The sequence below is a fragment of the Rhinolophus sinicus genome, chromosome 14, assembly GCF_057876585.1.
Source record: "Rhinolophus sinicus isolate RSI-liver-muscle chromosome 14, RSI-T2T, whole genome shotgun sequence".
Taxonomy (NCBI): Eukaryota; Metazoa; Chordata; class Mammalia; order Chiroptera; family Rhinolophidae; genus Rhinolophus; species Rhinolophus sinicus.
The window spans coordinates 143,283,955-143,344,902 of record NC_142514.1 but is presented as its reverse complement, the minus strand read 5'-3'; the positions used below and the strand labels follow the sequence as shown (position 1 = coordinate 143,344,902).

The window sequence follows — 60,948 nt, the reverse complement described above, 5'->3', positions numbered from 1 at the left end:
AGATAAATACCCAGAAGTGGGATTACTGGGTCCTTATCTGTTTTTTGTTATAGCCTTTATTTTAAAGTCTATTTTGTCTGGTATAATATTGCTACCCCAGTTTTTTATTTTTTATTGTTTTCATTGTCATGATATATTGTTTTCTATCCTTTAATTTCAGCCTGTGTGTACCTTTTGATCTGGAGCGAGTCTTTTATAGGCAGCATATATAAGGGTCTTGTTTTCTTATCCATTCAGCCACCTTATCTTTTGAATAGAGCATTTAGTCCATTTACATTGAAAGTATTGCTAATAGATATATAGTTATTGTCATTTTACTATTCATATTTTTAATTAATTATTATTATTATTTTTGGTCTTAAAGAAGTCCCTCTAAGATTCTGGCTTGGTGGTGATGCACTTCTTTAGCTTTTTCTTGTGTGGTAAGCTCTTTATCGCTCCTTCAATTCTAAATGATAGCTTTGATAGGTAGAGTAATCTTGGTTGTAGGTCCTTGTTTTTCATCACGTTGAATATTTGTGCCAATCCCTTCTGGCCTGCAAAGTTTCTGTTGAGAAATCAGCTGACAGTGTTATTGGAGCTCCCTTGTAGATAACTAACTACCATATTTTGCTGTTTATAATGAGCTCCCATGTATAATGCACACCCACGTTTTTGGCCCAAACTTTAAGGGAAAAAATCTTTCATTTTAATTTTTTAATTCAAATTTTTATTTGTTTACATTTAGGTACTTTTTTGTATTATAAAGGAATTTTAGCATTTATTTTTTAATATATTATGGTTTAAGAAATTTTATGTAGCAAATAACTACAAAACACAAGAACAGATACAAGGAAAAGAAATTTTCTGTACCAGTCACAAATTTACAATATTTACACATCATGGAAAGCCAAGAACTCTTCGTCATTTCAAGTTTGTTGTAAGTTCCAGGGTACAATTACTGTATTCAGGGTATTATTTTGCATATGGATATCATTATTGATTTCTAGAGTTACACTTTTAACTCATAAGCATAAATAAAATAATTAAAACATTTATATAGATATGGAATTAGTAGTACCCGTGTATAATGTGTATCCTTATGTTTCCCTCACAAATTTGGGCAAAAAAGTGTGCATTATACATGGCAAAATATGGTACTTTTTTCTTGCTGCTGTTAAGATTCTTTGTCTTTAACCTTTGGCATTTAAATTATGATGTGTCTTGGTGTGGGCCTCTTTAGGTTCATCTTGTTTGGGACTCTGCACTTCCTGGACTTGTATGTCTATTTCCTTCCCCGTGTTAGGAAAGTTTTCTGTCATTTCTTCAAATAGGTTTTCAATTTCTTGCACTCTCTCTTCTCCTTCTTGTACCCCTATGATACAAATGTTGGTATGCTTGATGTTGTCCCAGAGGGTCTCTTAAACTATCCTCATTTTTAAAATCCTTTTTTCTTTTTGCTGTTTCGATTGTGTTTTCTGCTACCTTGTCTTCCAAATCTCTGATTCAATCCTCTGCTTTATCTAGTTTTCTGATTATTCCTTCTAGTGCATTCTTCATTTCAGTTATTGTACTCTTCACTTCTGACTGGTCTTTTTTTATGGTTTTTATGTTTCTGTGCGTATGTATGTGCACGTGCACGCATGTTTGCTATCTCTTTGTTGAAGTTCTCACTAAGTTCCTTGAGTATCCTTTTACCAGTGTTTTGAACTCTGTCTCTGGTAGGTTACTTGCCTCCATTTTCTTTTAGTTCTTTTTTTCTGGAGTTTTCTGCTGTTCTTTCATTTGGGATGCATTTCTTTGTTTCCTCATTTTGGCTGCCTCTTTGTGCTTGTTTCTATGTATTAGGTAGATCTGCTGCATCTCCCAGTCTTGCTGGGTGGCCTTATGTAGTAGGTGTCCCGTGGGGCCCAGTGGCACAGTCTCCCTGGTCACCTGGGCCAGCTACTCCAGGCTTGTCCCTTGTGTGGGTTTTGTGTGCCTTCTTGTTGTAGTTGAGCCTTGATTGCTGTTAACATATCAGTGGGTAGGATTGACTGTCAGGCTGACTGGCTGTGGGGTTAGGCCAGGTCCACAGCTTCTGTGCTTCTGTGCAGGGGGCTTACCCCATGGAGTAGGATTCATCCCAGTGAGCTCTGGTGGCTATTGAGATTGCCCTTTGGGTGTGTCACTCGTGGGCTAATTGGGTGGTGCTTTGCTGTAGTGTGAAGCCAACATCCAAGTATGTTGGTTCTGGGGTCTTTTGGGAGGAGCTCTGATGCAGTCCAAGGTTAGCAGCTACCTGTGACTGGGTGTGGACTACGTGGTAGGAGCTACAAAATTATCCACAGTTAGATGCTGCCTGTGCTGGACCCGGAGGCACATGGGAGAGGCCATGCTGTGAGCTGAGAATGGCTATCACCAGTACCAGGTCTGGGGTATCTCTGCAAAAAGCCAGGACACTCCAAAGCCTGCTGCCAGATGCTGGCTCCCATAGCATTCAGCCACTGATAAAGCCTCCTGTGGTATAGAGTTAGGTGTGGCAGGGTCTCAGTGAGTCACCAGGGTGTTGTGAGCAGAGCTCACCAGACCAATTCAGATTCAGACTTGGCCGTGTATGTGTGGGGGTGGGGTGGGGGGTGGTGGGCTCAACACAGAAAAGATGGCTCCCACTTTTGGGCTGCATGGGAGAAAGACACCACACAGGGAAAATGGCAACTGTCCCTCTAGTTCTTGCTCAGAAGCCACACAACTCAGTCTTTTCCCACATGTACCTGACACCCCCAGAATCACTGTCCCTCTGCCAGAGTCCAGGGTGAGTGCCTGTGAGCAAATGAGTCTGTGCGTGGTCCCTTTAAGAGGACGTCTGGTTTTCCTGCAGCTCTCCATCCTGCCCAAATGGTCAGAATCCCCACTATTTTTCACAGCCAGATGTTGTGGGGGCTCCTCCTCCCAGAACCAGTCCTCTGGGTTAGGCCACCTGGTGTAGGGGAGGGGTCCCTTGCTCCTCTGTGGGGAAACCTCTGTGGCAGAGATATACCTCCCAAGTTTCAACATGGGGAGGTTTGCAGCAGGACAGTTTCATGTCTCCGCCCCTCCTACCAGTCTTGATGTGGCTTCTTCTTTATATCCTTAATAGTAAAACTTCTGTTCAGCTAGATTTCAGATACTTATTCAGGTTGATTGTTTTATATTTTAATTGTAACTTTAACATGTTCACTCATTGAGTCAAGCATGGGGTGATCTACTGTGCCATCTTTGATCTCCCTCCTCATCTTTATTCATTCATCTATTGATGGACACCTAGGTTGCTTCCATATCTTAGCTATTGTAAATAATACTGCAGTAAACATGGGGGTGCATATATCTTTTTGAGTTATTTTTTTTTCCTTTGGATAAATACTCAAATGGAATTTCTGGGTCATATGGTAGTTCTATTTTCAGTTTTATGAGGATTCTCCATATTGTTTTCCATAGTAGTCACACCAACTTACAATCCCACCACAGTGAATGAGGATTCCCTTTTCTTCATATCCTCACCAACCCTTGTTATTTGTTGACTTTTTGAGCATTGCCTTTCTGACAGGTGTGTGGTGTTATCTCGTCGTGGTTTTGATTTTAATTTCCCTGATGATTATTGATGTTGAGCATATTTTCATATGTCTGTTGGCCATCTGTATGTCTTCTTTGGAAAAAACTGTCTATTGATGTTCTTTGCACATTTTTGATCAGTTTTGTGTTGTGGTTGTTGTTATTGCATTGTATGAGTTCCTTATATATTTTGGATATTAACACCTTATGAGATGTATCATTTGCAAATATCTTCTCCCATTCAGTAAGTTATCTTTTTGTTTTGTTGATGGTTTCCTTCACTGTGTGGAAGATTTTTAGTTTGTTGTAGCCCCATTGTTTATTTTTTCTTTTGTTTCCTTTGCCTAAGGAAACATATCCAAAAAGATACTGCTAAGACAGAGGTCAAAGAGTTTATTACCTATTTTTCTTCTAGGAGTTTTATGGTTTCAAGTCTTATATTTAAGTCTTTAATCCATTTTGAGGATTTTTTGTATATGGTACACGAGAGTAATCCAGTTTCATTTTTTTGCATGTATCTGTTCAGTTTTCATTTGTATAGTTTCTATTTTTTTTTTTTTGGTTGAGATTCTCTGTATTTTCCTTTAATTCTTTATATGCTTCTTTTTAATTCTTTGAACATATTTACAATAGCTGCCCTGAAGTTTGTGTTTGATAAACCCAACATCTAGGTCCACTGAGTGACAGTTTTGATGACTCCTTCCCCCTACCATAAGTCATAATTTCCTGTTCCTTTTCATGTCTCAACTTAATTTTTTTAAAGAGTAGACATTTTAAAAAACTTTTTTTCCTGACTTTTTTCCTGAGGTGTTGTTGCTGTTTTGTTTTTTTTTAGTAATGTTTCCTGGAATCTGTAGAATCTGTCTCTTTCACAATGCTCACCAGACATTGCTGCTCATATATTTTTTAAACTTTTATTTTTAAGCTTGAATTTTTATGGGTTGCCCTGTGTCTGCATAGCTTAATGGACTACCAATGATTTATCAGATGTTGTATCCAAACACCTTGAGCCAATATTACTTCTGTCCTCTACTAATAGGTCTGTATATGGCTTGGGAAGCATATTCAAAGTTCAGGCAGTTTTCAAGTCTGCCCTAGCTTTTATTTTTCTTCCAGACTCCTTGAATCTCTTCTGCATATATACTCAGTTTCCTGTGCTCAGTTTCCTCAGCTTTGGGGGTGGAGAAAAGTTTGGGCTCTTTTCTCCCTTGAATGTATGTATAGCCTTTCAGTCAATCAGGTACATGCTTATTAAACCCCCTATGCTTGTTTCATTCGTAATCTCTCCCTGAAAACCTCTGGTCAGTCTTCCAGTCTGCTGTGTGCACCAACCAGGACAACAGCCTTTGGTTAGAATGGGCTACAGGAGTTTTCCATTTGGCACTGGGTATGGGTTTTCCACTCCTCCTTCCAAATCAAGTCAGCCTCCTCTTCCCCTCTGGCATTGAAGCTACTTATTTTATACCCAGTCTTTCCCTGGTAAAACTATCACACAGACCAAGTTGGGCTGGAGGAGGTTGGATGAGGGGCAGACCTAGATAAGAACAACAGAGTCCTATGCCTCCTACTTGAAGTTTAGCAGCTATTCATGAATAAATGTCTCCCAATTTGTGGTTTTCCACTGCTCTGTGCGCTCTGTGTTTCCAGAGCCATGAAATGAGTATTTCTGATAATTTTTTCTAATTTTACAGTTGTTTCCTAGGGTGAGGGTTCATGACTTCTTCACACTGCCATACTGCTATATCATATTGCCTAAAAAAATTTTTGGAGGTAAGATGAATGCATTTCCTTAATATTATGTTTGGCCAAGCATGCTTCATACTTGGCCTACCAAGTTTATAGCTCTTTAGCTTGAATTTATATGCTTACTCTTCCCAAAATATTCCCATAGAGTCAGAAGGAATTTCATCCTCAGCTGCATGGTGACCTGGAAGCAATCTATTCCCTGTAGGTTTTCCAGATAAAATATAGGACACCAAGTTAAGTTGGAATTTCATATAAATAATGAATACTTTTTCAGTATGAGTGGATACCAAATATCACAGGTAAGATGTGTACATTTCCTCAACATAATATTTGGCTAAGAATGTTTCATGCTTGAACTCCCAAGTTTACTGCGTGGCACATCATTTTACTAAAAAAATTACTTGCCATTTATGTGAAATTAAAGTTTAACTAACAGCTTGTATTTTTATTTTCTAAATCTGGCAACCCTCACTTGTTCTTCTTTGCCATTAAGCCAGGACATCAGTTTTACTTCCTCCCAACACAAACACATGTGCACATGCATGCATGCAAGCACACACACATGCGCACACACACACACACACACACACACACACGCTTCACTTACAGTGCGATTTTCCCTTAAGGGATCTTCTATGATCTTTGATGCAGTTAAATCTAGACTGTTGGGATCATCTTCATCTGCTTATCAGGGAAGGTAATATTATATTAAACTCTAAAATGAAGATATTATGGGGCAGGTGATTTCATTACCTTTCTTCCAGAAAGCTTCTTGGCTCCAATACAAATTAGCTCCATATATAGTGAGAGAGGTCAGGCCTTTTTCAAGCCACAAAATAATGTATGTTGCATTCTTGCCATACACAATTAATTTTTACTATGCTAATTCTTCTAGAAGAAAGAAAAACCTGCTGCCTTCACTGTTAGTCAGCGTCTGGCAACATTTTAAAAAATATCAACTTAGTTCTCCTACTATAAATTTACCCTTTTAAAGTGTACAATTCAATGGTTTTTAGTATATTCATAGCTTTGTGTAACTATTACCATTATGTAATTCCAGAACATTTTCATTACCATGAAAAGAAATCTGTTACCCATTAGCAGTCATCACCATTCCCCCATGCCCGGCAGTCACAGACCCTGACAAACACAGATCTACTTTCTGTCTCTATGGATTTCTCTATTATGTGTATTTCATGTAAATGGAATCATACAACATATGGCCCTTATTTTGGTCTGGATTTTTCAATTAGCATAGTGTTTTTGAGGTTTATCCATGTTATAGCATGTGTCAGTACTTCATTCCATTTTATTGCTGAATAATATTTCAATATATGGATCTACTGATTTTGTTCATCCATTTATCACCTGATGGACATTTCAGTTATTTCCTTGCTTGAAACTTTTAAATGTATATTGTTACCATTAAAAACAATGTATATATTTCCACAAGGCAGGAACCACCTCTCATATTCATTGTCATTTACAATATTTTTATGTCTAGAGTGTGTGCATTTTTGTTCATGTGTTAGCTAAGAATTTATATTTCCTAATGAAGAAGAGAAATCAAATCCCAACCAAGGTCTGTTGAGTGTTAAAACCTGTGCTCTTTTGCAGTACCACATATCCCATTCTTTAAGTTTGTTTTCTTGGATAAATACCTAGAAATGAAATTGCTGAATCATATGATCATATGGTAGTTCTATTTTTAATTTCTTGAGAAGCCTCCGTACTGTTTTCCATAGCGGCTGCACCAATGTACATTCCCAGCAACAGTGCACAAAAGGTCCCTTTTTCTACATCCTTGACAACTCTTGTTATTTCTCAAATTAAAAAATTTGAGAAGTGATTACTTACAAAGGGACTATTTATAAGGATGTAGTCAGTAGGAGATCCTAAGTGATAGTGCAGTTACCTAGGGCTAATAATAGCACTAGTCACAACCTCTAGACCTGAAAGGATGAGTGACGAATCCTGAAGTGGAGTTGGCATAGAGAAGGTTACCTTGAGAGGAGGTTTTTTTTCTTTTTTGGTTGATGTTGAATTTATTCTATCTCTTCAGGTGTGAGTTGTGCTTATTAATTTTAATGCAATTTTTCATGTTGGTTTGCCAAAATAGATGGTTGCATTTGGTGTTAAAGAAAAAAATTGTACTAGACAGGATGAGCAAATGGAAGTTGATTTTATTCTGATACTATCGTGAGCAATGGGGAAGAGAGCACAGACCAAGTCTGGATACCCAGTTCTTCTTAAAGAAAAGGTAAGACTGGGTGGGTTGTAAGGTGTCTTGTGAAATGGGTTTAAGCCTTGGGGTGAGCTAGTGGAAAAGTACTGAAGGTCTTTAGAGGGAGATTGATCAATGGGATGTGTCAAGCACATTGAGTTATTCCTGAGATTGCAAATGTTTTTGCTTGTGATCAGGCCATCTGTGTTTGCTAATTGGCGCCTTTGGAAGTTAGGCTTCTACTCTCCACAGAGACTGAGAGATGGGGTGCTATCTCCTTCAATGTTTAAATTTCAAGAGATAGTTCCCAGGTCCTTGAGAAAGACATTTCCTGGGTTATATAACTGATAAGAGGTTAGGATATGATTTATATACACTACAAAGGGGCAGAGAAAGAATTTACAAGTACAAGTTTTCTGAAGCAAATGCTATAAGAAAAGGGAGGTCAGGGGACTGTAGTCAGAAAGAAACCTGTCTAAAGTTTAGATCAAGCCATCTTTGTCATTGGTTAGTTGTTTACCTTTCTAGTAGGCAATCTCAGGATGCTGTTGTATTTGTTTGATGCAACCTGCTGTAGAGACGTGAGGTGTGCTAGTAGCTTGATTTATGGTGGAGCTTGTTCCCCATACCTCATGAGGCATGGTTGTTCATAGCCTCATGGGTCACTGCTGCCCTGTGTTCAGACCCAATCTCTGATATTCTGGAAACATCCACAGCTGTTGCTTGACTTTTAGCCCACTTTTTGGTCCAAAAGTGTATGTGCAGAAGGATAGGCATGCATGGCTACTCCTACTGTGCTACCTATTAGTCACCAGGTTGGTTTCCTCATGGCCCTATGCTTCTCTCAGTATCAGATATTTCTCAGTCTGAATCTACATTATTTTCATAACAATCCTTTCCTGTACACCTTTTGGGCTTCTAGTCTTTCATAATTCCATCACAGTTGCCTTTCATCTTTGGTGTTTACTCAATTTTTTCTGTATTGTCAATGGCTCCCCATTTGTTATTAGTTGATTTATTATTGACTATGTTGTTAGTGATTACTAGGTTTCACAGTGGGAGGAGGAAGCTGCAGTGAGTGCTGAATTTGTTATGTTGATTCAGAGATCTTTGGAACTTATCTACTCTGGAATTTTAAGAGTTTTTTTATGACCAATATTTTATCAATTTCTGAAAATGTTTCATGAAAAGAATGTGATGTGTATGTATTGTCTGTCTTTACTGGGAGTTTGTTCATTCAGCACTCATTTAAGCCCACCTTTCCAAAACTTTCCACTATCATAGAGTCTGGGAAACTAAAAGGCTTAACATTTGAGTCTTCCTTGTAACCAGAGATGAACATCAGACACATTTCTGACCAAAGAGATGTGAGTAAAAGTCTGTTGAGACTTCCTTTTAAATTTCTTCCTTTTTCTTGTCTGAATGTGGAAATGTGGAGTATGGTAGCTGCAGTTCAGAATGGCAGAGCAGTAAAAAGAGCTTGGTCCCTTGATGGCACAATAGAATTGCCTTAACAATTCTGAACTGCCTGATTTCCTCCCTCTCCCTCTCCCTCTCCCTCCCCCTCCCCCTCCCCCTCTCCCTCCCCCTCCTCCTCCCCCTCTCCCTCCCCTCCACTCCTCCTCCCCCTCCCCTCCCCCTCCCCTCCCCCTCCCCTCCCCTCCCCCTCCCCTCCCCTCCCCCTCCCCCCTCCCCTCCCCCTCCCCCCTCCCCTCCCCTCCCCTCCCTCTCTCCCTCCTTCCCTCCCCCCCCATTGTATGCGTGGCGTGAGATAAACTCCAATTTGACTAACCACTATAATCTATTGTCTCATATATAGCTAAACAAAATCCTAATTAATAGTTTGTTTACTAATGTGAAGAAGGTGCATTTTTCCCCTTGATTTTTTTTTGCTATGTGGTGGTCAGTCCATTGTTATAATACTCTTGGCTTTTGTTCATTCTTAACTCACTATCCAGAGTAGGAATATATATATATATATATATATATATATATATATATATATATATATATATTTCTAATTTTATTAAATATATATATTTATATTTAAATATGTATATAAATTTTATATAAATATATATATATTCCTAATTTTATTAAATTTATTGGGGTGACATTTGTTAATAAAATTATATAGGTTTCAAGTGTACAATTCTATAATAAATAAATCATCTTTATATTGATTTGTGCATTCACCACTCAGAATCAAATCATCTGTCACCATATAGTTAACCCTCTTTACCCTTTTTTCCCCGCCCCCACCATCTTTTCCCTCTGATAACCACCATACTGTTGTCTGTGTCTATGAGTTTTTGTTTGTTTTTGTTTGTTTGTTGCTTTCAGTTTTGTATCTCACATATGAGTGAAATCATATAGTTCTTGACTTTTTCTATTTGACTTATTTTGTTTAGCATGATATTCTCCTGATCCACTCATGTCGTCCCACATGGCAGTATTTCATCTTATGGCGGAGTGGTAGTCCATTGTGTATATGTACCACATCTTCTTATCCAATCATTTATCAAAGAACACTTCAGTTGTTTCCATTTCTTGGTCACAGTGAATAATGCTGACACTAAAATAGAGACATATATATATTGTTATGAATAAATGTTTTCAAAATTTTGGGGTTGGTACCCAGAAGAGGGATTGCTGGGTCATATGATAACTCTATCCTTAATTTTTTGAGGAATCTTCATATTGTTTTCCATAGTGTCTGTACCGATTTATATTCCTACTAGCAGTGTATGAGGTTCCTTTTTCTCCACAACCTCCCCAATACTTGTTATTACTTGTCTTGTTGATAATAGCCAGTCTATCAGGTGTGAGATGGTATCTCACTGTAGTTTTGATTTGCATTTCCCTTATAGCTGGTGAAGTTGAGTATCTTTTCATATATCTGTTGGCCATTTGTGTGTCTTCTTCGGAGACGTGTCTGTCAGGCCCATTTTTGAATTGGATTGTTTGGGGCTCTTTTTGTTGTTGTTGAGTTGTATGAGTTCTTTATATATTTTATGTATTAATTCCTTATTGGAGGTGTTGATTGGAACTATCTTCTCCCATTTAGTTGGTTGCTTTTTTGCTTTGTTGATGGTTTCTTTTGCTGTGCAGAAGCTTTTTAGTTTGATATAGTCCGTTCATTTATTTTTGCTTTTACTTCCCTTGCCTTTGAGGTCAAATTCATAAAATCCTCTCTAAGACCAAGGTCTACAAGTTTAGTACATATGTTTTATCCTATGTATTTTATTGTTTCAGGTCTTATATTTAGGTCTTTGATCCATTTTGAGTTAACTTTTGTGTATGATGACAAATGGCAGTCTAGTTCTATTCTTTTGCATGTGGCTTTCCAATGTTCCCAGCACCATTTATTGAAGAGGCTTTCTTCTCTCCATTGTATGTTTTTGGCTTCTTTGTTGAAAATTCTTTGACCATGTATATGTGTTATTTCTGGGCTCTCAATTCAGAGTAGGAGTATCTTTTTTTTAAGGAGTATCTTAATCTGAGCAGTATATATATATAAAAGCCTAGAAAATTCAGTCCCTTTCTCTTTTCTTGTCTCTGGATCATGTGTCTCTGTGGTTCCCAGCCATGTGGTAACTCCAGTTGTAAAATCCATGTCTATAGAGGAATCTGCAGTTTTGGAGAGTCAGTTGGATTTAAGAAATTATTAACATTTGGTTAATTGACAGGGCATACTGAGGAAGAAGGTATAATAATACATAATTTCAAATACATATTTTGGTGTTAGTTTGCTTTTTCTTTTTTTTCTTTTCCTACTTGTAGACAAGGTAGGCTTTTAGAAAGAAGTTACTGTGCACTTAGGAAATGAGGAATTATGCTTCACCTTCTTGAGGGTGGTGTATCTACATAAATTATTTGGAATTTTTCTCCATGGGATGTTTGTCTATTGTCCCCTATGTATCTATTTATTGGAACACTCGTTTATGTTAGTCTGGACTCATACATATTTGTTTCATACTTTAAGTATAATCCAGTCCTAGAACGTTTGACATGTAAAGAACTTTAAATCATTGCTCCTGTTCTTAAAACAAAAAACTGACAAAAAGAAAATTAAATGACTTTTCTTGGATTCATCAGAAAATTGATATTGCAGGGCAACCACAACCACAAATTTGGAAAAACTGGTGAATACAGAGAATATGGCTAATTGGAGCAGAAGCTGCTGGAGCCACAAGCTAGTAGGAAGTTTTCAAAGATAATTCTGATAAATCCTGGAGGATGAGTGTGGACTAGCATGGGAATGAGAAGTACTTTAAACTGTAGTCTTACGGAGGCCCCACACTTATGTTCAGCAATCCCAGCAGATTCTTATAGTAAAGATCCAAGCATGGTCTGCTGGCTCTGGAAGAGGAGGGGGAAGAGTTAACATTGTGAAATACACCCAGAGCATTCCCCATAATAGAAAACTCCTCTTCAGGGAAAAGACATTATTAGGCCCATATCTCACCTAGAGGAAGGGTATTTCTCTGACTCCTGGATGTTAGCTAGGCCTCAGTTTTCTGATGGGTGGAAGAAAAGTGGTTGATTTTCAGTTTTCCCAGCTTTTCCTTGATGTAAGGATAAGAGTGACAACTTCTAAGCTCTCTTTACCTGTTGGAGCTGAAATAAAGTCTCTCTGAGTTTTCTTTTACCCTCAGATTTTAGCCACATGAGTTTTTGCTACTTTGTTGCTTTTCCAATCTCTTTATACCCAATTAAAGATGTTCTCCCATCATTTCTACTTGTTTTCACTTGGTGGCTTTGTCTGAGTTACCCTATCAGCCATTAGTAGAAGTGGAAATCTAACCTCTTCCATGGCCAGGTTAGAAGAAATTCAGTATCTTTCTTTTGGGACTTGTTTTTACTCCTTGAAATGCCAAAGAATTTCAGGAACTTAGTCTAAACACTGTATGGAAAGAGAAACAGGCAATTTGACCCATCCATTAGCTCACTTCTGTTTATCAGCTGTCAGTGCTTCTTTTCTTGGTATGTGGGATCACTGTTAAAACAGGTGAAAGTACATATCCAATTCTGCCTTATTGATAGCTGTAATAAAGCCCTTGCTATCTAACTTTGTCAAAGGAAAGATGATTCAATTCCTTGAATTTTAATGGCCTAAGGTTCTCACTGTTGGGCTTCCAAGTTTACTGGCACAGTTGGGCCTTTCTTCTCAGTCTGCCCTAACGCCATGTGATTGTGTCAGGAGGTCCCAAACTTATCCACATGTCATCCTGGAGCCAACATTTCACCTTTGCTGATCTGGCATTGAAACAAACAAACAAACAAACAAACAATCAACTTCTCTTCCTGTTCACAAATTTTCATCATTTCTCTTCCAGGGAAAGTCCCACTTCAGATAATTTTTGTGTCCTTTATACTGCCAATGAACCATAGGATCTCACTGGGATTTTCTTAAGTCATTAGAGAAGTTGAAGTAATGTTAAATGTTAAAAAAAGAAGGGTTGAAATATTCTTCTTAGTGTTTAGTGCAAATTAGCTCATAAGTTGGCAAAGAGTTTGTAAAGTAACAAAATGATTCCTGTGACATTCTTGACTTATATATGGAGGGGTGTAAATGTCTAGTACATTGTTTTGTACACTTGAAACTAATAAAACAAAACAAAACAATCTGTAGGCTGTATAATACATCATTTGTATAAATTTTAACATTTGAAATATTGTACTTTGTTTATGAATACATAAGTACAAAAAAATAAACTGAAAAGGCATCATGAAAAAAAAATCTTGACTTACATAACTAAGAGGATCCTCTACATCAGGGGTGTCCAAACTTTTTTCAACGTTTTTCACTAAGGGCCATATGCGGTAAAATACACAAACAGCCAGGCCACTCACTTGAGGTGAAATACGTATTGCCTCACCTGGTTTATTTAAGTAAACTAAATATATTTTTGGAATTTGCTGCGGGCCAATTAACAATGGATCATGGGCCACAGTTGGCCCGTGGGGCACAGTTTGGACACCCCTGAATTAGAGCAACAAACAAACATTAAGTTTCTTGTTAAACTTGGCAAGAGTGGAAGTGAAATCAGGGACACATTAGTCCAAGTTTATGGGGATAATACCAAGAAAACCGCAGTGTACAAATGGATTAAACATTTTTCCGAGGGGAGAGAATGCGTCACTGATGAAGAGAGGTCAGGGTGGCCAGTAATGAGCAGAACCGATGAAACCATTGCAAAAATTCATCGAATTGTGCTTAAAAATCATCATCTGACTGTGAGAAACATAGCAGACCAAGTAAACATCGATAGAAAAACAATTAGGAAAATCTTAACTGAAAATCTTGGCATGAGAAAGGTGTATACAAAAATGGTCCCAAAGGAGCTCACTGATGAACAAAAGCAAAGGAGAGTCAAAGTTCGCCAAGATCCTTTGGAGAGGCAAGACAATGTTTTGGGCCATGTTATCACTGGTGATGAAACATGGGTGTACCAATATGACCCTGAAACAAAGTGTCAAAGCACACAATGGAAGTCAGCCAATTCTCCACAACCAAAAAAGTTCCATCAGCCCAAATCAAGAGTCAAAACGATGTTGCTAACCTTTTTTCATATCGGAGGGATTATTCATTATGAATTTGTACCAACTGGACAAACAGTTAACCAAGTTTACTACTTTCAAGTGCTGAAAATGCTGAATGAAACAGTTAGACAACCTAAAATTTTGCCAGCAATTCATGGCTCTTGCATCACGACAATGCACCAGCTCACACAGCACCGCCTGTGAGGGATTTTCCAGCCAGTAAACAAATAACTGTATTGGAACACCCTCCCTACTCACCTGATCTGGCCCCCAATGACTTCTTTCTTTACTCAAAGATAAAGGAAATATTGAAAGGAAGACATTTTGATGACATTCAGGACATCAAGGGTAATGCGATGACAGCTCTGATGGCTATTCCAGAAAAAGAGTTCCATAATTGCTTTGAAGGGTGGACTAGGCTCTGGCATTGGTGCATAGCTTCCCAAGGGGAGTACTTCATAGGTGACCATAGTGATATTCAGCAATGACGTATGTAGCACTTTTTCTAGGATGTGTTCACAAACCTAATTGTCATAACTCATATAATAATTTTTACAATCTCAGTATAGGAAAGGACTTAGTAAATAATACACAAAACCCCATGGCTGAAATGTGCTTTTTATTAAAATTAAAAATTTCTGTAAGGTGAATGACATCATAAACAAAATTAAAAGATAATTAGTAGACTGGAAGGTTGTATTTCCAACATAAAGCATTAACATCCAGAATGTATAGAGAAGGGCTACAAAAATACAGGAGTGAAAAAGGCAACTGAATAAAAAAATGGACAAAAGAAATGATCAGACAACTTATAGAAGAGAAAACCTAAATTATCAGTAATTATATGAAAAATGTAAATTAAAAATAATGAGCTAATATTTCTTATTAATCAGATTCACAACAATGTAAGTCTAATAATATAAAGCATTGTCAAGGAATTTAAAAAACAGTATCTCTCATAAACTACTAGTGGGAATACAAACTGGACTAACTATTTTAAAGAGCAATTTGACAATATCTGCTAACGGTGAAAATGTGAATATTTATGACCCAGCAATTCCACTTCTAGGTGTATACTCTAGAGAAGCTTTCATATATATGAAAATGGAAGCATGCATAAAGATGTTAACAGTGGTGTGCATAACAAAAAAACCCCACATAATTGTAAGTATATCAATAGATAAATAAATATAATTTGGCATAATCATATGCTGTAAAACTATGTGGCGATTTAAAGGAATGAAAAAGATCTGTATTTCTGCATAAATAGAACTAAAACATAATTCTCTGTATGGTCACACCAGTGACCATAGTGATATTCAGCAATGAGGTATGTAGCACTTTTTCCTAGGATGAGTTCGTGAACTTAATTGTCAGACCTCACATGGAGTAATTAATCCCGATTACCAAGGAGAAATTAGGTTGCTTCTATACAGTGGAGACAAGTAGACTATTTTGGGAACCCAGGGTACTTATTCTCTGAGGGACCTCTTAGTACTTCCATGTCCGATAGTAAAGGTTAATAGAAAAGTATTCCAACAAAAAAGGATGCTGAATCCTTAGCAGGATATTAAATCTTTAGCAGGATGACTGAGAATTCAGACCCTTTAGAATGAAGGTTCTGGTTACTCTACCAAGTTTTGACAGAGTTGGGGGGAATGTGGTAGATATCACTTATGACCTTGTGAACAATTATAGAAATTAGAACTGTAGTAGCTTCGAATATTTTCCATTTGCTTTTTATATGAAGCATTTATTCCTATATGCTAACCATTTTCTTTTCTATATATGCATACAAGTATTGGAAGTTAATGTTACAGTTTAGTCTTTAGGTCATAGAATATTCAGTGGGACTGACTGAATTTGAGAAATTGGTAATATATCCAGCAATGTGTACAATGACTCTTGGGACTGTACATCTTGTTATTTTGGAGGAAAAGGTAGAATTCCTTCCTTTGTATGAAGAAATGCTGTATCTTTTAAAATAGATGTGTTGACTTGTTTGATTATTTTATGGGAGTTCAAATGTGTGTAAAAAAGTGCATGTGGAAGCTAAGTAGTCAAAGGTGTGAACTATGCTGGTAATAAACTTATTGTGACTAAATTACAAATTCATATTTTTTGGTCTACTCTGTGAATGTGGGTCTGGGCCCTTTAAATAATATGACTTTGTCGGCTGGAATGATGCTGAACTTTGTCAGTAGAGAGCAGTGGAAAGACAATATAAGAGGAAAGTTTTTTTAAATTGATTAATTAATTAATTCACATAACATTCAGCACTTTAACCATTTGAAAGTGTTTAATTCAGTTCCATTACATTTATAATGTTGTGCAGCTATCACTTCTAATTACAGAAATTTTCATCACCCTTAAAAGAAACCCTGTACCCATTAAACAGTTGTTCCCCATATTCCCTTTCCCTTGGCTCTTGGTAATCACTAATCTGCTTCCTGTGCTTATGGATTTGCCTATTTTGGACATTTCATATAAATGGAATCATATAATATGTGTCTTTTTCTGTCTGGCTTCTTTTAGTCAGCATAATATTTTCAAGGTTCATCCATGATGTAGAATGTATCAGTACTTCTTTACTTCTTCTGGCTGGATAATATTTCATTGTATTGATATATCACATTTTGTTTATCCATTCATCAGTTGATGCACATTTGGATTGTTTTCATTTTTGGGCTATTATGACGTTGCTATGAATGTTCATGTACAAATTTTTGTGTGGACGTATGTTTTCAATTATATTGGGTATGTATCTAAGAGTAGAATTGCTGGATCATATGGTAACTCTTGTTCAATCACTTAAGAGGTTGCCAGACTGTTTTGTAAAACAGCTGCACCAGTTTACATTCCCACCAGCAGTGTATAAGCTCACGGTTTCTGACCTTGCTTTGGTCCCAGTGCTGCTTCTAAGAGGTTGTTCTCCAAGGTGAAATCATATGCAAACTTCCTGAGGTCATTCTTCAGACCATGGTCCAGGATATTTTCTTTGATACATAGGATTCAGCAGATCATGTTATGCCTGTCTCCTGACTGATTGTATCATGAATAAAGTATTTGTTAAGCATCTATTGTGCACAGAGTTGTGTATTAGGCTCAGAGAAGTACAAAATGAACACAGGTCAGGGTTCTTGTACACAAAAGTGTGCATTTTTGTTAGATGTGCAAATGGTAAAAGTTCATTTAGATTTAATTTAATTTATTGTTTTCTTGGAACTGCTTTTCTAGGGCATTTTCTAGGACCATATTCTTCTTTTCCTAGGAAGAAAAATTTCCCACACAATTAGATGAATTTTACCACATGTACATCATATCTCAAAGCATGGTAGTGGTGTATCTCTGGGTGGTCAAGAACATTTCATTTTTCTACGCTTACTTATTTCTAGTAATAGGAAATCTCATTGTAACTTTGTTTCAGTTAGTGAGGCTGACAGTTTTCATGATGTTATTGGCCATTTTTTCCCTAGTGAGAGATAAAGGCAGATTACAATCCAGGTCTATTCAGAGCTAAAACCTCTTCCTTTCCTAATACCTTGATGGCCTTCTAAAGCTGTAGTTAATTAATAGACACATCTTCACCCAGCCGAAGCAACCTCTAGAAGCCCAGTCTGAACTCGTGCATCCTGAGAGCATAGACCATGGGGTTGAGAGCGGGGGAGCTGACATTGTGCAGCACATTAAGGAGCACAGGCATAAGGGGAATCTTTTTCTCTGCAAGGTATGTGACAGCAAAATGATACCTGTGTTGCAGAACAGAATGAGGATGAGGTGGGAGGAGCTACAGGTACTCAGAGCCTTGGTCATTGTTTCTGCTGAGTTCAGCCTCAGCAGTGTGAAGGATTAGAGCACTGGGAGAAAAACATCAGAGCCGTATCACTCCTAACCAGGATCCGTGCTAAGATCAGTTGGTAAAATTTGTTTACAGTGATGTCATTACAAGCCAAGCTGATAACCCCCAAGTTAGAGCACCGGCAGTGATCAATTTCATTCTTGAAGCAATAGTGGCACTGGATGATCAACAGGTCATTTCTGAGCACCATGAATCCTGTGACTTTGACCATAAAAGCTTCACTAACTATGGAGGGGTGTCGAAGGGGTGGCAGATGGCTATGTATCTGTTCACTGCCATGCAGAGGAAGATACCAGGCTCCATACACAAGAAGCAGTGGATGGCATAGATCTGAGCAAAACTCTCAGGGAGGCTGATGGCCTTGGAATCAAACCAGAAGACAGCCAGAATCTTGGGCATGATGGTGGTGGCCAGGCCAATGTCCATGACTGCCAATATGCCAAAGAAATGGTTACGTGGGCTCATGCAATTGTGGACTCATGTTGGATGGTGATCAAGATGAGGAGATTGGCACAAAGAGCTAAGAGGTAGAGCAGAGCCAGGAGCAGGGACAGCCAGTGCTGCCACTCATATATGCATGGGAGCCCCAAGAGGATGAACTGGGAAATCCGAAGACTGGAACTGTTGGTAATACTGGTGGAGATATCCATGGCACAGGTGTCTCATTCTCAGTGTCTGTCCATAAAACTGAAATAGGAAGGAGGTTGCATGTATAAGTTCAGCTGAGGGTCCTGATTAGAGAGAGACTCTCACCACCAACCTAATTTCTTTTATTCATGAATGACCCTCAACATTTCTTTTTTTTTTTGCTCTTGGAAATATTCCACAGAGGAGCAATAAAGAAAGCCAAAATTAGCTCTAAATAGGTAGTTTAGAGCAGCGATTTGTCATTACCACTTGTATGTTTAATAAGCATGTCCAAATATGTTAACATATTTCCTTCCAACAGATAACAAATGTTAATATTTGGTTTTCTTCCACTTTTCTGTTTTCTGTTTAAGCAGTTTACATCATACAGAGGTAATTTTGTATCTTGCCTTTGTCTTTTAGCATTATGTTCTAAGACATAAAATAGGCTCTCAGTGAAAATATATTGCATGATTAAATACATGAACCACAGTTTTCCAGTATTATTAAAAACAGTATGTTATCTTAATTCAAATGACTGCTTTATATTCCTATATTTGGCTATTTCATAAATTACTCACCAATATTTTACTTTTCAGATAATTTTCTTTGATTAAAATTTCAAAAATGATACAAAAGCAATACATACAAAGGGCATAGCCACCTTAAATTTTACTTTTAACAATATTTTGATATTATTTTACATGTCATACATGCACATGGTAAAAAAAAACAAATCAAATAAAAAATATAAACAATGAAAAGTAACACTCCTGTGCTTGGGCTTCCCAAATCCCTTCCTTTCACCATAGGTAGCCATTAATACCAATTTCTTGGGAATCCTTCCGAGATAGTTTTTGCATGGACAAGAATATAGGTATATATATTTCCCATAAAAGGCAAAAATAAATGGTAGCATACTAATCATACCTTTTTTAATCCTTTGTTTCCTTTCCTTTTCTTTTCCAGCTTAGTTATCTTGGAGACTGTTCCTTATCACCATACAGATAGGTCTCATTGTTGTTAAGTTGCATGATTTTCTACCACATGGATGTCCAGTATTTTTATGAGCACTTTTGATGAATTCAATTTGCTTCCAGTATTTTGCTACTGTAAAAAATAATTAAAAATGTAGATTGTTCATGTATCTTTAAGCATATATGTAAGTTTTCCACAGAATAATTTCCAAGAAGTAAATTGTTGGGTGAAATGGGAAAAAAAATGATTTTGATTGACATTGCCAAATTGTCTTTTCAAGAAGTTTTTCTGGTCCTACATGACAACAGTGCTCTTGTCATACACTGAAATGTTGCTTCATAGATACACTGTAGTACTTTACACACCCAGAATTAGTTATGAGTGTGCATTTCATCGCATCCATGCCATAACTGGATATTTTGATTTAAAAATTTTTATTAATAAAATAAGTAAAAATTGATATTTAAATTCTGGTTTACCTTTCACTTCATTATTTAGTGAACTTTGGCTTTTTCAAAGGTTTCTCCCCTCATTTATATGTTTAGTCCATTTTCACTTTTAGCTTTATGTTTAACTTGTCTTGTAGTATTAAATGAAATGTTTTTCAAGTGCTTAGCATGGAGTCTGGAAGCACGACCTTATGAATTTGTATGAGTTTCACTATAGTTTAAAAATATATCCTCTATCTGCTGAATTTTCCAGAAATATTTCCTCATTCCTTTTCCATTAAATTTTATTTATCCTTTTTAAAAACAAATTAAACATGTTCATACATATAAACTTTTATGTATTCATTACAATCGTACTTTTAAAATTAGTTATTTCATGATTTTAAGCTTTAAATAATGTAAAGTCACATATTTTAATAAGTATTTGCTGTATTTCAATTACAAAATTTATTTTAAGATTAATTTTGTAACTTATTTGAAATTGGACATGGAGTAAGAAAGTCTCTAAATTAATTTTACCCACAAATAGCTAACCCATTGTTCCTGCACCATTCAGTAAATAAACCTTCCGCTCCTCATTAATTTGCAATGTGTTTTTTTGTCAAATATTAAGTTCGAACATACATTCAAGGATAATTGCCTAACTGGACAGTCTTCTCTGTTTTTAGTGCCAGTACCAACTGAATTAGTATATTTAGTATATGGTAGAGAAGAGTCTTACTAATAATTTCAAATAATTTTTTTAAGTTAAAGAAAGACTGATTGAGTCTCCAAATGTCTATATTCTATTAATGATAAAACTAAAAGTGCAGTTTCATTCTTTTGCACGTGGCTATCAAATCTCCCAGCACCATTTATTGAAGAGGCTGTCTTTGCTCCATTGTATGTTTTTAGCTTCTTTGTCAAAAATTGTCTGTCCATATTTATGTGGTTTTATTTCTGGGTTCTCAATTCTATTCCATTGGTCTATGTGTCTGTTTGTCTGCCAATACCATGCTGTTTTGATTATTGTGGCCCTGTAGTACAAGCCAAAGTCAGGAAGTGTGATACCTCCATTATTGTTCTTTTTTCTTAAGATTGCTTTGGCTATTCGGGGTCTTTTGTGGTTCCAAACAAATCTGATGATTTTTTGTTCTATTTCTTTAAAATATGCCATTGGGATTTTGATGGGGATTGCATTGAATCTGTATATTGCTTTGGGTAATATGGCCATTTTAACTATGTTGATTCTTCCAATCCATGAGCACGGAATGTCTTTCCATTTCTTTGTGTCTTCTTCAATTTCTTTCAAAAAAGTCTTATAGTTTTCAGCATATAGGTCTTTCACATCCTTGGTTAAGTTTATTCCTAGGTATTTTATTCTTTTTGTTGCAATTGCAAAAGGAATTGTTTTTTGTATTTCTTTTTCTGAGATTTCATTGTTAGTATATAGGAAGGCAATGGACTTTTGTGCGTTGATTTTGTAGCCAGCAACTTTACTGTATTCGTTGATTGTTTCTAATAGCTTTTTGGTGGAGTCTTTAGAGTTTTCTATATATAGCATCATGTCATCTGCAAAGAGTGATAATTTAACTTCTTCATTCCCAATTTGGATGCCTTTTATTTCTTTCTCTTGCCTGATTGCTCTGGCAAGTACTTCCAACACGATGTTGAAAAGCAGAGGTGACAGGGGACATCCCTGTCGTGTTCCTGAATGTAGAGCAAAGGGCTTCAGTTTTTCTCCATTAATTATGAGATTAGCAGAGGGCTTGTCATATATGGCCTTTATTATGTTAAGGTATTTTCCTTCTATACCTATTTTATTAAGTGTTTTAATCATAAATGGATGTTGTATCTTGTCAAATGCTTTTTCTGCATCAATTGATATAATCATATGATTTTTGTCCTTTATTTTGTTTATGTGATGTATCACATTGATGGATTTGCGTATGTTGAACCATCCTTGTGCCCCGGGGATGAACCCCACTTGGTCGTGATGAATAATCTTTTTAATGCATTGTTGTATTCGATTTGCTAGAATTTTATTTAGGATTTTTGCATCGGTATTCATCAGAGATATTGGTCTGTAGTTTTCTTTTTTTGTGCTGTCCTTACCAGGTTTTGGTATCAGGGTAATGTTGGCCTCATAAAATGAGTTAGGGAGTACTGTCTCTTCTTCAATTTTTTGGAAGAGTTTGAGCAGGATTGGTATTAGATCCTCTTTGAAGGTTTGGTAGAATTCACTAGTGAAGCCATCTGGTCCCGGACTTTTGCTTTTGGGAAGGTTTTGGATGACTGATTAGATTTTGTTACTGGTGATCGGTCTATTTAGATTGTCTAGTTCTTTGGGATTCACTGAACACTACTTAGAATGGCTATCATCAATACAAATAATAACAAGTGTTGGAGAGGCTGTGGGGGGAAAAGGAACCCTCATACAGTGTTGGTGGGAATGCAGATTGGTGTAGCTCCTATGGAAGGCAGTATGAAGGTTCCTCAAACAATTAAGAATAGAATTACCATATGACCCAGCAATCCCTCTCCTGGGTATATACCCCCAAAATCTGAAAACATTTATCCGTAAAGATATATGTACTCCGATGTTCATTGCAGCTTTATTTATAGTGGCCAAGACATGGAAACAACCAAAGTATCCTTCAATAGATGATTGGATAAAGAAGATGTGAGATATATATATATATATATATATATATATATATATATATATATATATATATATATATATTATTCCATTGTATATATGTAGACATATACAATGGAATTATACTCTTAGTATAATACTAATACTAAGAAAAGATGAACTAGTATCATTTGCAACAACATGGATTGATCCTGAGATTATCATGCTAAGCTAAATAAGTCAGATAGAAAAATTAGAAACCATATGATTTTAGTGATATGTGGTATATAAAACTGAAAACAAAGGGACAAACAAATAAAGAAACAAAAACTCATAGACACAGACAATAGTTTAGTGGTTACCACAGGGTAAGGGTAAACGAGGTCAAATATATGGTGATGGAAGGAGAACTGACTCTGGGTGGTAAACATACAATGTGATATATGGATGATGTATTACAGAATTGCACACCTGAAACCTATGTAACTTTACTAACCTTTGTCACCCCAATAAACTTTAATTAAAAAAAATAAAAACAAACCTGTCCCTATTCTTGCTTCTTAATAAAGTTAAAGATAATCTACCATTGTCCTTCTATCCTCTTTTCCCCTCATACCAATGAATTTTCCATGGAAGCAGAAAACACATATAAACCCTAGCCTGGGGGATGAAGGGATCTCTTCCACTAGCAATTAGAGACCGCCACTCTATCTTTGGGGTGGCCTTTGTTTTCTTATGTACTCTGCTAAACAAACGTATTTTTACTTTAAATTCTGTATTGGCTCACATTTAAATTCTTTCCTATGTGAAGCCAAGAACCCTCTTTTCCTGTAACAAAACAAGGTGGTCCCTTTCCCCATAGCAGGAAGCCTCTCCTTGCTTCTGCTTGCAGGGCTTTGGCCCTCTCTTGACATGGCACCCTGGAGTATGCTGTTCAAAATATTCCCTGCTGGAGTTGTTCCCTGAGGCCCCAATAAGAGGAAAAGACCTTGTTAAACCTTTGTTTGAAGAGGAGGCAGAAGTACTAATTGGTATATCGATGGTGGGAGCTTTGCTTTGGATTCCTGAAAGCAATGCCTGAAAAGGTGCCCATTATATACCCTGTTCTTGGGACATGACTGGTAGCTTAACTTCTCATCCCTCTGTAGGTGCAGCTCTTTGGTGAGTAATGGCTAAGGGTAGGCCCAAGGAAGAGAGATATATACAGGCTCCATCACAAATTAGCTTTCCCTCAAGCTTTCCAGATCTGGATAATCTGACAGGTTGTTTGGGATGGAAATGCATGGTCTCGATATCACTAGGGATAACTGGAAATACCGCCAATACTCTGTACATCGTCAGAGGTCTATCTGGATCTTCCAGGTTATGTGGACACAGGCAAGGGAGGGATTAGGTGTGTGCAAATTTCTTCCTCCAAAAGCAGGCAAATATTCTAGTCCCAGCTCATCAGTCAGCTATTTGTAAATCTGCTCCTGTTTGAAGCCCACAGGGTGAGTCACATTAATGGAGGCACCTAAATCTGTGTACCAGATTTTTCTTGTTCCAGGACCCCTTACCTCCCTTTACCTACCTCCCTGATGGAGGTAGAGGAGCTGAGCATACTGGGGCAGACTTTTCCTTAAGGCACAATCTTATAATGAGGGACATTTGCTAGTCCTGAGGGGATAGTTGGGACATCAGATGCAATTATTTCTTACATTGTTCTAAAGACACTGTTACATTCCACAAGGTGGGCTGAGGCTTAGGGTTGGTCAGCTTTGAAGATAGTTTGAAGCAGATGCTCAGGTGATGAGAACCACATTTCCTCATGCGCTCTACATTTCCACCCATTACCACACTCTGGAGGTGCTGAAGGGAACAAGGGGTGATTGGGAGGGAGGAAGGGAGCAGTGTCAGGGAGGATATAGTATTTTTTGACTGGGTTGCTCCAGATTACTCCTATACAACATCTGCCCATGGGATGAATCTATCATGTTTTGTTAAATCAAATGCATTGTCTTTGAATCTCTAAAATTTCTGTTGTTCTTAAACAGATCCCTCCTAATGCATCATTTATTTCTTAAAATTTAGTAAAAATAATAAAATTACTGTTTTTAGCATTTGACAAATAATTTTCATATTTATATATCATTGGATTCTCACAATGTTCCTGGGAGGTAGGCTTTGATAGACTCATTTCACATATGAGGAAATTAAGGCTTGAAAATAGTTAGATGCTTTGCTTAAAGTCACACAGCTGACATATGGCAGAAATAGTACCCTAAACCAGGATCTTGACTCCTGGTCCAGAGTTTGTTTCATGACACCAGAACTATTGGTCCACTCAGTTCTCCCATCTTCCCAGCTCTCATATCTCTGCTGTCATCATATAGTCTTCTTAGCATCTGTGGTTGAAAATATGGGAAATAATCACACGGTTTCTCTTGGGGAGAAAAACAAAAGGTTCTTGGCTATTTTAACGCTGTGATGCTTCTTATTTCTTGAATAATGCTCCTGGACCAACTTCTGCTTCTTTCCCTCATGGTTAGAGACTCTTTTTGCTGTCACTGAAACTGAGATCAATATGGCTGCAGCTTTTCTGCCTGGAATGTGAATCAATTATGTTATGATCCAAAGCCCTCTCAGACCCTAGCCCAGGTCTCTGTGTGTCCTTGTGTTTTTCTTTCATGTGAGAGGATTGTGGTACTGGAGGTATTGGGGGGTAATGGGGAGACATATAATTCCTAAATCACTCTTTAGCTTTTTGATTCCTCTATTGCCAACCTTTGGCCACAGACACTGGATGTTGTTTCTTGGTTCTGCAGCAATCACTGCTAACATGGAGACAGGATGATAACTTCCTAGTTCAGGGATCAGTGGATATAAGTTCTTATCTGATTCTGTCAGTAAATATATCTGGGACCCTGGGCCATTGACTTCTTTCTAGACCTCAGTTTTCTGGTTTGGGCATAGGACATGTTGGGCACAGGACATGTTGGGGATCTGAATAATTTTGTACACTTTGTGTGATTACATGAAAAATGGAACTATCCGCCCTTTTTCTCTCTTGTTCTCAGTAATGTGGCTCTGACACAGAATTCTTTGGCTTTCACTTGGTTATTATTACCAAGAACTTCTGTTTATTCCAGGTCACCACAGCTCTGAACTTTGTGTCTATCCCTGTACAACCGTACCTTGAAGGAGAGGGAGATACAGGAGATGGTGAAATCAGGTAGCCATTGAGATATTGGGGACAGAAACAAGATGTGTATTTGTGAAATGACTGGGGAATAAGCCAAAGAAGAACCTGATCACTTAGATTCATCAGGGACTATGTGTTCTTAACCTGTCAGTCAAATGAAATTTAGAGGAGTGGGATGTCTCCAAATTAAGGGATTTTTCAGATGTTAGGATTTTAGGCATTTTCAGTTGAAGGCTAGTAGTATAAGACTATGGGACCATATGAGACCAGTGTTAATTAAATTTAGCACCAGCATTCAGAACTTGGGAATATGAGCAGGATGTGAAGGATTTTGATTTAACACCAGTTCCTGAACATTTACTTAAATCTGGTTATGTGAATTGCTCCAGGTCACAGATATATTAGGGTATTTAATTCTGGAAGCTGGAACCTAGTTTCTGAACTTCTTGTCCAATGCATTTCCCATTGGACCAAACTGACGTGACTCTTCTGTGTTTGAAGATCTTGCAGAAATATTGACTAAACTGAAAATTATTCTTCACTGTTTTTGGAAACTGTGGGGGCAAGAGTGATAGTGATGGTTGTTTTACTGAGAGACCATATATCTTGAGCTCCCAACCCCCATGTTATTGAATTTAACCCACTTTTTTTTTTTTTTTTTCCCAGTGGCATTTTGCTCTTCTAAATGAGATGCTCACCACAGTTCTCGCCAATAATTCTCATCTCTTCCCACATACTTTCTTCCTGGCTGGCATCCCAGGACTGACTGCTGCCCACATTTGGATCTCACTTCCCTTTTGCTTCATGTTCTTTCTGGCAGTGACTGGGAATAGTGTCATGCTTTTTCTCATCTGGACAGAACGCAGCCTTCACCAACCCATGTTTTTCTTTCTTGCCATGCTCTCCTTTGTCGACCTGATTCTCTCCCTCTCTACTCTGCCCAAGATGCTGGCCATTTTCTGGTTTGGTGCTACAGCCATCAGCTCCCACTCCTGTCTTTCCCAGATGTTCTTTATCCATGCATTCTCTGCCATGGAATCAGGAGTGCTTGTGGCCATGGCCCTGGACCGCTTTGTGGCCATCTGTAACCCACTGCGTTATGCAACTATTCTTACCCCGGTTGTCGTCGCCAAGATTGGAGGCCTGGTGGTGCTGCGAGGTGTGGTATTAACCATCTCTTTTCCAAGCCTGGCCCATCGGCTGCCCTACTGTGGCTCCCACACGATTGCCTATACCTACTGTGAGCATATGGCAGTGGTGAAGCTGGCCTGTGGGGCCACCACAGTGGATAACCTCTATGCTTTTGCTGTGGCAATCTTTCTTGGTGTGGGAGATGTGGCCTTTATTGCCTACTCCTATGGGCAGATTGTGAGGACTATAATTCATTTTTCTTCACCTGAGACACGTGCTAAAGCAGGCAGCACATGTACAGCTCATGTCTGTGTCATCCTCTTCTTCTATGTACCAGGCTTTCTATCTGTGATCATGCAGCGTTTTGGCCCACCCACAGCCTCTGCTGCCAAGGTCATCCTTGCCAATCTCTACCTGCTCTTTCCCCCGGCACTGGATCCCATTGTCTATGGGATCAAGACCAAGCAGATCCGGGAGCAGCTGTTTAAAATAATAAACCCCAAGAGGATTGATCCCACCTGAGTACAGTTCTCATCAGCTAGACTTCACGGGCCAGGGTGACCATCCCCTGAGGGGTGGGAACCCCACAGCCCAGGTCATTTACCTGGAGGGGACAGTGAAGAGAAAGCAAATAAAGCTATCCTGGGTGTTTGGAAGTTGGTAAATCTCTCCTGAGGCCTATGGTGTTTAGATATTGGGATGGAAAACTGAGAAGGCTGGGGGTATCTCAACTGATCAATTAGCAAATAATTTTTTTGATACCTTTTTTTTCTAAAAGTTTATGACTAACTTGTGTTGACAAGATAAATGCATCATGTAATTAAGAAACAGTTAGGACTTTGACAGACCTGGATCAAGTGACTTAAGAGCTTAGGAAGAGATGAATTAGGTGCCTATTTCAAACATACGAAAACATGGGTCACTTCCCATCATCATGACACTGACGCATAACCAGTATGTGGGAGCAGATAGGCTCTCTCTATCAGAAAAAATTGGCATCACAGAAATGGGTTGCAAACTATCGAGATACTTTAGAGTTTTCAGTTTATGAGAGAAACTCTTTAAAAATTCATGTTCCATATTACTCCAGAATTGCAGATAAAGCTTGATTTCTTTATTCCATGTACTTTTCCAGCCTGTTTTTGAGATGGATGACTGTCTATGACTCTTGTAGTATTATGTAGTTTTATCCTCTGAGAGTAATAATAATTCTTTTATTTCTTCATTTTTTAGCCTACGTGTAGAGACTTGAGTTAGAGTTTATTGTATACAATAATTATTGTTCTAATTCTTGATTGTTTATTTTCTGTCTTCATTTCTAACTCCCTTGCAAATCATCTTCTTGTTCTTACCACTAGCACTCACTTTAATGTGTTTGTTGTATGTTCTTAAGTACTTACATATGCTTGCAATACATGTAGTGTTGATTGAGCATCATGTATTTCTAACATCACTTTTCTTAGTTATGTTTCTTTCTCACGTGTCCATGCTTCCTCCAGCCATGGGTAATCTGGGCTCTTCCTAATGGGAATACATATCCGTGTCCTTATCCTCACCATTCCTTCTCATTTTGAACTTCAGTTCAAATCTTACCTCCTCAAAGAAGATTTTAATAACTAGATGGGGTCACTTGTTTTCTGAACTCAGAGTTCTGTGTATATTTATTTCATTATCCATCATAATTTATAATTATATAATGATTGGTTGAATGATCTCTGTCTCCATTCTTGCTAAATGATGAGTTGTATTATATTTTTAGCATAGTAATTGACACATGATGAGCTCTCAATATGTGTTTGTTCAATAAATAAAACTCATTATTTTAATGGACTGTGTCATTACTAATATATTTCCTCATCAATCACATTGACACGTGTGTTTTTGAATACATGAATACATAAACCTGCAAAGTGTAGCACAATATGTATTCAATAAATTTATATTGAAGAAATAAGTTGTCACAAAATTACCATTGCAATCATGATCACTATTAACACCGTTGTCTTTATTGCCACCTTCATGAGTAACACAAACTTAACTAAGTCTTTTCAAATGTAATTTCAACTGCTGGTGTTTTGGACACTGTGCAGACAACACTAGAGGACATGATTACTCTTATAATGCAGACTCATTGCTGTGTGTAAGCACAGAACAAACAGAAAACCTGCATTTGTCTTCCTTTTTAAATTCATGTGCTCTCCTTTTCTTCATTATTTTCTTTCTCATCCTGATTATTTACCAGGCTCTGAGTGTGATTAAAAATAAAATTGAAAATATAGAAATTATGATAAAATGTGATAGTGCTGTATTAGAGATTGGTTCCAATTCATAGAGCACTAAATCTCTACGGGAGGTAATGGGCAGGAATGGGACATGGGTTTGGTCAGGTTGAACCAATACAATGAATAACCAGGGCTTAGAAGACAATGGACCTGGCTTGTTGGATAGGTAGGAGGAAGGTCAGGGCTAAACTTATTTCCCTAGGGGGAGACTGTCTCCATCTTTCCCTGAGCAGCTTCTGCTCTGTGCCATACTCTAAAATCCCATTTCTCCTGTTAAATATTAATCTTCAATATTATTAACAAGAGGCTAGCTCTTCAAAGATAGGGCAAATAGTGGAGACCCTCCCCCAACTTTTGTCCATGCTCCATGGCTGCGAGTGGAAGAAAGATCTGCAGGACAGTGGGAACAGCCACAGGATTGGAAAGGAAGATCCCTCAGTGGGTGGAGGATGAGTGATGGTTATGGCCAATGGGCTTAGAGGTCTCTAAGTGCTTTTGGCCAAACTAGTTTTGAATGGTCTTAGTTTGAATATATCTATTAGCATGAAATCTTGATAATATGAGCAGCTCCTGTTGTTCAACTCTTACTGCATGGTACCTTGAGCCCTGGAAAAGAAAACTTTGCACATAAACTCTCTCATTTAATGCCCGCAAAATGGATATGAAGCTGATGTTCTCATTATTTCCATTTTTTTTTCTGATTAAAATGTTACACTTTCTACTAAGTGGGGACCATTCATTTTCTCACACCTCTTCTACCTCTGTTTTTTCTATCTTATGTATTTCATCCTCTACCACTCCCAGTTATGGATATATCTCCTGGTTGCTTTCCTTCATTAAATGATGACTTGATCAATATACTCTCTAATTTTTTGGCTACCCATAATCCTGGTGGGGACTTCAGTATTTATGTAAATGACCCATTGAACCCTCTGGATTTTTATAGTCTTGATTTCTTTTCCCCCAAAGACTAACCTCATAACCGATTTCCATGGCATATCCTTGGACCTCTTGAGAGGTCACTGTATTTGTTTCTAACACGTCTCCCAGAATCTGTGCTTCATTCCTTCCTGTTCATCCATACTCCCAGCATGATACTTGATAATGAGATTCTGATCATGTCTCAATCTTTTGTTTAAAAATTTCATAACTTTCCACTGCTCTTTAACATGACCTAAAATGTTCATGCTAAACTTTCTGCTTACACACTAGGCTTAGTTCGCGAGTACTACATTTCCAAATTTCATGATTCTTTCAGGTTTGGCGATATCATGCCCCCTTCCTTCCTGCCTCAGGGATTTTGTATCCTTAGCATATTCCCGCATCTCTCTTCACTTTTAACCCATTCATCTAGTGAAGGCTCTCATATTATATGCTTTAACACACTGTAATTTTAATTTATAACACTTATAACTATTATTAGGTATCTGTGATCATATATGTAACATATATCATCCCATGAGCTATGATGACAAGAACCATTTATCATATTCATTGTTTGTTTTTTCCAACTCTAGCAGAGTACATCGATTTGGTAGATATTTAATATCTACCAACCAAATGGAATGAATGAATGAGAAATGAGGCTTCCCACGATCTCTGAATGAAATACTTGTTGAGTAGATGAATGAATAGACCATGCAATTGAAGCATTATTCTAAAGGAGAATGTGGACACTGGGGAGAACTGGTAGCTGCTTTATCAGAGATGGGACCAAAGGAAAGATTTGTCTGGTGTTGGGAAGATATGATAGAGGAGGTCTTAGCTCATCTCTTTGGGATGTATAGTCCGAGACTCTATATTAATTCCATATTTACCATGGTACTGGACTTGATGTCCATGGACCTGTCACAGTCCTCCAGAAGAGAAGCAGAGCACTCAATTAGCCTGAGACAAGTGGCATTTGTCTTAGGTTGGATTCTCCAGAAACAGACTCTAAGGCAGAGGCTTGCATGCAGGAACCTTATTGTGAAGCAGATTAGGAAATAACACCTGTCAAAAGTGAGGGAAGCAGGATGGAGCAGAGAAAGAAGTTAAACTATGATTTAATTTCCCCAGATGCCTGAGCTAATGCCAAGGGAGGCTCTTGAGAGGAATGGCCCTTCAGTGTTGTTTTGTATTGAAGAAAGAGGATAAGTCTTTGTGTTGCTATATAGACCAGTTATTGAGTAACAGGGGCTCTCAGATAAGAATATTAATCTTGGGTAAGTAGCTGTCTTTGCTCATGTGAAAGTGACTCAATTATGAGCTTTTTAGCAGCCAACACTCATAGCAGATGGAGGAGTGAACACATTTAACAACAGAATCCGCTAAAGAAATTATTGGGTCTGAGTTTGACCTGTGAGAATGAGAAGTATGAGCTTATAGTGCTCATATGTGAGGTTTCCTAGCTCACTGAGCATGAGGTTTCCTATCACAGCCACCAGGATGTACAGCCTTAGGGGCGATGACAAACACTGGAGAGATGTGGGACACTTGGCCACGTGCAGGTGGCACTCTGCTCTGCCTATCTGCCCAGCCAGCTATCCCTGGAGCAGGAGACTTTGCTCTGGGTGCCTCCAGACAATCTTAAGGCTAACTGTAACCCAGGTGTGTCCTCTGAGACCTGTCAATTGGTAATAACATCTCACCTGCCCAGTGCTTTATTCATAGTCACCAGCCCTGCCTTGACGAAGTATCAAGAATAGACTTGCCTTTCAGCATGAAGATGACAGAATCAGCTAAACATTCATTACAGGATTTCAGGTGTGGAAAATGAGGCCAGGTTTGGGGCTTATGGATTTGGGGAAGATTATTGACAGCTCACTACTTCTGCCTTTCCTGTAGCTCTTGTAATAGGAGTTATTGCTTGGTTGACTGTTATGGCTCTGAGTCTTCCAACACCTCTGGTCTGATACCTCATAGTAGTCTTAAATTTATGTGCCCTTGTCTCAGAGTAGCTGTTCTCCCCAGGTCTGACTCCTCAAAACTAACCCTCTCTGTTCCAGTCCCCTTAGCTTCTGCCCTTCAGATTACACATTGCTGCAAGCTAACTTGTGTATCCCTGCATCTCCCTATTACCACTATTATAAAGTCCATGACGCTGTTAAAAAGGAGATTCAGGAGAAAGGGACAGGCCATATCCCACAGAGGAGCCTCTCTGCCTGCAGAAACAGGTACAGTGACAGACGAGACCAGTAGTGACCCCAGGAGTCCCTCATTTCTGACACACTCCCAGGATTCTGTCATCACTTCTATGGCAGTGAGATCGGGTTCCTTCTGCCGTGGAGCACCCAGAATATCACTTCAGGTGAGGAGCATTGAGGAATTAGTCCATTCATGGACACCCCACTATCTGCTACATCATTCTCATCCTGTAAGTTCAGTGTGTCTTGTCAAGTTTCCATGATTCCTGGTTGTTTTATATACTAATCTACTTATTTTTAAAATTTAATCATATAGATATTTATTTTATTTATCCAGCAAACATTACCGAGTACCAGTTGGATTCCAGCACTTCTAGAACTTGTCCTGAGATTGCTGCCATAAACAAAGCACAATCCCTACTCTTCAAGGAAGGACACACTGACAGGTTTCAATGCAAAGTAATCAGGGCAATGACAGGGCAGGTCAAGTGATTTCACAGGAAAGAAAAGGACACATGCCATACTGCATTACCGAATTTGGGGACAGCTTTACAGTAGAATTTACATGAATAAGTAGGAAAGCACAACATTAGTTCTTTGCTAATTGTCCTCTGCTTCCTGATCAGAGAGCTAAATATATCTTAACTTTTAGGTTGCTGGGAATAAAATCCCTTCTGCTTCTCTTCTAAAAATCACTGAGGGACCTCTTATTTACTTTAGTAATTAATGCTTAATAAGCAGCCCTAGTCTTTTCCTCTAGACTCACAAACCATGCAGCACAAAGAGGCAGGTTGTTTTCAGGCCCATGCATTTATCTCTGCTTCTCTCCTTCACCCATTGTAGCTTGGCTTCATTCTTCTCTGCTCCACTGACACCACTTCTGTCAAAGTGACCGGTGGCCTTCTCCAAGTGCTCAGCTGTCTTCTGACTCCTCAGCTAAACAATGGGCTGAAAGTTGCAGCAGAAGGAGAGTAGTTAAGAAAGAGAATTAACTTTCTCATTGTGTAGAATGTTAAGCACTGAAATGTGAATTTTTGTAAGATTATGAGATTCTTCTGGTGGGGGTCTCAATAAAAATATGTCACTGTAACTTGAAGTTAACAGTGGATCTGAATCTGGAAGGGAAAAAAAAAATGCTGGAAGATATATGCCCACCTGGCATTTCAGATTTTGTAGCTGCCATGTTCAGAGTTTTTGGGCAATATTGTAGTCATCATTGATCTATAAAAAGACTCTTGGAGTGATCTATAGAAGGATGCATAATTCACAGGAACTCAGCTATCCCTGACTCTTTTTACGTAAACATATACATGTGCACTCCTACTTACATAAAAATTGTAATTATTTCAGACTGTTTTTGGCTTTTAAGACAAGCATACAGACACAAACATATCCAGTTTCAAATTTTTTGTTTTAATGGCCAGGAGGTGACTCATATGTAGAAGGTTAAACAGAGCACTTATTTAATTGGTACTTCTTGTTAACGTAGGGGTGTCAGAAACAGTGAATCATCATTACATCATGATGAGAGACAGACAGTAAAAGTTTGAAACAGAGAAGCAGACTCATGGAAACAAAGAGAAAAAGAAAGAGGCCAGTGATCCCATACTCAGTGATCTTTTATTATTAATGTTAGTAATGATAACGATATTGACATAAGATAATTTATATAAGATAACCTTTGAAAACCTTGTATGCCGGTCTTAAATGCATAATATTTTTCCATGGAGTAAATTTGAAAATATTTTAACCTTAAAGGTGACATGACAACATCTACATTTCAGGAAAAACTCTCGACTTCAGGGTGGAGAGTGATTGGGAAGGGTATGATAGCAAAGGCAGAGAGATCTTAGGAAACAATCCAGGTGAGAAAAATTGGGAGTGTGAACTAGATGGCAATGATGTTAGGGGTTGACAAAAAAGAATTAAAAATAAAGTCAACAGGAACTGGTGACTAGGTAAAAGGGATGAGAGATAAGAATGAATAAGGATAGTATTACATTTCTACATTGGGTTGGATAGGTAGAAAGTGATGTAATTCACATAAACATAGACAAAATGGAGGTAGAAAAGATTTGGGAAGAACAGGTGAATTAATTTGGTCTTAAATATATTGAATGTATGGTATAGCTATTTTTGAATGTGTGGTATAACTAAGAAGCAAATGAAAAAATAGACTTGTGTTTCAGAAAGCTATTTGACTTAGAAACATAGATTTTAAAGTATTAAAGTATATAAGTAGTTAAAACCATGCAATAAGACATAATGGAGAGAATGGGAACAGAGGAGATGACAGAAATCAACAGCATACAATGGATAGACAGAAGATCGTGGTACTGGGGATATAGGAGAAACAACTGTAGAGAACTATGTTATGGAAACTGAGGGAGACTAAAGAATAACAGATTGGTTTACATTGTTCAGTAATACCAAGAGGTAATAAGAGTATCCTTTCAAGTAGACAATTGCAAATTAGAAGTAATTGAATGGTAGACTTTAAACATGTCTCTAAAAACATCATATGCTGACTCTTATCTCTAAATGAAACTAGACCTATCCTAATTCAGACATGTGGATGTCTCAGCTAAAAAAAACATATTATCTCAAGAAAAGGAGATTTTCTTCCTTGTATATTTATTCCTTTTATCCCTTTGTGTTTCAGTTAAAGCCTTCTTCTTCTCATGAAGATGGTAGCAATATCTGGACATTGCGATAACCTATCAGGAATGGAGAAATCATGATTTTGGCTTCTTTTCTCTCTTCCCTCTCTGAGCTATTCATGATAACCCTTAGTAATTCTAGCTGGAGGCTACTCCAGCCTTCTTTTTTCCTGATTGGCATCCCAGGTTTAGAGGACAGCCAGCACTGGATAGCATTGCCACTGTGTGTGCTTTACCTCCTTGCTCTAGTGGGCAATGTCACCATCCTTTTTATCATCTGGATTGACCCATCCTTGCACCAGCCTATGTACCTCTTTCTGGCCATGTTATCTGGCATTGACCTGGTCCTGGCCTCCTCCACGGCACCCAAAGTCCTTGCAGTGCTCCTGGGTCATGCCCATGAGATTGGGTACACTGGCTGTCTGATCCAGATGTTCATCATCCATGCATTCTCTTCCATGGAATCAGGTGTACTCGTGGCCATGGCCCTGGATCGCTATGTAGCCATATGTCACCCTCTGCACCATTCCACCATCCTGCATCCAGGAACCATTGGGCAAATTGGAACAGCAGTGCTGGTGCGGGGATTCCTCCTCCTCCTCCCCTTCCCCATCCTGTTGTGGAGACTTGTATTCTGCCGGGCCACTGTCATAGGTCATGCATATTGTGAACATATGGCTGTGGTGAAACTTGCTTGCTCAGATACCACAGTGAACCGAGCTTATGGGTTGGCTGTGGCACTGCTTGTGGTTGGACTAGATGTCCTGGCCATTGGTATTTCCTATGTCCTCATCCTCCAGGCAGTACTGAAGTTTCCAGGGCGTGAGGCGCGATTTAAGGCCTTTAGCACATGTGGGTCTCATATTTGTGTTATCCTGGTCTTCTATATTCCTGGCATGTTTTCCTTCCTCACTCACCGTTTTGGCAACCACGTACCCCATCACATCCATGTTCTTCTGGCCACTCTCTACCTCCTTGTGCCCCCTGCACTCAACCCTCTTGTCTATGGGGTGAAGACTCAGCAGATCCGTGAGCGAGTACTCAGGGTGTTCTACAGAAAAGGATAAATATAAACACGTCTTGATAATTTTCTTCGGAGGTTCCTGCCAAAGATACTGCCAGGTGCCCATGCCTGGTCTAGGCTATATGAACAGAAACCATCCCACACTGAAAAGTTGTTGTAGTCCTATGAATCTCACGGCAGAGTACTTATGGCCATTTTGTTCCCTTGCTGGTTGGGATGTACCTGAATTGTTGGATTTGTGAATATTTTCTGTATTCATTTTTTTTTCTCCCGATCCCAACATTTCCCTACTCCTTGTGATGGAGAAACTTGGGGATAGGATAAACTGATGGATATGCCATTTTTTTCTGCTTTTAACCAATGACTGCATAACATCCTCTGGAATGGGAATGGGAAGTCCCAATCTTTGCTTGGTTTTTAGTTTTAGAGTGTCCTCAAACCCTCTAAGTGCTGTGAAGTCAAGGTCACTGGGCTCCGATGTAGCAAAAATGTCTCTTTCCAAAGCATGTGAGATGTCCACAATGTGGAAAACATCTTTCGTTGCAATATAGCAGTTACTCATTTATTTAAAAAGAACTCAAGTTGTGCAGGTACTACAGTAGGTTCTAGGAATAATATGTTACAATCCCTATTTTCAAAAAAGAAACATTATATGTACAGTGGATTTCTTTTTAAAAGAAAGTCTGTATTTTTAATTTATTGTATTTTAATTAATTTATATTTTTTCTTAGAATAAATACTTAGAATAAGACCAAGTATTGAATATATGTGTGTTTTATAAGTACTAATTTAACAAAAAAAGGAGCCATGTAATTACTATTATCTAATAACTATAAAATGTGCTGGAGTATAGTGTTGGCAAACATACCTTTACTAATAAATGTGGAAGTAGTTATGCCACTTGAATTCTTATTTTACTCTCATTTAAATTTACAATCGGAAGATATTTGTAACATTTTCTTATTGTTTTATTTCATACTGTGCCTGCGGTATTTCCCCTATTTCATTATATTTGTATTTATTTGTGCCTTGTCTGTTTGTTTGATCACCCATGTTAAACATTTATCAATATTATACAAATATTTAAATATTCAACTAAATATGGCTCTTTGGGTTAACCTTTTCTTGTCTTTTCTGCTGATTTAGATTTCTTTACTTTTCTACCACCTCAAAGATGCATGGAAAGGTCATTTAAAAATATTACGTATTTTATAAATGTCTTTTTCCCTATATACATTCTTCTCTCTAGAAATAATAAAAATCCTAGAAGAAAACATAGGAGATAAAATTGTTGGTCTTGGCAATGCTTTTTTGGATTTGACAACAAAAGCCAAGGCAATAAAGGCCAAAATAAACAAGTGGAACTACGTTAGACTAAAAAGCTCTGCAAAGCAAAGGAAAGCATCAATAAGATGAAAGTCAACCTATGGAATCAGATAAAATATTTGCAAATAACATATCAGGTAAGGGGTTAATATCTAAATTATATAAAGAACTCATACAACACAATTGCAAAAACAAACAAAAAACAAAACCAACCAATCACAATGGATTGAAAGATGGACAGAGGATCTGAATAGACATTTTTCCAAAGAAGACATGCAAATGATCAACATGTACATGAAAAGATGCCCAACATCACTAATTATCAGGGAAATGCAAATTGAAACCACAATGAGATATTATCCCACACCTGTTGGAATGTCTGTTATCAAGAAGACAAAAGATAAGTGTTGGTTAGGATGTGGAGAAAAGGGAATCTTTGGGCACTGTTAGGGAAAATGTGAATTGGTTTAGCCACTATGGAAAACAGTATGGATAGATGTTCCTCAAAACATTAAAAATAAAACTACTGTGATCCAGCAATTCTTTTAAGTATATAAACAAAAGAAACAAAATCATTGTCTAGAGGAGATAGCTGTACTCCTATGTGCAGCATGATTTACAATAGCCATGACATAGAAACTACCTACAAGTTGAGCAACAGATGAATGGATAAAGAAAATATTATATATATATATTATTCAGCAATACTGAAAAGAAGAAAATCCTTCCATTTGTGACAACATGGATGGACTGTAAGGTTATTTTGCTAAGTGAAATAAGTCAGACAGAGAAAGACAAACAGTGCATGTTATCACTTATACGTGTAATGTTAAAAAACTGAACTCATAAAAGCCAAGAACAAATTGGTGGTTGCTAGAATGGGATCTGGGGGGTGGGGGGAATGTGGTGGTCAAAAGGTACAAACTTCCAGTTATAAGATAAATAAGTTCTAGAGATGTTAGAAAAAATGGTAACTTTGAGAAAGGAGGAAGTAAATCATGTTATCTGTCTAACAGCTTGAATCAGAATTACTGCAATTTATGAGCATTACTTACATTGTATATATCTTCCATGCTAGATTGTAGGCTCCAGGAAAGCAATAATCTTCTGTTTCATTTACTTCTTGATACTGAATGTCTGACTTACTCTCCAACAGAACAAACACCCTCAATAATTATTTGAGATACTGAATTCAATTATTGCACAAAATTTATATCTCTGCAATGAGTGTTCCCTTTTATTACTTTTTAGTGTGATTTTCTGTTTTGAATTAGGAGGACAGATCTTCGATCTTAGAATTAGATGCTCTTCACATGACAGAGACAGGGCATCTCTTTGAGAGAAAGAAGCTCAGGCATGCGGTTGGAGATTAAAAGTGCAGATTTCTCAGTTTTTATCCATTCTGCATTCATAGCAGTAGAGAATGTCCACAAGGCATTAAAGAGAGATCAAGGTAATAGTGGTTAAAAAATTAATATATTTCATATGCATGGCTCTCTGACAAGTCACAATTGGAAAATATAGGTGGGATCAAAGGACAAAAAGGAAGCCTTCAATTTCATTCCCTAAATTTCAGGTCTCAGGATCCCTTTCTACCCCTTACCCTTACCCAGATATTGTGAGATTTGATTTGAAAATTTGCTCCAAGTAAAAATACCCAGTCATGAAAAAGGGTTGCAATATCCCCGTAAATGGAGCCCTAGCAGAATGTAAAATGCAAGAGACAATGGCAGTTTCCAGGTTTCTCTCCGGGAAAGAGATTATGGACAGGTGAGTTTATGATGTTTGAAAATGAAGCCAAAGAAAGTCCTCTGGTGTCCCTACACATCTTCCAGGCAGGCAGTGAAACAGACAGGTTGGGATATTTTTCCTACTCTTGATATGGAATAACCCCAACCACTGTTTCCAATAACCTCTGTGAATTGTACTAGTGATCCCTCTTCCCATATGATAAAGCGAGGAAGGGGGGAGGAGAGGGGGGAAAGAGCAGAAGTTTCACCGCTGTTATTTCCCCCTTGTGGTGAGAGGGGAAAAAAAGCCTTCCTCTACGGAAGCGAAAGTGGAAGAAATCAGATGCTTCTTTAATAAGCGGCATTTATACTCCTTTCACATCCTTTGGTAATGTTACATGGGGGTTGGAAAATGTAGGGAGGGGCAGAATGCTTTTTTTTGTGCTGGGTCATAAATTATGTTTCAATAAATTTCAAAAAACAACGTGGTATAGAATATAGTCTCTTACCAACACATAATTAAATTGGAAAACAATAACAATAAGATGTCATGATAAGCCCCAAACACTTGGAAATTAAACAACACATATGTAAACAATCCATGGGTCAAATAAGAAGTCACAGAAAATGTTAGAAAATATTTCAAACTAATTGATAATGACATACAGTAAAAGTTGAGGGATATAGCTACAGAGAAATTAGAGGGAAAATTATACTTTTACATGCCAATTTTAGAAAAGAGTAAAGATTTAAAATAAATTATCTAAGTTGATAACTTAAGAATTTAGAAAAAGAAGAATAAATTAAGCCCAAGGTAAACAAGAGTAAGGAGTTACTAAAGATAAAAGTGGAATCAATAAAATAAAAAATAGAAACAATGGAGAAAATCAACAAATTTGAAACTTGATTATTTGGAAATATCAATAAAATCTATAAAGCCCTAATACAACTTATCAAGGAAGAAAAGAGAGGGAGGTGATGTCGTTAAAATGGCAATACAGATTGTCTGACTTCAGTCCTCCTCACAAGAAGACCAATTAGCAACTATCCATAGACAAGACACCATTGTGAATATCCCAGAACCCGGGGGTGAGGCTGTCGCATCCCTCTGGACTGCACAGACCAAGAAAGACTGCGTTAGAAACGTAAGAGGAGCAGTTTCAGTTTGACTGCATCATCCCTCTTCCAGGTTGGCACAGCCCTGTGCTGAGAGGGCCCACCTGGACCTCCTGTTTCTCCAGTGGGAAAGGAGACCCAATGTAGACGTCCAGCAATGCCAACATTCTGAATGCTTTCTGGGAGGCCAACTCAGGTCTCATTTCACAGGGATCACGAGGTAATCTGCAAGGCTTGACCACCAGGGGGCAGATAGAGGTGAAGAAGGGGGGTGGGTGGGTCTCATAATAACCTGCACTCAGATCTTGGAGGGCTGCATTCCTGCTGCAGTGGAGCCTGAGCAGAAATCTCAGGCAGCAGTTCTGCCCATTTGCAGACCTGAGCTCATGGCCCTGTCTGGCCAGGCAGCTCAGCTGGCAGTTCTACCTGATTTGGGTCCCCAATCAATGAGCCCTACCAACAGTAGAGTCCATTCTATGCCCCACCCAGGTAGGGAAGCAAATTCGTAGACACCCTCACCCTTTGCCAATTGCTGAGCATACTCTCCAGTTTTGCTTGACCAGGAAACCCTGTACTGCTCAGGCAGGTTGCCAAGCCAGCAGCCCTGCCCAACTACTGAGCGTTTCCTCAGGTCCCTCAAAACCAGGTTGCCAACAGTGACCTTGACAGCCTGGGAGCCCAGCCTACAATCCCCCCCAACCTGTGGCCTTGCCCAGGCAGGAAGTCCAGCCAGTGACCCTGCCCAGTTGAGGAGCCTGTGGCCCCATACAACCAGAAAGCCTGGGCAGCAGCAATGCTGGACCATAGAGAAGTCTCAAGCTTCATCCAGCTAGGTGATAAGCTGGAAGCCTCACCGGATCGGAGAGCTTGGCCATTGAACTTGCCCAATAGCGGAGCACAGCCAGTGTCCTACGTGATTGTGAAGCCCAACCTGTGGTCTCACCCATATTCAGGGCACAGACTGTGGCCCCATCTGATTGCAGAGCACAGCTTGAGGCCCTGTCTGACTATGAAGTCTTGCCTGTGGTCTTCCCTGAACACAGCAACACCATCCAATTGAAGAGCATGCCAGAGGCCCCATTTGACCAGGAGCAATTACGGAGTCCAGCCTGCAGCCTGCCCCAATTGCAGAGTCCAACCTGTGGCATTGCCCTATCAGGAAACACAGCTGGGAATCTTGCCCAACTGGAGATGATTGCAGAACCTAACGAGATGGCTCACAGTCAGCACCTCCACCTGACCAGGGAGCCCACTCAGCAGCCCCGTTTGAATGCAGCGCCCAAATAGCAGGATGACCCAACTGCAAAACCCAGTCAGCATGACATCCGTCTTCCTAGAACCTCAGAGCATAGGTAGTGGCCTTGCCCAACTAGAGACCACGATAGCAAGCCCCACCTGGCCCTGGATGCTGCCAGCTGACCCACCCAGTACCCGAGGAAGAGCTGACTGGTGGAGGATTTTTCCCTGCCAACGCAAACCTGTAAAGTATGGAAGAGGAGACTGCTTACCCCAGTGGGTAAGTGCAAATATCAGTGCAAGGATACGAGGATCCTGAAGAATCATGTAAACACAACACCACCAAAAAAATCTAATAAAACACCAATAACTAATACCTAAAAAAAGATTATCTATGAATTGTCTGACAAAGAATTCAGAATAATCCTTTTAAAGAAGTTTAGTGAATTATAAGACCACACAGACAACCAAACAAAATGAAGTTAACAATGCATGAACAAAACAAGAATTTTAACAAAGTGATAGAAATGACCAAAAAACCCCACAAAAAACAAAAACAAAAACAAAAAAATGTATGCAAATCTTCATTTCCCTTCCCTTCCCTTCCCTTCCCTTCCCTTCCCTTCCCTTCCCTTCCCTTCCCTTCCCTTCCCTTCCCTTCCCTTCCCTTCCCTTCTTTTCCTTTCCTTTTCCTTCCCTTCCTTTCCTTTCCTTTCCCTTCCCTTCCCTTCCCTTCCCTTCCCTTCCCTTCCCTTCCCTTCCCTTCCCTTCCCTTCCCTTCCCTTCCCTTTCCTTCCCTTCCCTTCCTTTCCCTTCTCTTCACCTTCCATTTTTCTTCTTCTGTTTGGTAAAGGAGAATAAAACCCACAATGAATCTGACTGGTTTTATTTTAACTTCATCATCACAATCCCCAACGAGACATTCAACAAATATCTGTGACTGGAATAATCACTCATGCAGAAAAGTGGTTCTAAATACACTAGAAAGGTAGAAAGAAGTAAGATTATTGGTAAGACCTTGAATTAATTAATTAGGTAAAAAAATGTGTTGATCCCACTACATTCTAAACACTCTGAGGTACCACATTAATGAGAAACAAGATCAATACAGATCTAATGCTCATGAAGCTGAGTCCGGTTCATGTGTAGTCTTGAATAGTCCATATAAAGAAAGTTAGTTTTATTTGATGAACAATGGTAAGCTACTGATACAATAATGTAATGTAATTACTATTTAGGGATCTCAACAAGGGCAGGAGCCTTAATTACTTTATTCATCTTTTTATTCCTGTGACTATCCTTGTGCTATACATACGATTGATAATAAAACGTATTCATTGCATTATTGAGGTTTAGATAGGGTTAATCAGCTGCCCAAATTTGTGCACATATCAAACAGCTGTGTTGAATTCAGGATAATATAAAAAGCAGGAAACAGTACAGCTTTGTTAAGAAATTCTGGAAAGGTTCAATATACCATTTCAGGATGTTGAAAGTGGTATCATGTTTAATAGGATGGTCTGTGGAGTCAAGCAGATAAATGCAGATTTGAATTTTAAGTCAGTTTCAAATCTTGTTCCCCACTTCTCAACTACTAGCACCCAGTAGCTGTAAGAAGGTAAGAAGACGGTTCTCATGAGATCCAGCTCCTCAGCTAATGGGACCCAGTATCCCAAACTACAACTGCTCCTAGCTGGCTTGGAGAAGGGGGGTGTGTGTGTGTGTGTGAAGAATTGACTGTAGATCAATTTACAGTCAATTGACCTCTAGATTTTTTCATCGGAGTCAAGGAAATAGTTTAAGTTCTGGTTTCTGGAAGCAGCAGTTGACTCCTTGGGAAGGACCCAATCTGTCACGTCCTTGGTGAGTTCCAGGGTTAAGGGACGAAAGCAATGTAGCAGCTGGGTTGGTAGGGCACTAAGAGCAGGAGACCTCCCCCCATTCTTATTTTGGCTCCCACGATAAAGAAAGGAAAAGACTGTGAGTGTTGGTATCAGACGCATGAACATTCAGAAATTCTAGGTTCCTCCTGGAAGAAAATGCACTTCTATAGTCTCAGCATTCCCATATGTTTGACTACAAGAGGTCCCATGTTTTCCACGGCTGGGAACTTCAGCAAGTACAAGCCTGAAATCCATATGGCCTGTCTGGAAAAGCTGTCTAGGGATTCTAGAGGAATAAAGGATGGTTCCGGGACAGGGACAGTGTTTGGAGTTTAATAAAACACTGGGCACCAAGGACCACAAGGCTCGGAGAGAGCTGATGAGGAAATGTGGTTATTGCCTTCCCCCAGGATGTTTCAGCAGAGTAGTGTTAACAAGAGAGAAAGTCTCTTCTGATTATTATACAGGACTCATAGTCAACAGAAACAGATTTCTCTGTGATTTTTCTCTTAGTGGTTATAGTTTTTATCTCTTCCTCTTGAAAGTTAACCATCCATGTGGAAGACATCACTTAGGTAAAATTTCTTCACTTTCCTAAATTGTTTTTCATTATGAGTTTTAAGGCCCTCTTTATTCTGATCATCTTCTTCTATGAGATACAGTTTCAAAAATGTTCCTTAAATTAAAGTGCACTGAACTGAACACAATACTCTAAGTGTGCTTGAATCTGTAAAAGCAGAATAGAAGAGTCACCACTTTCTCTCTAATCATGGTTACATCTTTTAGTAGATCGTAAGTTTCTTAGTAGTTCTTATTAATTTATTAGTAGTTCTTAGTAGTTCTTATTCAACTCATTCATGTCTGTACTTCCACCTGACATTATATCCAGGCATCTGACTCCTTTTTTCTCCACCTATTTCTTTTTACCCCCTCCTTTGTCATCCTATATTACGTACACCTTCCTTAGTGAAATCCAGGTAACAGAAGGATGAGCTTAATTAGAATAGCTCTCTGCAATGCAAGGAAAGAATGAAAACAGGGATGTGGATGGATCAGAGACTTGCATTTGGGAAGTATGATCAAGGATAGGCGCCACTTAAGGGACAGGAAGAAAACCAAAGTGCTAAGGAAGGATCTTTCAGGAATGGCAGGATAAGACCAAACATAAACAACCAGGAGAATGAGTAAATGGTGAGAAATAAGAATAGCTATGGTTTGAACTACACCCTATGTGATGATAGTTTCCAATTCTCTACCTATTAACTCCATACTTTCAAGTGAATTCCAACTCTTTTCTCCAACAATTCATACTTATGTTTATTTTGATATCTTACAGATGCTATAAACTCAACATATCAAAATTGGATCCGTCATCTCTGCCTCTACAGCATATACCAAGTTTTTTCAAAGCCTGTTGTCTGTCTTGTGAAATTAATTTAGTTGTTTAATCCAGAAGAGACAATACAAGTTTAAAATTTCTACCCTTTCTTCCTATATACAAGTACTTAGTCTAATCTTTATCTATGACAATATATTTATATCTCTAAAAGGTGACCCTTTCTACACCCTCAGAGCCATTCCATAGCCATGTGTTTACACATTGATCAATTTTCACCTGGAGTATTGAAGCTAACAGTTGCTTGGCTCCTTTTAGGTGTCTCTTTCCTATTCTGGTTCCTGAAGTTTCAGTGTAGAAAAAAAAGGAAGAAGAGATAGAGATGTGGTGTCTTTGTTCAAAACTGAAATCATGGTCTTTACACCAAATATGGATGTGGGATAGATGTAGAAACGTATTAAGATCTGAGAGCCTTGAGCATTTTGCATGTCCATAGGAAGGATCTAGGAAGGGAGAGCTTGAAAACACAGAAAATTGACTGGATAATTAATAGGTTAAAGTTCCTGAGGAGATCAGGGCGAATAGACTCCAAATCAGAGGTGAAGGGATTGAAAGAAGGAGGAGGAGTAGATCCTTGAGTCAAACGCAAAGAGGAAAGTAAGGGTATAGGTACCTATGAGTTTATGAGTCTATCATGGGAAATTGAGGCACTTGCATCTGATGGTCTCTGCTCTCTTTGTGGAGCAGAGGAGAGGATTTAGCATTTGAAAAAAAATTAGGAAAAAAGAAAAATTGCTTGCAGTGAGTGAAGAAGTGAACTAACCAGGGGTTGTTATGCTGAACATGCCTAATAAGTGCTCATTTGAGGTTGGTGGCCAAAATGTTAATGAAAACAGCCTGCCTTTGAGCACAACTGTCAACAGGAACATTGAATTGCACTTGTGCAGGCTTGAGTTACTAAGTGTGTCTAGAATGGTTTGTGCTAAAGGTACAATAAGTTAGAATGATAGATGAATTTGGGGAACTTCTTTATATTTAATCAATGTTTACTTTTCTTTTGTCATAGGATTGGGAGTATCATTCACATCATAAATTTTTCATCTCAATTTACTTTGGTGTGTGATAAAAAGTGAGGAAAAACGAAGTTTTTACCACTATCTAACAAATTATGTTAGCAATACTTACTGAAAAGACCTGCAGTTAAATATGATTTTATGACACCTTTATTAATTCTGAATTATTCTGTAAACTAATGAACATTTCTGGCTACCTATGGGAACTATAATTAGTCAATTTGCTTTGTCAGTATCGCATAGAAAAATTTTGTAGATTTGCAGTTTGTTTTACGAGGTAATTCTTCTAATTATTTTCCTTCTAAACCTGTGGCTAGTCTATTATTTTTATGTTTCCAAATTAACTTTAGAAATGTTTTGCCAAGTTCTCCCCCTATTCATATTTATCTTCACTGAACTTGGCTTTTATTTGGGTTTGCTGTTCTACATCTCATCAGTTTTCTGGATGAGTGTTAGCAAATATTTCAATAACTTCATTTTCTATTGACCTAATTTGTGTGTCTTACCATACACAAACCCAGGTGAAATGTCCTCATATTAGGATTTATCTCATGACATCTCCCAGCATGTACTCATCTGCTTCCCTAACTACCAGAGTTGGCAGCACTGGTTGTCACTGTCCCTCATCTTCCTCTTCCTCCTGGCCATGGGGGCCAATGGTATTCTTCTGATCACCATCCGGCTGGAGGCCTCTCTGCACCAGCCCATGTACTACCTTCTCAGCCTCCTCTCTCTGCTGGACATGGTGCTCTGCCTCACCGTCATCCCCAAGGTCCTGGCCATCTTCTGGTTTGACCTCAGGTCCATCAGCTTCTCGGCCTGCTTCCTCCAGATGTTCATCATGAACAGTTTACTCTCCATGGAGTCCTTCACATTCATGGTCATGGCCTATGACCGCTATGTGGTCACCTGCCACCCAACGATACTCATCCTTCATCACTGACAAATTTGTGGCCAAGGCTAGTGTTTTCATCATGGCTTGGGATGTTTTGCTTCTCTCACCACTCCCCATTCTCTCTGCCTGGTTTCATTGTTGTGGAAAAAGTCGTTGAGAACTGCATCTGTGCCAAGCTCCTGTTTCACCCTTAATGGAATCTACCAGTTTGTGGCTCCTATTTCATCCTTATCCTCTTCTTCAGCACCATTCTACTGGTTGCGGTGTTGACAAATGTGTCCAGGAAGAGGGTCCCCATGGACATCCTGATCTTGCTCAATGTCCTTCATCACCTCATCTTGCTTTGAACCCTATTGTATATGGGTTTCAGACCAAAGAATTAAAGCAGGGGTTTCAGAAGTTGCTACAGAAGAAGCTTTAAATATACAGAAGGGATTCTTTATAGAAACACTTATTACTGTTTCCTCTGTTTCTATTCCAGCATTTGTGATTCCCCAAAGTATAATAATGCTTGGATAGTGAATATTTCCTACCTAATCTCTATTCCTCCCATATCAGGAATTACTGTAGGTCTCTTAGTACCTGACAAAGGTTCATTTACATAGTTCAGGTAACTAACATTCTTAGATACTTAACTTTGTGTCTAGACATTTATAAATTTAAATCATCTTACCTTTATAACACTTCTGCAGGGCAAGAATTATTCTACTTTATACATAAGAAAACAAAAGTTTGTGGAGAAACGTTGACAAAGGTTCCATCTGGTGAGTGCTGGACATCAATTCAAGTGTAGGTTGATCTGACTGCAGAGAGTTTCTGAGACACGACACTCCTTCCTCAGGTACAATTGAAGCTCTAGCTCTGCTCTTCAGGCATGACCTCGGTGTCATTTTCTGAACCTGTTGATGCCAATAAGCATCTTATCTCTAGACCCTCCCATTCAGAGTAAGGAAGAACTAAGCAGAGGCACAGAACTCACAGAGATCACCATCTTTCTCCAATCATGACTGTTCAACCTTCAGTTACAAAGGATAATATTCATACAAGTACCAATCTATTTCCAGCAGAAGCCATATGCATTCAGAGTCTTTATATAAAGATGAGGACACTGAGGACCCTAGTGGAGGTGGAGGTGGGGAATGAGACCAGTAATGTGGGAAGTGGTAAAACTGACTGTGATGGTATAGGGGACATTCTGTTTACTCCAAATCACGTTTCACACAGTCTGGAGTTGCACTTAAGAGCCTCAAATGAGGGGATGGTAAGTATGGCATATGGTAAAACTTTTGGATATCATAACCTGATGAATATGAGTGAGAAAACATAATATATTATTATAGTTTGCAGGCAGTGATGTCATTTCATTATTTGTATGGCTATGTCGACGAAAGAATGTCCAAACCTATAAAAAAAACTTTATGAGTTTATTTGAGCCAAAATTTTGAGGACATGCCCAGAAGCAAGACGTCAAGGGATTGAGAAAATGCTCTGGAGAATGGTAGTTTGAGGTTTATTTTATGCATTTAGAATCAAAGGAGAGAACATAAGGAAGGTACAGGAGATCCATTGGTGGTAGCTTAAGGAGGCAGTAGAAAACAAAGCAGTGGGGAGAAATCTCTAGGGTTGGATAAAAAGTAAAACGGAGACACACATACTTCTTTTACATTGGTGGGTACAGGGTAGTTAACATTTAACAATTACAGTTAATGGAGATGGTATGTGAGCAACAAGAAAACAATATGAAATTTCAGAGTCATTGTGTTCCACTGGGTGATTTACCAGATGATTATGTCTCCCAGGGGTTTGGAAAAGATTACTCTAACATTTCAAAGGCATATTATCCTAGATACGAGAACAATGGACAGTGTTCACTTAAGGTAAAGACTGACCTTTGCTAAGGAATCTATAGGCCTGGGATGTCACTACCCACCATGACCTGCCCAGTTAGGAATTTGTGACCAGACCATCCTGTGTTGTTACTTTTGGTCATTGTGTTTGTCAGGCTTGCCATGCAGCCCCTGAAGCTTGTCAAGTTTATTACATAGCCCACTTTTTTTGGTTCACAGGTAGTTGGGAACTTAGGACTCAGGTTCATCTAATAACCTAACCCAAAGGTTAGACATAATTTTTATTTGCAACATCCCATAGGGTAAAAGCAAGGGCCACTCTCTTAGGAGGTCCTTAGACTCTAGTTCTCGTGAGTAGATTTTAAGATTCTTAAAGGCATTTGAAATGTAATCCTTTGTCACAACAAATATGATCTTGTTTTTGAAATGTCTCTTGACTGGTAAATTGCAAATATTAGATGAAAAAGTATATATTTTATGCATTAGAGTATAACAAAAACTTGGTGAAAAGTGAGCTGGGGAGCTGCTTAACTCCTTTAACTGCAAAGGGCTCGAGAAAAAGTGATTAGAAAGTATTTTAAAGCAGTTTCTTTAAAGAATGAGTAGAACTTCATTATCATTTGAATACGTGAGAGGGAGAGAAAGATGACTATATTTTCATGCTGACGCTTCTGTGGGTTTTGTCCTCTCCAGTCTTTGATTATTCAAGAAATTTTGGCATAAATTTCTCTTCTTATGGGTGAAGCCAGAGATTGGGGTGCCTAGAGCCTAACATAATTAACCTGGAGGCCTGGTCATACAGCTGTCCTTACTTAACCTTGTGAAAAAAATTCAAAGTTTACATAGTCTTCCCTAAGACACTCATATTAATTCTGAGTACACATCCTAAGGTTTCTATACACAGGGAAGAAAATTTTGGTAGACTATTCACTTAAAAATAAACCTAAGTACTATTCTTAATCTTGAAGGTCCCAAACTAGTCATATCTCACTTGATTTTTTCCTATTTCTGTACACCACTGCCCTTCCTCCAGTCCTACGACTTTCTTCAAATTTCTTAGGTATATTTTGGAGTCCCCAAATCATTCTGACTTCAGGTTTCCCCCGGAGGTATATTCCCTTTTGTTATGGTGCATAGTCCTGCTAAGATACTAAGGTTTCAGCTGTAAAACAGTGTAGGAGGCTTGTGCAGTCACAAATCCAACTCTGAGCCCAGGGAACAGTCAGAAGTCAGATGGTGCTTTCTTCTGCTTGTCCAGCATGATTTTCTATACTCAGGAAGACTTCAGATTGTCAAGATGGAGCAATAGGACTAGATTTATCCTCTCACTTGAAACAAAAACAACAAAAACCGGACAAAGTATGTGAAACAACGGTTCTGAAGACATTGGGCATTAGGCAATGAGGCAATGGAGGATGATCCCTGAGAAAAAAGAAAAATGAGGTGAGCCCTGTTTAGTGGAGAAAGATTGGTGCAGCTTACTGGAGAGAAATTCCAGGCCATGCCAAAGGGAGGGCAAACCTGGGCGTGCCTGACAAACTTCCTGTGTTGAGGAGAAGAATGTGGGAATCAGGGGAGGCCAAGGCAACTAGAGTTCAGAGTGTAGAGTACTGATGAAGATAGAACAGCATAGAAAGAGAATTTCAAAAATCTACAGTGGGATCTCCTTCAGTATTCAGCACAGTATTGATTGGTTCATGCATGTGTGATTCTATCCAAAAATATTTGAGGAAACAACAAGAACCCACATAATTGCATAGGAAGCTCTGGTTAGCCTTTCAGAGTCACCAAAATTGGGGCATGTGGGCCAAGCCTTTGATCTCCCTCATCAACTAGTCATTGGATTGGGGTTGCCCCAGGGAGGGAGCATAACTTTGGAGAAGGCAGCCTCCTTGTGCTGAGGGCACTTCACCAAGGGGAAAGCAGTTGAATGCCCTTATTATTGTAACTGTTCAACCTGAAAGAGGAAGTCCTGACCAACACACTAAGTCAAGGAAGAAAGAAGAGTTTTAAGGATCAGAATAAAAATGGTTCAACTATCATCATTCTCATATGATATAATCATTAAAAATAATAAACAGATTTTTAGAATTATATGTTCAGTAAGATGTTCACATATAAGATGAACTTAAAAAACCAATAGTTTTCTTTATACCAGCAAAAATCATCTAAGATATTAGAAGTTAACATACCATTTACAGTAGGAAAAAAACCTTAATGTGTAGAAATTGGCATCATTACAAGCAACAAGACGTTTAAAGATACTATTTTAAAATGACACTTAAAGTACTTAAGTGAAGATCTGGTTAAATGTAGAGATAAACCATGTACATGGAAAGGACACATGAACATTTTAAAGATGTCAGTTCTCCCCAAATGAATTGATGAATTCAATGTAATTTCAAGAAACAGTCCAGCAAGATTTTCAGAGGAATGTTTGTTACAGTTATTCTAAAATTTATATATGGAAGGTGACAGTTTCACCAAATGGAAGAGAGGTTTTAAAAAGATTCAAATCACACCTTGCCAGGAAATAAAACATACTACAAACTCATAGTATATAAAATAGTTGTGCCTAATATAAAAGCTTGGAATATAATAAAGAATTTATAACAGACAGATGTATTCAAGTTAAATTGATATGAGATAATACTATTTACATATATATGTATGTATATATATATATATATATATATATACATAAAATCTTGATATATGTATAGAAAAACATAGATGAAAAATACACAACAGGTTGTTTATACTTGTTATTTCTGATGGGTAATATTTTGCTGGACTTCAAATGACAAGCAATATCATATACAAGTCATTTGAATGTTAACATGTCAATGTATTATTATGTAATTTGAGGAAAAATTAAAAACTACTATTGATTGGGCTGCATTGTTCAGAATGAGAATTTAAAGGATGAGTATTGGGCTGGTGAGAAAAACATATCAGTGTTTATGAGTAGAAAATAAATGTAAGAAGTCAGTGAATTCAGGGACACATTTAAAGGTCACCAGTTAGAATCTCACGGAGAAACAAAAAGTAAGGATGGGAGGAGTGGGAACTACAAAGTAGTCCTTTCACTTTTTATTGGCTTAATTGTAGCATCCCTTTTGAAATTTCAGTTTTGCCTATCAACCTGTTCCGGGGCTATCTTTGCACAGCACTGTTTCTTTCCAAGTGCATTACTCCCAGCACAAATGAATAGAGCTGTGTTACTAAGTTCCCAGCAGAAAGGTCCCTGCCTTGCTTCCTCACTGAGTTGTTATCTCTTAGTTCTCCTCGTTGTATCTATTACGGATGGGCCCAATCCTCCTGTGCAATATAAAGGGACAGGAAGCTCCATTCAAGCAGCAGACGGCTACAATTACACCAATCCCAAACACATTTATAAAAGGGCACCAGGAGAATAAGTTTCTGCTCATTTTCTGATGTAAGGGAGCTTCCAGACAATGATGTCTGCAGGTGATCAGATGAGACAATGAGGAAATTAAATAAGTTATTTATTACCTAACTAAATTATTTGTCTAAAATCAGTGGGAGATACTACAGGATAAAAAGTTGTATCTCAAATTATTTCTCTGTTGAAAATATTGTCTAAACCTCGTCCAAATTCCTCTCAGATTTACTTTTTTTGTTTTTTCCTCATTCATACTACATACTTAAAGAAAGCAATTTGTTAACCTAAGGTTGCTATTTTTTTTTTAAGGTTGCTATTTTTTTACAACAGGTACAGACATAATTAATTTGTTATTTGCTAGAAAATAAATCTAGAAATGGTGGTCATTCTTCAATCTTCATTTTAACTGGGTGTTTCATAGTCTTTTTTGTTTTTTATTAGTTTCAGGTGTACAAAACAATGTAATAGTTAGACATTTCATCTCTCACAAAGTGATAACCCCTCCCCCAATCTATTGCCCCTCTGACATCGTACATAGCTGTTACAATTCCACTGACTCTATTCCCTATGCTGTACTCCACATCCCATGACTATATATATATTAAATTATAGTTGACATACAATATTATTCAGCTTCAGCTTCAGGTATATAGTGCACTGGTCAAGCACCTACACCGTCCATGAAGTGGTCTCCCTAATAAGACATGTGCCTATCTGGCACCCTACAAAATCTTTACAACATTATTGATTATATTCCCCAAACTGTCTTTCATATCCCTGTGGCAATATTGTAGTTACCAATTTGTTGTCTAATCCCTTCCCCTTCTCCCTCATCCCCACCCCCCTCCCATCTAGCAACCATCAGTTTTGCCTCTATCTCTGAGACTATTTCTGTTTACTTCGCTCATTTATTCAGTTCTTTAGATTCCACATATAAGTGAGATCATATGGTATTTGTCTTTGACTTATTTCACTTAGCGTAATGCAGATTTATTCTTGATTTAAGTAATTATACTATATGTATCTCCTCCAATAATTATTAATTACTTCATTTATATGTATTTTTTTTATTAGAATGTCATTTGCATGCAATGGGAGTCCCATTGCTGGGAAAACTGGAAATGGCTGCATTTCCAGCTTGTACTCAAAACTTAACCTGTCTTGTTTAAACTCGCAATTTTTGACCTACCTCATTTTTATGGTTAATCCACCACTAACATTTAGATTTGAAGCATCCAACTTTCTGAGTAACTTTGGGCTCAAATTTTCAACTCTATTCAGTACAGTCACACTTGTTGAGCATCAAGACTACCAAGCCATTACAGGATCCCTTCCATACTATTCATCTCTCTCGTCCTGACTTTATTCCTTGTCTAGCTTAGATTCTATAACACACCATTTAATCAGTTTCTTGGAAACAATTTTACCTCCTTTGTTCTCTCCCTCCAATGTAGTTTTTTGAAAAAAACCTAAACTCTGATTAAATCGAAATACCTGTCTCCTCTAAAACTTGCTAGGAAAGAAATCCCATACATAAATGTATTGATTTCACATTAAATTTATTTTCACAAACTTCAAATATAAACTCAACAATAGCCAGCAATCTTACTGTGTGATGGCATTATAGTAAATAGTCACATATACACCAAGTTGTCCAAGACTGAATCCTAAAAGTCATATTTGATTCCTACATTGAATACCTCATTTCTAATTCATCAATGTATCTACTAGATTGTTCTTCCAAAATTTGTCCACTCAAACTCATTTCCTCTGCCACCAATCTGGTTTAGGCCACAACCATCTCTTGCCTGGACCATAAGTCTTCTCACTGGCTTCTGTCCCTCTACTTTTATTTTCTCTTTTATTTATAACTCTCATCATTAACGCCTTTTTGATTTCCTTATCTAAAGTAATGCTCCCATGGTGAAGCTCTATGCTAGCACATGACAGGATTCTGTATATTTTCTTTTACATTATTACCAAAGCTGTATTTATTTGTTCTATATTTTTATCTCCATGATCAGAAGAATAAAATTTCAAAATATTTAATAAAATAGATAAGACATGCATATGGTTCAAAATTTTAAAAGTTAAAAAAGGCATTCAGTAAAAGTAATTTTCTCTATCAGTATTATTTCTCATTGCATATAATAGAAAATCCAAATAATGATGGCTTAAACAAACTATAAATATTTTTCCTTTTACATAAAAGAGTTTCAGAGGTGGACATCTAAAGCTAAAAGTGGAGCTTCACCAGTTTCTTTCTTTCTTTCTGCTTTATTAGAATCTAACTTTCATCCTCAAAGTTGCTGATAGTTTAAGGTGGTTGCTAGAAATTCTGGCATCAATCCTGTGCCTGTCTCATGAGGAAGGAGTGAGGGCAAAGGACCATCATGTCTCAGCTGTGTTAGTTCACATTAAACAGTCTTCTTGGAAACTCCACCAAATGACATCTACTAACATTTGCTATCTGAGAGGTATAGCATTTTGGCAGTATACCTGGGTACTCAAATAAAATCATGGTTTTGTTAGTAAGGAAGAATGGGTAACATTGGGTAAACAACTAGCAATCTGTAACATACCATCCTATTCTTGTCTGCCAAGTACACATTTGTATTTCCCAGAAGCAACTTCTCTTACAGGTTTCTTGTGCATCCTTCCAGAGGTAATTTATTGTGTAATATATATATATATATATATATATATATATATATATATATATATATATGTACATATTTATAAATATATACTTGTAACATTTATATATATTTATATATGTTTATGTATTAATAAATATACATATTTATAACATCACAAAAATTTTTTGTGTAGCCTTTTATGCACTGTTTTTGCCACTTGTTTCTTTGCTAACCAATATATCTTAGAAATTACTCTAATAAGTACATTTAGAGAGGCTTATTTTCTTAATAACCATATACTTAGAACTGTTGGTGAGGGCAGGGACCATGTTAGCGTCATTTACCAGTGTATATAGTGTCTAGCACAGTTTGTGGAGCATAGTAAGTAGTTAGTAAACATTTATTTAATAGATGGGTCACACAAATAGCAAATGCTAGAGCTAGGATTCAAACCTGCTTGTGATTTTAATGATTGTATTTCCACAATCTTACCCACAACCTTGATACGTTGTTAGGTTGATAGATTTCCTTATATTGAACTCTCCGCATTCTTTAGGAGATAAATATAGTTGGTTACAAAAAAAATGTTACCAGCTTGCTGAACTTGGTTTGCTAGGATGTTTTTTAGGATAGCAATACCTATAGTCACATTCATTGGTCTAGAGAAGACAGTAGTGAAGACACTGGAATCAGATTGATGTGGCTACTAAGGCGGCTAACTGTGTGACTTTGGCCAAGGCTTCATTTCTCTCTCTGTCCCCTATGCAGTGGGGATAATAGCTTCTACTCCAAAGAGTTGCTTGTTCATATCTAAAGGAGAGGTGATTTGATGAGAAAAAATATATAAACAACTTAAATAGTTTAAGTTTAGGTCACTCAGAAAGCACTCAAACATTGGAGTTACTCTCATAATAAAGGTGGTTGCTTTTTAGTCTCTTTTCCTACGTTTTCATCTATGTTTTTGTGTCAGGCTTATGCACCAGATCGCTGACTTCTGGATTCTAGGCAAGTTGTAATCTCAGTTTCAAATCACTCCATCCATTATATTCCAACTCCCTACCTGCAGAAGCACCGTGAGACAGAGTTCCCAAAGGACTCTGCTTCTCATCCCCCTGGTCTCTGCTTCCCAAGCCACTTTTCCCCAGCTGGGTCTAAGAAGTGGGGGCAGGAGAGGAATAAGGAGTTCATAAAACTCTCAAGATTCATTCATCAGAATACCAGGATGGTTACCACTACAGCTGACACATCATCAAGGACTCACACTTTTACGTCTTCTGTAAGTTCCAGGGCAAAAGGAGGGTAGCACAGGCTGTACTGGGTCTATATAGGAAGAGTGATAAGGCAGGCAGGGGTCTTTTTCTAAGAGGCAACCTCCAATAAACAGGGAGAAAAAAGGCAATGGGGAGGTGGGAGGTGTGGTGATTCTGGATGCATTACTGTATTTCCCCGAAAATAAGACCTAGCTGGACAATCAGCTCTAATGCATCTTTTGGAGCAAAAATTAATATAAGACCCAGTATTATATTACATTATATTATATTATATTATATTATATTATATTATACCCAGTCTAATATAAGACCAGGTCTTATATTAAGTTTTGCTCCAAAAGACACATTAGAGCTGATTGTCCAGCTAGGTCTTATTTTTGGGGAAATACGGTAGCAACCAGAAATCCTGAGCACATCTGTAAGGAGCCTCCTAGTTTCTTTTTCTTTCCTCTGCCTTCTTATAAGAGGGTTCCATTTCCTTGTCTGGTTAGGAGACAGTGCAAGTAGAGAATTGGGCTTCATTGTGCCTGACCAGGAAAGAAAGGAGGTCTATGAATCCTACAGTGATATAAAGGGTGTAAGGATGCTGAGTTTAGTGTTTCACCGGACACCTAGCACATGGATTCAGAAAAAATACTGATGAAGAAATTTCTCTCTAATTCTGTCCCAGTTTAAACTGGAGAGAGGAAAATTTTCTTTAGACTGAAGGAAAGCTCTCTTTCGTATTTAATCAAACTCAGCTTCTCTGTAATTTCTCTCTGATGGTCCCAGTTTTGCCCTTTACCCCAAGATAACCATTCATATATTTTGAAGTTATCACTGATATCCTTGTTTTATGCAGGCCACGCATCTATAATTGACCCTTCCCTCAAAAGGACCAATGCCTTTTATCATCCTGTAACTCACATGACCATGTTTCCCTTTGACAAGGAATTTCTTAAGGCACAGTGTCCTGAATTGGATAGGGCAGTCCAGAACAGAATTAGAAAGATTCTCAACTACTTTGCTCTTGATATTGTACTTTTATGAAATAAATTAATACATAAAATGTGTGGTACCTCCTTGGTATATATCAGCTAATATTTTCAACCCTGTTTTAGAATCTCTATGTTAATTTTCACTCTGTATACCACATTATTAATTTATGTTCATGTATGAGGTCAGAAAATTAAGTTCGAGAACTCATCCTAGAAAAAATACTACATACCTCATTGCTGACTATCACTGGTGACCTTCGAAGTATTCCCCTTGGGAAGCTATGCACCGAAGCCAGTGCCTAGTCCACTCTTCAAAGCAATTTTGGAACTCTTTCTCTGGAATGGCCATCAGAGCTGTCATTGTATTACCCTTGATGTCCTGAATGTCATCAAAATGTCTTCCTTTCAACATTTTCTTTATCTTTGGGTAAAGAAAGAAGTCATTGAGGGCCAGATCAGGTGAATAGGGAGGGTGTTTCAATACAGTTGTTTGTTTATTAGCTAAAAACCCCCTCACAGAGAGTGCTGTATGAGCTGGTGCATTGTTGTGATGTAAGAGCCATGAATTGTTGGTGAAAAGTTCCAGTCCTTTAACTTTTTCACTCAGCCTTTTCAGCACTTCCAAATAGTAAACTTGGTTAACTCTTTGTCCAGCTGGTACAAATTCATAATGAATAATTGCTCTGATAGCAAAGAAGTTTAGCAACATCATTGCAAGAAGTTCACGAACTTAATTGGCAGACCTCGTATGCACTTCCACCTGTCAGAACATCTAGTAATCTGTTCCCTTTACCTTCTCCCCTGTTTCAGATTTTCTTACTCCCTAACCCCCTTCTCTCCATTCTCCAATGTTAAATGGTGAAGAAATGGACTTTAATAAACTTGGAGCTTAAGTGATAACACTGGCAAGTGTCCTGGGCTTGATGAGTTTCAGGCAATAAACATTTGGTCTTTCCACAAGTAAATGGCCAATATGTGATGAACACAAGCAGATAAACAGGAGAGTTGATTAGCAAATGGCCTTTGAGGAGGCACTTAAGCAGGTTTGGAGATGATGGCAAACAACGCTAGAAAAGGACGAAGTGCTAAGAAAGGCATTCATTAGGGATGAGAAAATAGGATATGGAGAGGATAAGGGTCAAGGAGGAGACGGAAGACTAGTGCAGGGAGATGAGATTTTTCTGTGGATAAGTTAGTAATGATTTGGACTGGAGGAAATTCAAGAAAATGCTTGCCAACATACTGGGAACAATAGAGTTGTTTTGTGTTTGTATTAGGGCAAGTGCAAAAGACTTATAAGTCAGAGACATAACCCAGAGTTTTACCATTGACCAAGGCCAGGCTCTTGAGGAGCATCTGTACTCAGTGGCATGAGTAAACCCCGAAGCTTTAACATGCATTTTGTGCCATGCCCTGCCTCCCTGAAGCCCACCACACAAATCTTCAGTGACCACCATTCATAGTATTGATTAGAACTGCTCTTCTTTCCCACCTCAGTGTCCTCTTTAGCACACTGAAACTCTGATTAAGTCTCCCCTCTTACGTTCTCTCCTTGAAAATTTCCGTCAATATAAAATACCAAGGTCCACTAATTCAAAAATCTTTTTCAATGAAATTTTATTAAAAATCTATGAGGTCCTAGAGAATGTTGGGTTGTGCACTTTCCTCACAGAGTAGGGTGGAGGGAGACAGAGCGGTACAAAAGCTAAGCATTAAGGATTACATAGAAAATTATAATAACAACAGTAGTTGCTTTCTCAGTGAACTAATGACTCCAATTATCTCACTTTCCTTCTGAATTTTTATCTTTTCCTTAAACAAATAACATGCTGTAGTATGGTGTGTTTTTTTCTTCTTTGTCTTGCTTTTTTGTTCACTTACAAGTTTGAAATGAGGCTCTTTAGCTCTAGTCAACCCTTCCCATTTACACTTCCTCAACTCCCTTCATTCTGATTTCTATTGCCACCAGTCCAGTGACAGTTGTCCAGGTCACTGATGACAACCTTTTTATAAAATTTAATGGAAATTCATCTTCTCATGTTACTGAACTTCTTATCTGACAAGTTTGACCACACACTACTTGAAAATTTCCCCTCCATTTTCTAAGGGCACAATATTCTTCTAATTTTCTTCATATCTTTCCAGACCCCCCACTCCCCATTTAAATCTCTTTTTTTCTTCTTCACACTTTCAGTGTTGCTCTTTTCCAGGGTTTCAATCTCAGTTTGTAGTTTATACTATTCCAATTACATCAGCTGGTGCTCTTTGAATTTTTATCTTAAACTACATGCTATTAATTTGTTCAAACCCCTCATTTCCAACAGCCTAAGATAAATCTTTATGTGAAGATTATATAAACACCTCAGCTTTGACATATACCCATATACATTAAACATACTCAATTGCCTGTGTTTCATATCTTAGTGATTCTATTTATTTACTTAAATCAGAAAACAGGGTGCCATTCTGGACTTCTCACCTACTGTGTCTTTCATAACTAATTTGTCACTAAATTCTGTCTATCTTACCATTGGAATATGCCCCTTCTTTCCATTCTCGGTCCTTTAGTCTTTGTTCAGCTACTCACCGTTTCTCATCCTGACTATTGCATCATCTATTCTTCTGCTTCTGCTCTCTCTCCTTTCTCAAATCCATCCATAACATTGCATCCAGAGTGATCTTCCTGTCACCCATACCTAGGCATGTCTCTTTCCTAATAGAAATACTTCTTTGTTGTCTCTTTATCTACAAGATTAACTGTAAAATATTTAGCATAGCAAAGGTCCTTCATAATCTGGCTTTCTGTTTTTATCAACTCAATTTCCTATTCTTTCCTTCAACTCCCCATCCTCTTGACTCCAGCCAGATTAAATATTTCATAGAGTTTCCCTCCAAAGTTTTTCTCTATCTCATTGTCATGCTTTTACATAATCCATTTCATATACCTGAAATATAACACCCACAGTTATAAATCTTCCACATCCATCAAAACTCATCTAAGGTGTTAGCAACTTAATAAGGGCTTCCATTTTCTTCTCAGGCTGATTTAGGAAATGTCTAATTGAACTTGGGAGAAAGGAATATTTAACTAAACCATCACATAAATATATAGCTACAAACTGGGAGGATGGGGAAAGTACTAGGAGATCATAAAATAGGAGACCTTAATCTTATCTGGAGAGGGTTAGAGAAAACTTCCCAGAAAAGACACTATTTCAATTGAGATGTAAAGGATGAATAGTAAGTAAGAGGATGTATGTGTGGGAGCATATAATGCATAGTTTTTCAAGAGAATTAGGAGCAGATATGCATGTTGTATTTGAAGATCTGATAGGACAGTGTAGCTGGAGCTCAGGAAGCCGGAGAGCGAAGGCTATCAAATGAGATGGGAAAATTAAGTAGGATGCAAATGACATTTTTGTCATTCATGCATGTACTTATTTATTAAATAATTTATTCAATGAATCAGGAGCCCTCATAAAAGAATCTTTCTATACACTGTACATATAGTGATGAAAAAAAACCCAACAGGCATGGTTTCTTCTCTCATGAACTTGTGAACTAATGAAGTGCAAGTTAAGGCTTCTGTTTTTAGTTTATTAACAATGAGAAACCAATGGTATATTTTAAGCCTACAAGTGACAAGATCAGGTTTATATTTTTAAATTTCTCTGATTTTAAAGTAATGGATGGTTTTATAATAAAACCTAGAATGCATTAGGAGGTAATTTCATTATTTCATTCTAAAGATAATGGTACGTTAGTCTTGGATGGTGACAGTGGAGATGGAGAAGTAGATGGACTCAAGAACTAATTAAAAGGAAAACCTGACAGATCTTGATGGTGGGTTTGTAATGGGTGGTACAGGTAAAGAATGTGTTCAAGATGGTTTTAAGTCTTTGTCTTGTGGAACTGTCCAGATATATATGCCATTAACTGAGATAGGAGATGCTAGAAAAAGACCAGTTTTCGTAGAAAAATCTTAAGTAAATTTTGGACTTGGTGAGTTTCGGATATCTTTGAGAGACCTAAGTTGATATGTCAATAGGCTTCTAAAGTGTTCTAAGTTAAGAGATATAATTTAGTAATCATCAACATAGAGATGGTAATTGAAGATGTGGAAAAGAGAAAAGAAGTGGGAAAGAGCAGAACAGAGTAGCAGAAGGAGGGGAAGAAAATCAAAGAGCATCCAGGGTTGAATCTGGAAACTGA

The 60,948-nt window shown here is 38.0% G+C and overlaps 3 protein-coding genes and 1 pseudogene across 3 annotated transcripts; 3 read left to right on the top strand and 1 right to left on the bottom strand.

Annotated features, from left to right (window-relative positions):
• Positions 1 to 17,630: 17,630 nt before the first annotated feature.
• Positions 17,631 to 18,574, bottom strand: OR56B4 (olfactory receptor family 56 subfamily B member 4). Its single transcript, XM_019755826.3, is given in 5 exon segments — positions 17,631 to 17,806; positions 17,809 to 17,925; positions 17,928 to 18,173; positions 18,176 to 18,389; positions 18,392 to 18,574. Coding segments are annotated over 5 exon segments (936 nt in total).
• Positions 18,575 to 26,469: 7,895 nt separating this feature from the next.
• On the top strand, positions 26,470 to 27,432 carry LOC109460430 (olfactory receptor 52E4-like). Its single transcript, XM_019755825.3, has one exon. The coding sequence runs from the start codon at positions 26,470 to 26,472 to the stop codon at positions 27,430 to 27,432; it is 963 nt and encodes a 320-aa protein (XP_019611384.3).
• Positions 27,433 to 35,054: 7,622 nt separating this feature from the next.
• OR52L1 (olfactory receptor family 52 subfamily L member 1) lies at positions 35,055 to 36,278 on the top strand. The gene has a single exon (XM_019755824.3). It carries the CDS (start codon positions 35,055 to 35,057, stop codon positions 36,042 to 36,044), a length of 990 nt encoding a protein of 329 aa, XP_019611383.3. The 3' UTR covers positions 36,045 to 36,278.
• A 9,949-nt stretch (positions 36,279 to 46,227) lies between these two features.
• Positions 46,228 to 47,017, top strand: LOC109460428 (olfactory receptor 56A1-like; annotated as a pseudogene).
• Positions 47,018 to 60,948: the final 13,931 nt, after the last annotated feature.

What these genes read in the sequence shown, in the direction of transcription:
- OR52L1 (XM_019755824.3), top strand. Translation starts at nt 35,055, where the DNA reads ATGATTTTGGCTTCTTTTCTCTCTTCCCTCTCTGAGCTATTCATGATA.
- LOC109460430 (XM_019755825.3), top strand. Translation starts at nt 26,470, where the DNA reads ATGCTCACCACAGTTCTCGCCAATAATTCTCATCTCTTCCCACATACT.